Source organism: Prosopis cineraria, unplaced genomic scaffold (assembly GCF_029017545.1).
Source record: "Prosopis cineraria cultivar Desert tree isolate PC_DT_omini unplaced genomic scaffold, ASM2901754v1 PC11, whole genome shotgun sequence".
Classification (NCBI taxonomy): domain Eukaryota; kingdom Viridiplantae; phylum Streptophyta; class Magnoliopsida; order Fabales; family Fabaceae; genus Prosopis; species Prosopis cineraria.
In genome coordinates this window covers 3,833,699-3,902,129 of record NW_026555342.1, presented here as the reverse complement: position 1 = coordinate 3,902,129, position 68,431 = coordinate 3,833,699, and the positions used below count along the sequence as shown (strand labels likewise).

Genomic DNA, 68,431 nt, shown 5'->3' with positions numbered 1-68,431 from the left:
AGTCCTATAAATAAAAGTAAAGCATAAAATGACAACAAGAAAAGAAAATATTTGAGTCTTGTACTTATACAAAGAAACAAAGATAAAAAATTTTATCACCTAATAAAAGAATATTTGTAAGTAATATAAAAATATTTTAATCCTCAAATTTAATTTAGTTATTGATTCGGTTCCCAGAATTTTATTTTTATCAATCAAGTCTTAAAATTTTATAATCATGCATTAATTTTTTTATGAGTATGGGAATAATTTGATAAACTTATTCCATTGCACACCTTCTAAACTTCTTAGTCATTTCCTTTCTTGTCATTGTCATATATATTATTGATAAATAATACAATAATATCAACTATGTTATTTTCTTATGACATAAATTTTAGTAGAGGGTTGTTATAATACTTTTTTATTTTAATTTTATTTATAAATCACTTTTAATATGTTTCATTAGAAATAAGAAAACCTTAAAACTTATTAGTTTTGTTTAGAATTTTAATAAATTTTCAAATTTATCCTATTATATATATACACTTTAATAATATATTTTCTCTCATAAAGGGTAAAAAAATTATAATAAAAATTTAATAATATAATTTATAAATATCACCAAAAGGTTTTCTCTCCCCATCTAATTACAAGTAGTATATTTTAATTTGTCCAAAATGAGAAATTTAAAAGTCATTTATATATTTCAATATGCATAAAGATAACACAGTACTAATTAAAAGTTGTTGCTTAAATTTTAATTTATATTGTGATAGAGGCAAATTTTCTTATTCAATTAATTATAGGAGGAAAATTTCTCTAAAAATTAATCATTTCATTAAAAAATATAAGGCATTTTTTGAGAAGTTTGACCTTCACAAATGTAAGGTATTTTTAATTTTTTAAGGTATAATTATTTTTTTAAATGCCTTTATTGATGAATGACTTTATATTTATTATAAAATATTTAATAAGAGTAAATATAAAAAAATAGAGTTAGTTTAAAAATAAATAATTATTTTATTGAAAGGTGAGATTCTATTTTAAAAAAGAGAGTGCTTTTAACCTAATTTTAAGGTTTGCCCACACATTGATAAAAAACAAATGAAATTTTTTTTTTTTTTACCAAAGCACAAATGAGAGTGTTGACACAATCTAAATCCAGGCCATTTATTTTAAAATAAAATAAATTATTATTTATATTTTTAATATGCTTTATAAAAAATAAATTTGAGAATAGAATAAGTTATTTTTTATATTTTAATTTATATAAAATAATAAATTTTGAGTCAGTAAAATACATTGTTTTTAAAATTTTTATGTTTTTATTTTATCTTTACCTTTTAAATTTTAAAATATTTTCATGCATGGCACGACAACCGATAATGTTTCTCAATCATAATTGATAGTCCCGTTGCGTTGGCTGTTAATTATTGGTGACACTTTCCTTCCTCTAGCCGACTTTAATAGTGATGATGGGCCCCACATTCTATGGTCCCCTAATAGCTTTTTGTATGAGTTTTTTTTTTTTTTTTACCTGTTTTTTGGGTGAGTTAGGTTACGAAGTTTTTTTTTTTTTTGAACGAAAGGTTACGAAGTTTTTTAAAATTGATATTTTTTTAACCCAGATTCTTATTGATCCAACTTAGGAGTCTATTTAGTTTTTTTACTAATTTTCTAGAAAAATTAAATTTGACATTATAATATTACACATTTATATCTTAAAATGCAAACTAAAATATTCTAAATTAATGGATTCGGGATTGGGTTGTTAGTCATGTCTTCTTTTTTTATTCTTTATTCCTCATTGCTCTCTATAAATGTAGTTTACACTTTAACATGATTTTGTCACATTTAAAAGATTTTATTTGACTAACAATTGATAGTAATTGATTAATGGTAACAGGATTTTGTTTTTGATGTTATATTAATTGAATGAATGAGTTGTTACCCAAAAAAAGTGAATGAATGAATGAAATGAATGGGCAAAAATAAAAAGTGAAAAAGCAAACCCATAAGGGTTTGTCATCCACCGGTCAATCCAAGTTCTAAATATGATTGGTTGAGAGCATTCAACTTCCATTTGATTTGTACACAGTGCTTCATTCCTACAAATTTTGACACTTGGACTATCTTTATACTAAAAAAATATTAAGTCATGCTGGACCATATAATTTTAAAATTTATTTTCATTCTCATACCATTCATTTGAACACTTCCTTTTTATAAAAATAATTAAAAATTATGAGAACAGACAGAATTGTAAGGCACAATTTAAATTTGGAAATTGTAGCATATAACTCTATGTCACTTGAAATGATTGAAAATCTTCATTCCATTGTCCCCACCTTTTGGGGTAGAGATTGAGCTGATCCCAAATGGTAGCATTAATCAATCAATTACAGGTGCCAGCAACACCTAAAAAAATAATCAAAAAAGAAAAAAAAATGCCAATGAAGGTGTTAATACTTGACATTAAACCTATTTTCTATCTCTCACCTAATTTTCAGAGTCACTGTCTCACTTAATAGTCCAAATGAGAGGCCTAGCATGTTCCTTTACCCTCAGAATTATTATGCAAGCTTTTTCTTTCTTCTACTCTCCGAATAAGACCAATTTTCTCTCATTTTCCTTCTCTTTCTGCAAGAAACATGGAGAGGGATTCATCTGCAGGGTCACACATGAATCATCATGATGAGCAGAAAGAAGAGCAGAATCATCAAGACTTGGAACAGCCTCATCTTGAAGAAGACTATGAGTCTCCGACTTTCAATCTTCAAAATGTTTCAAAAGTGATTCTTCCTCCATTGGGTGCTTCAAGTTATAATCACAATCCAGCTCACCCCAAGGGATGGATCATATCCCCAATGGACACCAGATACGGGTAACCTCTCTCTCTCTCTCGATCCGTACTAATAATACTCTTTAAGAAGAATTTGGAATGATAAAAAACTAATGGCTTAACTAATCTTGTTTTAAAAGAGGCCTTCCAGATAATTGAGAATTATAAAATAAACTACCCTGCATATTGTGAATATAAAATGGGTTTTGGACTTAATTTTTTCACCAGTTAGATTTGGAATCTATATGGCAAAAGAAATGAGTAGTTTTTGTAAATGTTATTTGATATGTGGAACCCACAATTTTTTATTTGATTCTCTGTTCAATCATGTTCTCCTGTATTCGAAGAGAATCTTCACCCTGTAAAATATGAGATTATAGTCGTGTTTATTTAAGATTTTAGAAAAAATTATTTTTAGTTAAAACTAAACATGAAGTAGCGGTCTTGAGAAAGTTGAATGTATTAAAACATTTGTTGCCAACTTTTTCATAAACTATTTATAAAAAAAACACACACACACACATGCTTAACTTTTCCTAACAACTCCCTTATGTTTATTCTAATTAAAATCGTATTATTCAAAACCGGGCCAATTTGGATAGTTGAACCGGTACACTGTTGAACCTACCTTGACCATGCGCTTAGTGAAATGTTTTGTTCAGAATTAATCTAACCAAGGTTTGACACTTTGGCTATAATTTTAATCATTAACCTTTAAATCAATACCTTAATATATTCAATGTCTGGCTTGATCAACTTACATTGATGACGGTGTATATATAATAATACATTAATGAAATTGTGCTGAATTTAGTTGTGATTAGAAGTAAAGAGAAAGAGAATGGTGTGTGCAGGTGTTGGGAGAGTTTCATGGTTGTTCTGGTAGGGTACTCAGCATGGGTATATCCCTTTGAAATAGGGTTTCTGATGTCATCTCCAACTCACAAACTCTACATTGTGGATAATGTTGTCGATCTCTTCTTTGGCGTTGACATTGTTCTCACTTTCTTCCTTGCTTACATTGATCGTTCTACTCAACTACTTGTCCGAGACTCCAAACAAATTGCTCTCAGGTTAGTCACAACCCCAAAAGGCTTGTGAATTTTACTTTTAAAGGGTTAATTTGCATTTTTAGCTTTAAAGTATTGCGAAGTAAGTTATGAAAATATTTCTAAAACAAAAATGCACTTAATCCAATTTTAAAGGAGGGAATAGTAAAAAAAATTCATTAAAAATAGGCAAATGATAAAAGAGTAACATAAAATGGGGTAATTTTTTTTTTCAGCCAGATAATATGGGGTAATTACCATATTAAGTTCCTAAAGATTTATGTAACATAATTTTATTGTGAAATTATGTTTTGTCCCTAAAAAAATAATAGAAAGCCTAGTGGTTAAAATCTAAATTAAAGTCGTTAATATTAAAAGTAAAGTTGTTAATATTATTTTTGACCAGAAAAGGAAATATTTTCTAAAGGAGAGTCAAAGCTCAATACAAAGCAACACGGAAAAAGAAAACGTCAATTAAATTAACAAACAATTAATATAAGAAATGTAGTTGTTAGTAGGTTGGTGATAATTAATAATTCCAGTTTATTCATTAACAAACAATTGGCTATATTTTCTTATTAAATTATTTATTATTATTAGGGAATTAAAAGATGTCTGGAAGCTTCATATTATAAATAGTAGAAATTAAAAAATGGAACCCGCACGTCACGAAACAGATAAGAGATTTGGCATGGAAAGGTCACAAATGGGCCCAATCACTTTAAGCTATGGGCCCCATGATTTACCATGCCACCGACACCCTACAATTCACCCGATTTTCTACAAGACAACTCATTTGAATCAATGTGTACAATGGTTTATCAGGTGTTGGTTCAAGTGGTAAATGATTTAGTTTCATTTAAGCAAGGTCGTCTTGAGTTCAAGTCTTGTATATAAGATACTGGGTGGGCAACCAAAAAAAAAAATGTGTATAATGGTTTTGACTAATTATAGAATGGGCATGGTGAATTAACATGTGAAATGGCACCTAATGGTGAAAAATTATTATGTACAAGTTGGAAAAAAGATATTGAAGTAAAAAGAATTAGGCGAAGTATTATTATAAAATAAGTAATGGAAATAATGATGTGGGGGTAAAATGGTAATAGGTACGTATCGACATGGTTCATAATGGATGTGGCATCAAGCATCCCATATGAGGCATTAGGTTATTTGTTCACAGGCAAACGCAAAGTGGGTCTTACTTTCTTCCTCTTGGGCATCCTTAGACTCTGGAGGCTCCGAAGAGTTAAGCAATACTTCACCAGGTCTTTTTATTTATTAGTTATTCATATATATATCTATATATATGTTGAACATGTGTTTGTCTTACTATTTATGACCATGTGATTCCATTGCCCAGGCTTGAGAAAGATATCAGGTTCAGCTATTTCTGGGTCAGATGTGTTAGACTTCTTTGTGTGTGTTACTTTTCTTCTTTATTCTTGTTGAGTTCTTTCTCATTTGATTTTTCCCTTTTTTTTTCCTTTATTCTTGTTGTAAGAGTATGATTTGTTACTTATTTTATATTTTGTATTGATATTGATGTGTACAGGTAACGTTTTTTATAGCACATTGTGGAGGGTGCCTCTACTACTTGCTAGCTGACGTGTACCCTCATCTAGGGAAGACATGGATAGGATCATTGAATCCAGATTTCAAAGAGACAAGCATTTGGATAAGATACATATCAGCCATGTACTGGTCCCTCACCACCATGACTACTGTTGGCTATGGTGATTTTCATGCTGTCAATCCCATGGAGATGGCCTTCACCATTTCTTACATGCTCTTCAATCTTGGCCTCATTGCTTACTTGATTGGCAGCATGACCAATCTTGTTGTTCAAGGAACTTGTCGTACCATGGAATTTGTATGTATCATTCCATTTCTTATTTAAATCTATCTATTGTTAACATAAATTTTACAAATCCAAGGTGTTTGTTAACCCTTTTTATACTCAAAAGGGAAAATTGCATCCAAGGACTTGTGACGAAAGTTATTCGCTGACGAGGACTATTATAAAATGGATTGTTATTAAAATAGAAATATAGACTTATTTTTTCTCAAATAATGACTTATTATTAGTTTTTGTCTACAAATAACTTTCTTTGTAAGTCCTTGAATACAATTGTTCCTTCTCAAAATCTCAGCCCTTCATTTCAGCTAATGTTCAAAAAATATTTAACTAATAGCTCAAATGAAGGGCTAAGATTTTGGACATTAGAAGGAAAAGTAGCAAACACCTCAAAACCAAATTTCACTCTTTTTAATGAACTAATGTTTGAATCTCTATTGAGAGGGGTACTTACATTTAGTACTAAATTGCGTCTCGAATAGGAGGATACTAATGCGCATAGAAAATGAAATTTTGATGTCTTACTTATGCATTTGATCCAGAGAAACAACATTGAAGCAGCATCAAATTTTGTGAGCCGAAATAGAGTTTCTCCAAGGCTGAAAGAGCAGATCATTGCTTATATGTGCTTAAGATACAAGGCAGAGAGCTTAAACCATCATCAGCTTATGGAACAATTGCCAAAATCAATATGCAAAACCATTTGTCAACACTTGTTCCTTCCTGCTGCGGAGAAAGTTTATCTTTTTAAAGGTGTCTCAAGGGAGATCTTGTCGTCCTTGGTACATATCAACACTCTTTAAAATTTATACTTTTAAATCAATGTCTTTGAATGCTGATTATTGTTATAGAATAGAGTATAAGTATATAATGTGACTTTTAGGTCATATTACTGAGTTTTCCTATACAAACATGACGGGTTGATTTTTATTTTTACAGAACATTGTATAATTAGTACTCTATAATAGTCATTGACATTATCTAAATCTTTTCTTCCACTATAATATCTAATTACTCACTCAAATTCTGGCAAAAGCATGGGTTCATCAAATTTCTGCAGAAACTTAGTAAAGTCAAAGGATGAGAAATAGATGGAATTAAACTTCAAGCTGTTTGGTCATGAAAACTTTGATACAACATCAGAGACTATTTCAATTAAAAAGATGAAAATATTTAGTGGAAACCTATGATAGGTTTTGTTAATCAAGTTGATTAATTTGAAAGAAATCAATGTGCGGGCTGCAAAAATGAAGGCTGAGTATATACCTCCAAAAGAAGATGTTATCATACGGAGTGAAGCACCGGAGGATGTTTACATAATAGTGTCTGGAGAAGTGGAAATCATTGATTCTGAAAACAAAGAGAAAGTTTTAGGGATTTTACAAAGATGGGACATGTTTGGAGAAGTTAGTGCAATTTGTTGTAAGCCTCAAAGCTTTACTTACAGAACCAAGACTCTCACACAACTCTTGAGACTCAAAACTAGTGATTTTATGGAGATAATGCAGACTAAAAAGGAAGACAATATACAAATGCTAAAAAATTTCCTTCAGGTAATGAGTAATTCGACTCGTGACAGCTTCACTTCAAATGGTATTAGAGCTTTTGAGTACCAATCCACTTAAATATCCTATGGTACCTTAGTTTTATCAATAATCTTCTCTTCTGTCATATTTGAAATTGTTTAAATGCATAAGTCAGTTCAAGTGATCTAAATGCAGCACTTGAAGAAGCTTCACGATCTAAATACTAAAGAACTGGTGATTGATTGGAATAGAGAAGATGACCCAAATATGGCTGTGAGCTTGTTAAATGTGGCCTCAACTGGCAATGCTGCTTTTCTTGAAGAGCTTTTAAAGGCAGGCTTGGATTCTAGTGTTGCAGACTCCGAAGGCAAAACCCCATTGGTATGTTTGATGTTCACAACCTTACACACACATTTATAAAACCATGGATATATATTCATGAAGAGTGACAATTTATTGTGATATGTATAGCACATAGCAGCATTAAAAGGGCATGAAGAGTGTGTAAAAGTGTTACTTAATCATGCATGCAACGTACATGCAAGAGGTATATTGCACTACTCTTATACCCTTTCTTGTATATCCTCTCCAGTATATAGTCCAATCCTAATCATAGGGAAAAGCTAACTAACTTCAAAGCTTTTAAGGAATGATAGTTAATATCCTTAAAATTGTAAGTAATATTTAACTTTCCAATTTTACCCTTCACTAAAATTAATTACCATAAAAGTGCGTTTAGGATTTTAAAACTTTGCCTTATAATTAGGACTAGAGGAAGTATACCTTAGCCACTCTTGGAGTGCTTTATATATTTAATGTCCCTTATAAATTTGGACAGACATAAATGGCAACACTGCACTATGGGACGCCATAGCTTCAAAGTGTTACTCAATATTCAGAATCCTGTACCAGCTTTCTGCACTATCTGATCCACACACAGCAGGTGATCTCCTCTGTAAAGCAGCAAAGAGAAATGACCTGAAAGTGATGAGTGAGCTTCTAAAGCAAGGCTTAAACATAGAGTCCAAAGATCACCATGGTTCAACAGCAATGCAAGTTGCATTGGAAAAGAATCATGTGGACATGATTCAATTGCTTTTCAAGAACGGCCATGAACATGAAGGAGGAGGGCAAGAGCACGTTTGGGGAAGATATAATAATAATAGGCAAATCTATTCAAGAGTTAGCATATTTAGAGGCCATCCTATATTGAGAAGAGAACAAGGTTGCATTGAAGCTGGCAAGATGATAAGGCTGCCTAACTCAATAGAAGAGCTCAAGAGCATTGCAGGTAAATTCTTCAAATTATTGGTCCAAGTTTTCTAATTCTTAAACAAAGAGAAGGGGAGAATATCATTGAAGGACGCTGAAAGAATTTAATATCTGACAATGGTCTAGACAGATCGTATATTTGTTAAAACGGTAATTTCACTTGTTAATTTATTAACATTTACTTGTCAAAAATCCTTGTTAGATATTAAATTCTTTTAAAAAATTTTCATTCATATTCTGCCGAAAAAAAAGCCCAAGAGGCATTAGAAAATCTTGGTCCTAAAATTATTGACAATTTGCAGCAAAATTGTAAATATATATTAAATTAAGGTCTCAACATGTAATTTGATTTGGTTTGTGCACCTTGTCTTCTTTGATAGGTGAAAGATTTGCCTTTGATGCAAAAGATGCAATAGTAATTGATGAAGGAGGAGCAGAGATAGACTCGATTGATTTGATTAGAGATAATGATAAACTTTTTATTGTTGAATAGTTATATTTATTGTAATATATAGTGTAAGCTACTAATTGCCACATATTTGAGGAACTGTGTTTAGAGATTTCCCTATCCAGACCACTCCCAAACATCAACCATATATTTGTCTTTCCTCTTGAAAAAAAAAAGAACTGTAAATATATTATATTTTTTTTATTTTAATTTGTTATGTTGCTTTTGTATAAAAAGAAAAAGTCTTGTGTTTATCTTTTAATATTGTGGATAGAGAACACTTGTTATTGACTCATATGGATGGATCATAATATTAATTAATTTTATGCTAGCTCGTTTAGAAATTTAGTGAGATTTTTTGTCCTGAGAAAAAGAGACACTTTACTAATTAGATTATTGGAAAAATTATGTATAATCAAATAAGACTTATAAGTCCCGCAAATTTGTTAAAATAGGTTCATTTTATATTTTTTATAGACTACGGTAAAATATATTCAAATCTCTTGGATATAGTCATTGTGTCTCTTGTCATAGATGTTGATCAATAAACTGTTTATAAAATAATTTTTCAAAATAATATTTTTATTGAAATAGTAATACTTTAATTTTTAAAAGTCAACCGTAAAAAATTTATAAACTTTAAAAATTTAGAAATCAAATTTCTTGCATTTATCCATGAACCTAATGTTCTCTTGATGCTACAAAAAAATAGTGTCTTAATAGCTTTGAATTTTATAGGACATCACTCAAAAAGCCTCCACTTAACACCAAATAATTTGGGACTTCTTCACTTCTTCCTATATCAAATAAATACATTTATAATTAGCAACTTGAAAAAAGTATTCTAGAATTGATAATGTACTTGTTCTCATACTAAGCAACTTCTAATGTATTACTCTTATCAAATTCTTTTTATTTTTTTATAAGATCAATGTTTGAAGAGATCCCTTTGATTTGAATGGCTAAACATCAGGGCTTCTTTTTCCCACATTGGTCTCATAAGTTGGTTATTGAGTTCATTTCAATTCTTGTATTCTTGCAAGAGTTATGATTAGATTATACGAATTATTGTTATTTTGAACACCATGTGGAAGTCAAGAAGCTTGCATGTTCATCAAGGTATTCACCAAAGCACACTGGTTATATCTAGGGCTTATAATAGAGAAAATTTATAGTTAGGTTGAACTCTCAAAGGTAGCTTCATCTTCATGTCTTCATACCTTGTTGATGTAATAACCCTCACTATTAAACACCATTAACCACTCAAATCATGGTAATTAAGAACTTAACACAAGGATTACCAAACTTCAAATTTTAAAATTAAGGGATCTCAAGCTTTCAAAATCAAAATGAGTTTGAAGCATTTATAAACTCTTATATCAAAATAACAAGTTAGGGAAGCATGTGATACTTCAGAGGAATAAAAGAAATCAAAAATAATTGAAAAAAAAATTATTCGTTACAAAACAGGGCAATGCGCTGCAACTTGTGCACTCTACACCGTACTTGTTACTCTTTGTGCCACACACTGCAGCTCAGGTGCCAATGCATCTTGATGTGTTATACATTTTCTTGACAACAGATTCTGCTGTCATTTGACAGCAAAATTCAGGAACTTCTAACACACCTCGATTCTCCGTCCGATGTCCGAATAACATGATCTATGTGTCTATAGAAAGCTCTTCTCATGAACTAGCTAATGACATAGCTTTCACTCTTAAAATAAGTCACACCAAGGAGTTGGGCACCAAAACTTCATTTTATTACTTTTTACAATTTTCACATAAAAAAGGGTGTCAAAAACCTATAACAAATGCCAAAAGATATTCCTGATATCCAAACCATATCCATTAGACTTAAGACTATCATTACGACACATTATATGCACTTAAATACTAGTATAATATAAAAACACTCCTCAACTCCTTTTTCATCAAAAATAGAAGGGGAGGTAATTTGCTTTTCATTGCATCAAAACCAATCACAACATGTTTGAAACATTATTTTTACACTTGTACTAGATTTTTGGCTCTATTAACATATATATATATATATATATATATCATCATACACAAATACTCAAGGCCCAAAATACAATTTAGACATTTGCAACAAAAAAATAGTACAAGTGTAACAATATGCAACTTAGAATTGGCAATAATATTCTATTACACAAAATATAATTTAAAGGCATACAGTAGGAATGAACTAATTCATAGCCTCTTGAGTCTTTTTCCTCTCCACACCAGAGCTAAAGCTTAAAAAATATTAAATGAAAAGGGTGAGTCTAGCTACTCAATAATTAAGGTAAAACCTACCCTATGCAGTTATATATTAATTGTAAATAAACATATGCATATCAAACTAAGTTTTTAAAACATGCTTACGTACACATAATAACTTATCGTTTTACATTTAACTCACTTTTATCTCATATACACTAAGTATATTGTCACAAGACACTAAGACATGTGACCATAACCCGATACCCACACGACTTGCCACATCACAATCATGTGACACGTCATAAATTTACATAGACAATGATCAACCAACCTTATACCCTCCTTATTTTCTTCCGACTAAAACCGTGGGTTATAACATTGAATAAGGCTCCGCCTGTGTGACTGGACCACCCTAAGTTCACTAATTGTAAGGTACGACCTGGCCAAAGATCGCATAACTCACTCTCGAACCACGGCTTCCCCCACTCTTAAATCTCTAGGGTGTCATATACCCTAAGTTATTCTCTTCAATAAACTGGTAGCAAAAGCTAGGTTCTAGTCTCTTGACAAACTATGATAGTCCCTCGACAAACTGTGAGATGTTATACCCCCATGCACTGGAAGGCGGCCTAAATACCATATGAATTTTCTCTACTCTCAATCCTTAGGTGAACTCCTACCCACTAATCATGCCACAGACAATGCTCACTCCATTTTCACAATTTCAATTATTCAATATCAAAATCAACACATTGGGCTCATGACCGTGCATTATCCAACTGAGCATCAATTCTTATTTTCACTTACATCACAGAAAACCCATCATTTTCAATCTCATATATTCATCTTATCAATCTCATTATCAATTAGTCATCCAAACCACATTATAAAAATGCAAATAATTTCATAACCATTTTTCACATGTTTAATATACATCAAAGCAATTATGTTAACAGCAAATTTTATTGCATGTTACACCATTCACAAGTCACAATTTGTATGTTAAACACATAATTTACCTTATATTACAATTAACAAACAACTAGCTAAAGTAAGATTTTCTTGATTGCCTCAAACCTTTGAGAGATCAAAGGTTTATCCCTCAATAGTATAGCTTTCGAGCTTGAATTTTCAAGCCAAAATAGTGTTCAAGAACTCAATCTACAATTATAAATTCTTTAACTCATTAACATTGCCAAACACATACATCTCAACTCTCATCTTCCACTTCTAAATTACCCAATGACCACTTTGTATAAGTTTAAGCCTACCCATTAGGTTTAATAACTATCTTTAACATTATATATCTTCATTGAATACCGACATTATCATTAATACCTCAACAACCATCATAACTATAAACTTAATGTCCATTTTCAAACATTTATGAAGCTCACCATCCAACAACAACAAAAATCATCAATACTAAGTTTAAATACTCTAAACTACTCTCGTTAACTACATTTGAGTCAATGGATTTGGACCCATAACCTATATAGGCAAAAAACCATCATCATCATTCATACCTTAACTCAAATCTTTGAGAAAGTGAAAGAGAAAGGGAGAAAAGGGGTTTAGAAATCTTACCTTAGATGATTTGAAGCTTTAAACCTTCTTAAATCCTTTCCTAGATCGTGCCCTAACAGAGCAAGGACGAATTCCTTCATTTTCCCTTTCTTTCCCTTTTATTTTTTGCATTAATTCACAACTTATTTCTACAGAATTCACACTATGCATCGCGGAGCCTATGCCCACGCACTGCAGCATGTGGTACAGAGAAAAAAATCTCTTGTCATTTAGCCCTGTGCGTCGTGGTGCACCATGCATGCTCCACAGCATATGGCACCGAGGCTTTTTTTACTTATTTTTCTTTACTTTTTGATCTCCAAGTAACCCAATTTCACTTTGGACCCAAATTATACTTGAAATTCCAACTAAAAACACTTATTAGTCTCCTTTGACTACATCCACATAAATTTTATTAATGATGCTTAATTTCTTAATTGTTGAAGGTTAATTTTTTGAGGTGTTACAGTTGACTCATTATCCACTACCAAGAGATTAGATCTTCAGTTTTAAGAAAATTAAGAAGAGAAATTTCATTAGTTATTATATTGTTGTTTTTTCTCCAGAAACCAACTTCTCAATGGTTTTGCTATTAAGAAAACCTTTAGGAACACTCATTTGTTCTATCTCCTTTTCCTCTGTGTTGCTCTATTTTGGGTTATTAATTTTCACTCTAATCTTGCTTTGCCTGGTTTGAAAATGCATATTATTAGCTTCAAGAAAAAATTCTTTCAATTAATCCTCTCTAGCAAGTTTCATCACAATGTGATAATCCATGACATTTTAGTTTTCCTGTCTAACTTTCATCCTATTGCTTTTATTGTCATTCAAGATAACTTTCTTTTTCTAGTCCTTAATTTTTTTTACTTATCTAAAATGTAATATTTTTCTTGAATAAATTATATATATATATATCCCCAACTTTTTATCATAAAAAGAAATAAGAAAATTATAATTGAGTTTCAGCTTTGATATCACTTGTTCAACCAATAAAATATATTTAAGAGGATAATATTGATGCCCCATTAAGCATCTTGATATGACAAAGATCCCACTAGGTTCCAAACTCTGATACCATACATAAGACAACTCTTATTTGCATGTATATTGTTTAACTTACAGAAGTGAAAGTAGGGTAATTATTAGGGCAGCAAGTAAGAATTTATGCCATCTCCATACATTAAGCACTTGCACCTTTGTTCTTGTATAAGGTTAAATGTCACTTTTACACTCAAACTATTAGCTAAGGGACATCTAATATCCGAAACTCAATTTTAGATCAATATTCCCTTAAATTAAAGTTATAAAAATGGATCAATTTTTTCCTTGTGACTAATTGTCATAAACTTTAATCATTAACTCATTTTGTTTGACCAAAAATGGCCACTATTCACTCCACATGGCTCTCCCTCTCTACACCTCATCATTAGTCTTGATAGCGTAATTGTAATGAAAGAAAAACTTGACATGTCATGAAACTCTAAATACATAAACATCGGTGGTTTTCAATAATTCTTCTCATTGTTAAGGTTTCCTTCCAATTAATACTTCTAAAATCGTGCCTTATCTCTTCCACCGTCAAGCACGATTTCTCTACTCGGCTCTCCAAGCACTTTGAGGCCCCCACAATGCTCATTTAAAACTCGAAACTTTTGAATCTCTGAGCCCAACCTCTTTGTGAAAATCAATGACAATCAAAGAATCCAATAGTTTAAGCACAAGCATCAATAAACTAAAACCAACAATGCACATCAAAAAAATGGCTATAATAACAATTATCCCATTCTAACCATATTCAAGCATCAAATTACAATGCCATTGCCTTTGAAATGATTGGAATCACTGGTGTCCCTTCCTCTTCCATTCCTTTTTTTTTATCATTAGATCAAGATTTGGAAACTTCATATTTGATCACTTAAAATTATCATTAAAAAAAGATAAATAATCAAACTCAAACTGTCTAAAATATTAATATTAACCATGAGAAAAAAAAAAGAAAAGGGGAAGAGGATGGGAATGGTAGAGGATGGAATCCTCCCCCTGCTAAAGACAACAATTTGTCAATAATATTTTTTAAATTTTTTATTAAAAAATTCACGTAAATTATATTTATATTTATTCTTGAAGTGTGCACTTATTAGTGAGTCAATTTTATTCCTTACATATATTAATTTTTAATATAAAAAATATTCTAATTAATTTTAAATGGAGTAGTTGAGAGTTTTATTTTAAAAAATATTCATATTAATTATTGAAATTTGTAAATATTCCTTTTTGTGTTGCCAACGAGGGCTCATAGACATCATCGGTCAGGTTAGCCTAGAGTCTAGTTTGTTTGAGACGCTGTGCTGGTTTTTATTTTGGGTCTCAATTCCCTTTCCTTATGGGCTAAACCCAGTAATGCAAGACCCCATTATTTTTTTGTCCTGACCTTCACAGCAAAAAGATGAATGTAACAATACTCGTGCAACATGGGCAAAAAGCACTTGATTCAACTAATCAAATGATACCAACAGGAGTTGATCCGAGTGGTAAGTGGTTTAATTTTATTTAAGTAAGGTCTCGAGTTTGAGCTTTGTGTATGCAAAAAATTCTCTATGGAAGACTCACCCACCATGCTAGATGCACGACGCGGGTTGGATCCGAATGTAATCAAGGCAAAGCTTTGATAAACCGGGTGGGCCACCCAAAAAAAAAAAAACTAATCAAATGGTTGAACTAAGTTATTTTAAATTTTTAAGTATGAGTTCTAAGTCTAAGATATTCAATCGTCTTGCCAAAAACATCCTAGAAATACTTGTGAGGCTGCCATTACTAGTAGCAGTCCTTTAAAAAAAAAAAATACTTGTTCAACATGAAATTCCACGACAAATCCATGAATACACACACATAAAATACTATCAGATTATTTAGAATATAGAATTTTCTATTAAAATATAATGCTTTAGAATTAAAAGTTGCAATAGAAATAATAATTTAAATGCTATTTCATATAATAATATTATACTACCTCCTGTCTTTAATACAAGTAAAAGTTAACTACTTCATAAATATTAAAAATTTTGTTAAAAGTGTATTTTTTTTTTCCAAAATTGCAATTATTTTCCAAATCTGCCCCCAACTAAATGCTCCCTACATAAATGATTTTTCTAATATAACTGTATAAGTCATGATAATGACGGGTATTGGTGAAAAAATTATTTAATGCTCCAAACATTATGATTTGTAACATATTTCAAGCCATGAGAACTCTCTATTAAATTATCCATATTCAAGGCTGTATGGAGCAGAAGATATTTGATAACCCGTGCAGAAGATATGTGATACCCGTAACGCATGGTTATGTGTTGGAATATTATGAGTAAATAAAATGGAATAATAAAATTTCTAATCTCTTAAATTTGTCTTAATTATTAATTTAATCCTTAAAGTTTAATTTTTTGTCAATTAAATCCCTAAAGTTTCATAATTATATTCAATTAGTCCTTATAATATTATTTCCTCCCCAAATCATAAGGACTAATTGTATGTGATTATAAAACTTTAAGAAATTGATCAATAAAAAATTATATTTCAAGAAGCAAATTAATAATTTAGACAAATTTAAAGGATTAAAAGTCCCATAAACTGGTTCATAGAATATAAAGCTAATAGCCCACCTAATCACCTTGTATTATCAAACCAAACTTGCTCAGGATTTATTTAGTTAATGAATATGGTCCCAATACAAAGACAAGATAGATTCAGGATCCATTTAGTACACAAAATGAAATATGAAATAAAAAAAATTGTAAAAAAAAGGAGGAATCCTGTATTTTTACTTCAAATTAAGGCGTAAAAAATTTAAAACGTTAGAAAATGATTACAAAAGCATGATCCACATTGCTAAAAATTCAAGAAATGTAAATCCCATTCCTATGCCATGCTAAACGGGTCTTAAGTTACAAGATAAAGGTTCTTGATTTCTTAAAAGATAAAAAGGTTCGATTTAACAAGTATAGTTTTTCTTTTATCCAACAAGTAAAGGTAATACAATAACAACATGAGAAATGCAATAGCATATTTATTGTTTGGTATATGGAAAAGTATTTTTTAAAAAGTAAATGAGAAAAAATGAGATAAGTATATTTTTCATTTTAAAAAAATATTTTTCTTCCTACCAAACATTGCATAAATGTAGTTTGTTTGTTTGTGCCAAATAAAGTGTAACTCGCAAGCTGATTCAGCTAGCAGATTTGGCAATGAGCACTGCAACATAAATAGAATTGTATCAGTGAAGCCTTTTATGCATGTGGAATTATGGTCCATACCAGAATGACCCTCATCAAGAATCATTGGGAACATGTCTTGGCGATATATATTGCATGCAAATGAAGGCTTTTTAGTTTAATGCCAAGAATAGAATGTTGGGTCCTAAAGGAGAAATCATAATCTGCATTGCAATATGTAAAATAATCCCACTACACAGAACCCTATCATCCTCTTCTTTTTTGAAAGGACCAAAATAGGTTACATTAAACAAAAGGAAAAAAAAAAGAACAAAAAAAAAAAAAAGAGGCCATAACTTTCTTTAGGACTATAAAACCAAAAAGGTGCACTGTGAGGGATGTTGCTTAAAAATTGGGGAAGAGAGAGAAATGATTAAAGAAGCCAAACAAAAACAAAGCACTCAGATCAAAAGGAGAACCAAATCAAAATTGAAGAATGAGAAGCAGAATCTTGGTCAAAGTTTTCAAACTTTTATACCCCGGAAACACAATCTAACCTATCATTAGCTTCCAGATTGTTAATTTTCCTCTCTACCATTTATACCCTCGGACTGAAGAATAGTAATGAACAAGGTTAAAAGAAAGAGATTGGAAAAAGACCTTACCATGTAGTAGTAGTACTCGTCATGCTGATTATTTATGCCGTGGCATATGATTATATCTCCCCACAACTTCCATAATCTTTTATCTGTCTCCTTCTGTCTTCTCTTTCCATGTCTTTATTACCAGCCCGTTTCACAATAAAAACAGAAGATTCCCAATCATCCCCTCCACTCTGTAGGAAACACACATGATTGCACCCAACAGGACCTTTCACCTTAGAAACCTGAGCTCCCAAGCTACCCACTTTTTTTGATTGCTTCGAACTCTCTTTCTTGATCTCATAATTATATATATACCCCTCAGTCTCCATCACCTTTCCCTCAAACCACACCCTTTTTCCTTATCTCCTACGATGGGTTCTTCATGCACCAACTCATCTGTCAATGGCTTCTACAGCTTTCTTAACCAAGGACTCGTTGAGCTTCACCAATCCCTCCTCTCAAATAACTTCATGTCAGTCCAATTTCTTTCTGGTGTCCTCACATCTCTCCAATCATTCCATTCCCAATTGACCATTTTGGTCCAAAAGCTTCGCTTGCCTGTTGGAGGAAAATGGTTGGACGAATACATGGACGAAAGCTCAAGGCTCTGGGATGCCTGTCATGTACTCAAGTCTGCCATTTCTGGAATGGAAAACTTTCATTCTTCTGGTTCCAATATAGCTTCCTCCATCGATGGCCACGTTCATTTGACTCCAGAACTTGCACGCCAGGTTGGTAAATATTTATACACACACATCTCAACTAACCTGATCATGTTCTGGTTTTTCGTGTTTCAGTTCACTCTTAGCTTTTCATTGTGACATTTCCACAAGCAGGTTATCCGCGAGATAAACATTTGTCAGAGAGAAATTCTGGGGTTAGAAGAGGAAAACAAAAGCTTAACAGAAACAAGAATCCAGCCATTGTCCCTGTGTCTAAACCAAAACATCACCGTGGAATCAAAGCTGAATGGGTTCACTGGCTTCCGAGGAGTTCTGTACGCAATGAGAAGCGTCAGCTCATTGCTTCTGATGATTCTGCTCTGCGGGCTTGCGTATTGTTGGTCATCCTCGTGCTTCCACCACCGAAATTACGGGGAGCAAATGGTTTTCTCATCTGGCTTCGTCGTTTCAATGGCGAATTTGCAGCAGAAAGTGGCAGAGGAGATCGATCAGATTGATGGGCAGCCAGGGATCTTGCTGTTCGAGTTTCAGCAAGCGAAGATTGCAATGGAGGAAGTGAAGGTGGGGTTAGAGAGAATAATGGCTTTTGCGGAAGAAGAAGAAACGAAGATTCGAGAAAAAGTTGAAAACTTGAGGACTTGCTTTGGGTTGTTGAGATTTGGGGTAGAAACCATAACAGGACAGCTTGATGATTTCTTTGATGAGATAGTGGAAGGAAGGAAGAAGCTTTTGGACATGTGTAGTAGTAGTAGCCAGAGATAGATCATACAAATTTCGAATCTTTGCACTGTGGGGGGAAAAAAAACAAGGGTACGTGGTAACAAAATGAAATAAAAATTTTTGGAAATAAAATTCATGTTGTAATCAGAAGCAATGTCACATGTGGGACATATGACATATCCTGTTTTCTGGTGCAATTCTAGTTTAACCTTTTCCCTCTTTTTTGTTTTTTGGCCTTTTTTAGTTTTCATATTGAATATGAATTGATTTACAAGCTACGCAATGGTATAGCCTTGAGGAAGCTTTGAATTCCCCAAACATAAATGTATGAACTATTTAAAAAAATTTGGGCAAAAAAAGAAGAAAACTAATTAATTTTTTTTTTAAGATGTAGTTGCAAAAAAATCTTCGACAATACTCATCTTTCATCCAGTAATAGTCATATAAAAAAGCCACACCCACATTCTTTTTTATGACTTTTTTTATTAATTGTATAATATATTGTACCTAAAGACATGTGAAATAATATTTGTTGGCCAAATATTAATGAAAAGTTCTTATATGAATTGGTGCACCTGATCCATATTTTGTCCAACAAAAACATGTCATATCATATGACTATAAATATAAATTAATTTTATCACTGATAAATGATGATGATAGACAGGAAAAATATAAGAAATTAAATATGTACTTTATTCTAAAAATAAAGCCATAAAAAAATAATATCTTAAATTTTATTTGATCAAATTGGTGTAACATGTATTTTTATTAGATAAAGCATGTATAATATAGTGCACCACATTCATGCAAGAAAGTTTTAATATGAAAATGATTATCTCTTGCCAAAAAGAATTGATAAAAGCCAACTATAATAAAGAGAATAGTTACTTTGATTGATTAAAACATCTGCTTTTTTTGCTATGTACGTAAATGCATTTAAAACTTAAAAGATAGATGCACTATAGAATTTATTACGAAAAGGCTCATTGAAAATTTGAAGAATGAGATTCTAGCTTTGAGGAAAAGCAAAATCACAATACGTAGATAAGAAACAAGAATATTGAGCAACTTCTGGAGAAAGAAACATCTTTCAATACCCAAAGAATTCTTCCTGCATTAGAGAGAGAATATATATAGAGAGAGCGAAGATAATCAAAATAATATATGATAATGATTATGTTCAGCCTCCTAGATCTATCTAAATTTGTTTATCTAAAGTTGAATTTTTGAAGTCAATGAGAATATTTTCTGAAGCAATGGGATAACCTGAAATCGATGCTATTCTATTCTCTTCTATGAGAGAATTTTCACTCATCAATGTCACAATTTTGCATTCCAACGTGTATGTCCAGAAATGAAAGTATTGTTTCATTGATTTGTTTCTTTTTTTTTTTAAATGTTTCAAAGTCAGATCATATTTTTTGTTCTCCATCATGAAATAAGTGGCTTATCTTGACTAAAATCAAACATAATTATCGTTTTTGGCGACAACTAAATAAGAGATGTTTTTGGGTTGCCAAAAAAAAAACGGAGATATATTTTTGGACTAAAATAAGAGATAATAACTTGAGATGCATGGAAACTAATTTTTTATCATTTTTTTTCTATCTCATATTCTAAAATATATCATCTGCTCTTAGTACCTTGAAATAGATAAATTCTATTTTCGACGAGATTTACTCTTTATACTAAAAAACCAACCCTTTGAAAATAATAATCTCTAGTCATAATTGTAATGGTAATTAATACAAACAAAATCCATACTTGAGCAGTGTTTCCCTTTTCAGAAAAATTAAACATTTTTTTGGCCAACAGAAAAATTAAACATTTTCATTGTTAAGATTAACATTTTAATTATAAGAGAAAATATTTAATAAACAAGAAAATTTTTTATGCATTAAACAGTTGTAAAAAAATATGTGCAATTACATAATTTTCTATTATAATATCACTTGTTGTTTTTTTTTTAAAAAATATTTTTAGTTGCTGCGTGTTTTGAATCATTACCTGCAAAAAAAACGAAGTGGCAAAATGATTATATTGATGATAATTTGACTTTAAGTCTTTAAATGAGGCCCTTGTGACTTGAAAACTCCAAGGGAGAAAAAACTAAATTAGTACGGCAAACATAAATCAGATCACAGGTCTAACCTGTTGTTGAAAGGTGTCAGTACTGTCCGACGTGGCTAGATCGTGCGCTCGCGCGTGTAGGCAGATATCATTTTTTTTCAAGTAGGAGAAATTAATTCATCTTTTAAGACACTTTAAAATTTTTACTTGGTTGCTAATATAAGATACTACTTTATAAAACTTAGAAATTTACAGATTATTTTCAAAACTATTCATATATCTAATCAGTTATTTAAGTGGTACGTGTAATTTTATGATTCAAAGGTTTTTTTAAAAAAAATCAAAACTTTTAACTAATTTTAATCACATTTCTTAATTCGTGCGATTTATTAAGAGTATTTTATAAATAAAATTAGAGAGTTACACTTTAAAATATTTATATTACAGTTTTAAATTATTTGAAAAAAATAAAATTAAATATTTTAACTTGACTTCATAATTTGCAAATTTTTTGCTGGTGATTGTTGTTCAAGTCTTCAATCAAATAAATACTCCTTAAAACTCAATTTCATATTTAAAAGGTGAAGATATTTAAAAAAAAAGGAATTTTTTTAGAAAAGGAGCCATTCTTTTTTGTGATGATTGACATCAACTCACCAAGGAAAAAAAAAATAATGCTTCATGCTTTCACTGATAAGACATTTTTTAAAAATAATTTTTAATTTAAAATATAAAATATTTTATAATAATTAAATTACTTTTTTAATTGTATCTTTTTTTAATTAACGTAAATGTATTTAATATAATTATTTTATTAAAATTAAAGATAAAAATAAAAGTGTATCTCACTTTATTATAATATAAAAAAATTAAATTTTTTTAATATATATAAAACGATTGAAAATATCATATAATAAAAATTAGAGGAAGTACCTCATAAGTAACAAGCACATTTTTCATTGGCAAAGTAAAAAGATTGAAAAAGGGGTTTACAATTTAAATATCAGTTGTTCAATCAATTTATCAGACAAACAGCAATATCAATTATTAATTTATTAACTTTATTTATTAATTTATTAATATCAACTATTACCTTTAGAAGTAATTTATAACTGATATTAGTAAATTAATATATAAAGTTAATAAACTAACAATTGATGTTGCTACTTAATGAAATAAAAAAATTAATAGTTAATGATTATGTATCTCAAACAAAAATTAATAAGTAAAGGATATTTTAATTTTTTATCATTAAAATTATTTTCATTTCAGTCCTCTTAGACTGAACTAAAGTTTTAAATTTTTTTAAGACATACTAATTATTAAATCACTTTCTCGAATTTGGTTGAAATTCTTCCTAATGAAAAAATTAAAAAGAAAAAGATAATGATAAAAATTTGGAAAAATGGCATTATACATGACTTGTAGCCAACTAGACAATTATATGGTGAAAACTGAAATGAATGAAATACCAACTTAACCAGTTGCATCACACTTTAGAGGGATTTGTTACAATGATTTAGTTCGTGTTTGCTTTTTAATTATCTCAAGAAAATGAAGCTTCGTCATGAAACTATATTCAAAAGGGTAAAAATAAACTTTCACTAAATGTAACTCATGTTGGTTTATTTATTTATTTTTTGTTTTCACCAACTTGATAGGGTTGCGTTGAAGGATAGGCCAGTTGACTTACAAGACATTCACACAAAAACACCTTTTCTAAGATTTATTTTGAAGGTCAGATTATATAAAACTTTTTTTTTAGTTCATATATAAATAATCTCTTTAACTTTTGAAATTGCAAGAAAGAACTCCCAAAACTTTTTAGTTTACGCAAATAATCTCCATACTTTCAATTATCCCATTATTTCATTAAGGAGAACATGTCATTGATGAAATATTTCCTTAAATTTAATTTTTCTAAGCAAAAGACCTGCCACTGTGTATATATGCAAATACACCTCATGCTACGTTATACTCCCTTCATTTAAAAATATAAAATATTTTTAATTTATATTTTTATTTTTTTGAGATATAATTATGTTTTAAAAAAAAAGTGTCCCTATTAATGAATAACTTTATATTTATCATATAGTATTTAATAGGAGTAAATATAAAAAATAGAGTTAATTTAAAAATAGGTGAGTACTTTATTGAAGGGTAAAATTCTATTAAAAATACCTTATGTTTTTAAACAGAGAGAGTATAATATTATAGCAGTAAAATAGAGGCAAAAAAATATTAGCAAAACATGAAAAATTAACAAGACAGCTATTTGCATAAATATAATAGCTTTGGGCATTTATTGTAAAGTTCTAAAAATCAAGATTGTTACCAACATATAACCCTTTTGGCCAGTTTTTCACTAAAATGCATTTTGTCATATATTACACAAAATTTGAGGCTAATTATATTTTATAATTAATTTTATAACTATTATATTAGCAACACATCTATCTTCGTTATGAAATATTAATGTCGTTTGGACATTCTTAAAACTCAGAATGGTAAGCTGATAAGCGTCCTTTCTCTAAATAGACATTTTGCATTTTGTATTTCAGACCGAACATAGAACTAAATCAATGCTCCTTTGATCAGAGTAAGTTTTCCACGTTTGGGTTCATTTCGAATAACAAACAGAAATCAAAGAGCAAATGAGAATAAGATTGACAAAACAGAGCAGAAGTGTGTAGACAGAGCATTAATTCCTTGGTAGCATCTCTCCATTATTGATGTAGAAGCTGACATTACATTACAGTACAGAAGAAACAACATTATGCATTCTGAAATGGCCGTCTTTGTCAGCATGGTGCTACAGTAGGGTTGGAACTTAGAATCCAGAAAGAAAAATGAAGCGAAGAAAGAAATCAAAGAATCATAAGAAACTTTTGCCTCAAACCAGAAACTATCGTACTCTTGAAATGGCCAAATGGCGCCCTTTATGTAATGTACTGATGTGAAATGCCCAATTATATTCATCCCTGCTGTCAAACAATAATGGGCATGAACGTGCTGATAAGACAAGGTTCAGAGACAGAGAGAGAGAGAGAGAAAGAAGCCCTGACTTGAATTAATTCCGGTAAGCACTCTTTTTATTTCCTTGCATGATACAGTAAAGTTCCAAAATAAAAAAATAATTATAGTTAATTCGTCACAAAATTTTCAAATAAATGAAATGTAAATATTAATTCAAATAATTATAAATAAATATTTTAATTATAAACTAAAATTTTAATGTTTCATTTATAATTAGACTCTTAAATAACTTAATTTTAGAAAAATTTTATCAAGAATCTAAATGTTATTAATATTATTATTAGTTTTTTTTTTTCAACTCTTGCTATGTCAGCATGATATTAGGGTAAAGTTACTTTCTTCTCCCTAATAATGGAAAGGCTATAAAAACCCATGCAAAAGATGAAAACACTCTACTTGTCCAGATTCAATAACGTCCTACAAATTCAAAGGAGTATCAGTAAAACACAATATTAACATTGAGATGATGAGCACACTTGACGAGCTAACAAGCACATTCATGGGCATGAGTTAAGAGTTTCTTTTCACAGCATGAAGATATTAGATACGGCCCCTACTCATGCTACATGCATTGAGTGCAAAGAATCATAATCGATTACTCTAAATTTTACTTGGTACAGCTTGCATCTTGGCATCATGGAGGCCAGAGTAGACCTGGTCCAGCTTTGAGAGCTACGAGATCTCTCAGTTAAGCATATAGCTCGAGTTTTCTCATATTGTTCAATTAGAGCATAAAAATAGAGGAAAAGAATGAAATAAACAGAAGTGACAATTGTTACTCCCTCCATTAAAAAAAAAAATGTGAGGCATTTTTTAAAAAATTAAATATTCAAAAATATAAGGTATTTTTAATCTCTTGAAATGTAATCATCATACTTTTTAAAAAAATACCCTATTAATAGTGACTTTATATTTATTATAGAGTGTTTAATAAAAGTAAATATGAAAAGATAGAATTAATTTAAAAGTAAGTAACTACTTTATTGAAATGTGAGATTCAATTAAAAATGTATTACATTTTTGAATGAACAGAGTATATTTTTTCTTTTTTTTTTTTGGAAAAAATAGTACAAAATAGATAGATACTTCACTGTATAATACTCCCCTCGTTCAAAAATGCAAAACTTTTTTTGAAAAGTTAAATGTTAAAAAATGTAAGACATTTTTAATTTTTCAAAGTGTAATTATTATTTTTTTAAAAGTATCCCTATTAATAATAACTTTATATTTATTGTAAGGTGTTTAATAAAAATAAATATAAAAAAATAAAATTAGTTAAAAAGTAAATAATTATTTTATTAAAAATAAAATTTAATTAAATACATTTCATATTTTTAAACAGAGAGAATATTACTTTTTTCCCCTCCATTTCCATTGAGGAATCAGGTTACAAATCTTGTTGCTGCGATAATTTCTTGTGATGACAAAGTGGCAACGATCCTACTGTCACCATATCGCCATCACAGCCTACGCTGCAACGAGTCAAGGGAGCTATTCATTAGATAATCTAATAGCATCCATCATTTCTGGACAAATAAACCTACAAAGCCTCCTGGAAGGCTACAATTAACACCTGTAAACAGGTACAGCTCCAGGATTCTAATTTCTTCGAGCATTAGCAGTCTAGACAAAATCAGCTGCAAATTATTTGACCATCTCGTGTCTAAAAGTTATTTAGAAAGAACTTTATTTAAATAAATAACATTACCCGCTCGAATAGTGATTTTCATTTTCGAACCTACCATAAGCCCATTATGATTAAGCCACTTGATGTTATTTCTGCCACTTCCAAATTTATCCCATTGTATAACCTTTCCAGCATGCATCAATCACAATTTAATTGATGCCAAAACTAAACTGAATAAATTACCTACAATCCTGTGACCTTTGACACATTCCCACCATACAACAAGATTTGGATGGTAAACAGAAAGATAAGCTCTTCACTTCCCATGATGTTTTCCTATTTAACCTTTAACAAATTTAATGTTCTTTCCTCAACAAGGCAATTAAAAATTTGAAGGAAACTATGCATATAATCACCTCAATCTAGACTAGCACATATTTGCCGAAAGAATGGCCATTATTAACTTCATTTAATATAGTATTAAAGTAGCATATAAGAATTTCTTTCAAATTATTTCAACAAACTTTCCAGGTCACTCGAACTAAGCACATGAACTAAGAAGCACTTAATATATTAGGCTTCACTTGAGCGATGACAGCAAACCTTGCTTTTTGATATTAATAAAATAATAATAATAATAATAAAATAACACCAATAACAACAACGATTCAGTCTAGAACAAGCTGTACACAAAAAATTGTGCATGTATTTAAAAACTTATATGAACAAGGCATGGTATATATGGTTAAATTATGCTTTCAGCATCATACAGGCAAAGGCATCTAACCTTACCATAAGAATTTAATTCTGCTAAGCAGGCTCACCAAAAAAGAATTCTTGCACCATGTGGATTGATCAAATACCCGTAATCACGCGGATTGATCAAATACCTATTAACCCAGTCCCAAACTCTATAGTGGCTACAATGCTGCAATTAGCATGCAAGCAATGTCTCAGTGTAGCAAAATATATTGTGAACAAAAACAACCTCAACAACAGTACAACACTATGCTTTCAGTACTGTTGACATGAGGGTGCAAAGCTCCAAAGGCCATATGCAGATCAGCAGGCTTGCTTTTGCAACAATCAAGCACAGGAAAAAGCCAATGAAGCAGAAACTATCAACAAAGGCCTATTACTATAGTAATCTTGTTCAATTGTCGAAACCTGGCATTGCAAATTGAGTTGCAAATGATTCAACCCGGGAACGGAGCTCTATGATATCCTTATTACCCTCAAGATGCTTCAACACAGCCTGCATCTTCCCATGCTCTCTCTGCAGTATGTTTGCAATTTGTGCAGCTCTAAAAAGAAATTCAGCCATTGTCTCGAAATCAGCCTCCAGACACCCTCTTGATGTCATGGCAGGGGTACCTGAGAAACACCACATTGGAAGCAGTCATCAGAATGTAGAATTCATCAAATATGCAAGCACAATTAGACATCTTAGATTATCACATACCAATCCGTACACCTCCAGGAGTAATGGTACCATTGTCATCAAAAACAAAAATTTTGTTCAAAGTAATATGACATGCCTCACAGATCTTCTCATAGTATTTTCCTGTGAACAGAAGTAAAAGAAACTTAGCGCTTGTCAGGATTTACAAACACAGAACAATCATAATTCCTGTAGCTGTCCAACTAAAGCAGAAACATATCAAATGACACAAGCAACAAAGTGGTTAAACAATAAACTAGCTTATGAAAGTCCAATAACACATTGACATATGAAGCCAAACGCAACTAATGTTCAGGGATCCTAAGTCTTTGTCACGGTTGGAATCAGGCATCAGTTAACATGATAGATGTAGCATCAAATAACAGTGTTATCAGTTAACATGATAGATGTAGCATCAAATAATCTTGAAGCATGACCGCGTGAGTCTTCCACAGCTGAGGGGAAAAAATATGACATGCCTGTTAAAGAGAGATAGCAAGACAGATGCAGCTGACAGACTCTTTCATGTGTTTCTGCAGGCATTACAAGTCTTACAAAGCTTTTCACCCTCTTTTCAGATTTCAGACAAAACAGACAAGGTTCTATCGTTTTTCTAGTCAACTTTATGCCAGATTCTGCATTGTAATTACTACCAACACTGATTTGATAACTTATGTGAACTTTCAAGGCCCCCATTCAGTTTGATGTCACAAAACGAATTAGTTCCTCAATCCTCATATAGCCAATGTGACTATCCGTTCTCTATTACAAACTCAAACTCCACCCTAATGTATATTCCAGTTTAATTTTCACTCCAAATCTCAAATTCCATTTCACATCAGGAAATATGCCCTTCAGCCCCTCCACCTATATTTTTTTTTAACATCGTGATTAAATTCATGAGTTAATTTGCATTGAATTATTATATTTTTTTGATTATCAATGGCTACACCAATTGCTTAAGAATTTGTTCATTCTTTTTTTAAAATGGTCATTTCAGTTCAGTTAGGCACTCAATCCACCTCACTGCCTCTGCCTTTTAGGGATTCAGCACCACAAGTCAACTCATGTTTTTGATTCTTGACATCCCTGAATATTATATAACTTTCCAGAAAATGAATGTATTGTACATGTAGGAAGAATTACTAAAGCTCCAAAAACAATACTCCTGGCACGATACATTTTTAGATAAAATGAAGACAGATTAGGGTCATGGTCACCAGAATTCAATTAAATGTAAGCCATTTTGTAACATACAATGCCAACCAGGGATCTATTCAAAATGGTTGATCCCATTAATATATGCAACAAAAGGCCAGATAACCATGGTTCAAGGAAGGGTCCTAATGTACCTAGGTTTCATCCCTTACTCGCTCCTTTCCCCATTTCCAACTCTTAAGTCCTTGTACTTCCTTTATAACCCCAAAAAAATTAGCAGAAGGCAGAAAACGTGATACATCACAGTTACTTCAAAGTTCAAATACAGATCAACATTCGGCTTGTGGATAGCAATCGCAGAAGGTATGGATACAATAGGCAGAGCAAAATTAAGCACCTACTGCAGGCTCCTTCTACCTTCAAGCTGAAGGAAAGACCATTTGAAGATATGCAGTTTTTAGAAAACTGTCTATATGCGAATATACTAATTTTCATAAAGAAGTGCAACATCAAAGAATATGTATCAACAAGTGAACTAAATAAAACCTTCATGCAAACCCACAACCAGCATAAAATTCAAAAACTAAACATCAAATACATAGCTTTAAAACAGCTTCAGCATAAAATCATATGCCAAAAATGCATTACATTAAGATTTGTGCTATGGTAGAATCCGACCCTAACAGTGAACTAAAACATAACTGAAGCCAAGTGCAGACAAATTACCCAAGAGAGGAGTCTAAAGAACTTGTTCATATCATTACACAAAGAAATAAGCCTTTTGAAAAGGCCATCTAAAGATGCATGTACCAATTATACAATACCTGTCAAGCCCAGAGGCCTCAAATCCCAAAGTAATAGATGGTTGTCAGTACCCCCAGTCACAAGACGACAATTTCTCCTGAATAAAGCAGATGCTAGAGCTTGGGCATTCTTCTTCACCTGTTGCATGTATGCCTTATACTCAGGTGCAGCCACTTGTTTTAAAGCTATAGCTAGAGCTGCAATATGGTTATTGTGTGGTCCCCCTTGTAATGATGGAAAGACAGAAAAATTTATCTTGTCCTCAAAGTCATATTGATCACTGTCATGTCCCTGGCTCCCTCTCCTCCTTGGTTTGGTACCTTTTCTATAAAAAATTATGCCTCCCCTAGGACCACGAAGGCTTTTGTGAGTCGTTGAAGTAACAACATCACAACAATCAAAAGGATTCGCACATTCCTGGAAAGACAACAAAACCAATGAAACAGAAAATTAGTCCAAAGATGACTCAAGTGCATCAATTACTATCTAATGATGCAAGAGATGATAATTGACTCAAACCAGCCCCATCCGCAATTATCAGTTGGCGAAATCTAATTCAAATAGACGCTGATATTAAGTTTAAAAGCTAAGAGACACTTAAACAAAATAACAATATAAAGGAGCAGGAACAGCGTAAAATGAAGACAAGTATTGCAAATGTCATTTACTCGCAAGTTTAAACATAACAAGAAATTTCACATGGTAGGCAACCATATGCAATGCACTGCAAAATTTCTATAACTATCTACGCAGGAGAAGTTATTTCGCACCTTGGCTGCAATTAGCCCACTTATCTGAGCCATATCACACATTAAAATAGCTCCACATTTGTCAGCAATATGCCTAAACCTAGCATAATCCCATTCTCGAGGATAAGAGCTGCCACCACAAATTAGAATCTTCGGACGAAAATCAAGTGCCCTTTCCTCAAGCTTATCAAAATCAATATATCCCGTTTGTGGGTTCACCTTGTACGGCAAGCTCTCAAAGAATATCGACGCCCCCGAAACTTTCTTCCCACTTGGAGTGTAGTACCCATGACTAGTATTTCCTCCAGATGGTGTATCCAGCCCCATGATACGATCACCAGGCAACAGCAGTCCCGTGTATACAGCAAAATTAGCCGAGGTACATGAATAAGGTTGGACATTGACACCCCAACTTTCGGGGTCGAGTTGAAATGCGGCCAAGGCACGTTCACAACAGAGCGTTTCAATTTCGTCAATATATTGATTCCCTCCATAATACCGCGCCCCCGGCATTCCCTCGGAGTATTTGTTCGTCAAGTGGCTTCCAAGAGCTTCCATCACAGCCTGACACACAAAATTTTCAGAAGCTATCAACTCAATCCCTTTATACTGTCTTTGCTTCTCCTTCTCCATTATCGCATAGATATCAGGATCCGCCACTTGTAGGGGTTGGTTACCCCATGATCGGACAGCAGCTCTCCGCGTCTCAAGATCTGGTTCGACCGAAATCCTCTTGGAATTTGAAGAAGACGATGATGATTCGCTATCTCTTCGCCTCTTCAAGCACATTGAGTGACCAAGAATTCGAAATTCCTCTACTTCTCTATCATCGTCTTCATCAGATTCTACCCCCAAATTCCCATTCTCTGCTCTCTGATTCTCCGAGTGCGGCTCCAACAATTGAAGCGGAACCGGAGGAACCGGGTGCATAGGATCACGGAAGCTCGAGTCGAGCTGGAGCGAAATTGAGTCGTCAGCCATCCGGACTCGGTGAGACGTCGAAGCATGAGAAGAAACCCCAAGAGACAAGTTGGATTGAGAGTGGGGTAAGTCCATCAAGAATGGCAAAATAAAACAAATCACTGAGACTCGATCGGTAAAATCTGCAAGTCGATGCCACAGATGTTTGTACGGTAAACACTAGGTGCAACAGTGACCAAATCAAAAATGGTGACAAGAGAGTCTAAAGAAAGTGCAGTGACAGTGCTTGAAAATGGTCTCTAATTCTAAGCAGCACGAAGAATGCGTCATGGAATGTCGCAGGAAAAGGAAAAGGGGAAACAAGCCCTAGCCCTAATCCAATCAGTTGTCGAATTCAATGAATGACCTTATGACCACTCTTGAAGCGGACAAGTGGGTAATGCCGTAATGGGGAGGGGGGGATGGACCTGGACAATTTTTTATTATCTTCACGCAGGGAAGATCAGCAAAACAAAATATTCTTCAATAAATTCCTGATATTTTATGCGCTGGTTCAAGAATGTAATACTACATTTTTTTAAAAAAATAAAATATTAAAATATAATATATTTTTAATATTTTAATATGTAATTGTTTTATTTTTTTAATTATCTATAATAAATAAATTATTTTATATTTATTTTAAATAAAATATTGAATTAAATAAGAATTAATATAAAAATAATATTAATTTAAATATAGATAAAATTTAATTAAAACTACCTTACATTTTTAAATGAAAAAATATATTAATAATTTTTTTAAATGTTTTCATTGGCCCAAGGTCATTTGGTTTTTAATTTGACTAGAATTTATTTATCAAAAATCTTTTGAAAATTAAATATAAATAACATAAGATTTTGGGGAATTTGGGAATAATGGCCATGAGGCTCAAACAATTAGGCAAAGTCCTAAAAATTCATTAAAACATTTCATCTGTTCCTGGTCCGTTGATGTCAATATCTCCAAAAACAAAAAAGACAAAAACACTCCTTAAATGACTCGATGATATTGAGTTGGATTTTTTACAAAAAAAAAAATGCATCATTTTATTATCGAAATTTACATGTTTGGTTAGCTTTCAAAATATAATTACCAAGTTTTTCGAGAAAAATAATTAACTTTAGAGTTTGATGTACTGAACTTTGAATTTTCAGAAAATTAACCAAAACAAAGTCAGGTGCGTCAGGCTTTCATATTAATTATTTTTTCTTAAAAACATGTTATCTTAATCTGAAAATTAACCAAGCATGTAAATTTTTCAGGAAAAAATGGTACATTCTGCTTGAAAAAACAGAATCAGGTACATCAAGCTCTTGGGTTAATTATTTTTTTTTCCTCAAAACTTGTTATCCTATTCTGAAAATTAACCAAACATGTAAATTTTTTAAAATAACATAGTATAGAAAATTTGGTTTCGTGAAAAAACATAATCATTGATCTTGATATTTTTATTGAATTTTGTTTTTAATTTTTATAATTTTTTTTACTATTGTCAGTCTCTATGTCATTGAAACTATAAAGATTTGAGTAACAAATGTCACCCAAACTTGATAAAATTATAGAGATTAAAAATATTAAAAAATTACAAAGATTAAAAGTAAAACTCGATTAAATTATAAAGATCCATGATTATGTTTTTCTTAAAAAAAAAATCCAACCCAGCATCATCAAATTACTTAAAGGACATTTGTGCCTTTCTGCTTTTAGAGATATTGACACCATTGGACCAAAAATGAGTAGAATGTTGCTTTGAAACTTTTGCCCAATTATTTAGGCCTCCCGGTCCTTCTCCCCTACCTGTCCTAAAATGTTCAACTCCCTTGTTAATCCTCCAACCCTACATTTCAGATGCAAAAGTTACTATTGAATGTGTCGGAAATGTCCTTTTAGGGTTCCTCAAATCCCTTTCAATATGGCATACTAGTATTCAATAACCAAATAATATTAACAAAAATAAATCTACCCAAATGTACTCTTGAGACTCCAAAAACCCTGTCCAAACACATAGTAAGAATTTGTTGGAGAGGACATTTGTTTCTTAATAGAAATAGAATATCATCATTCATAACTCATAAATAAAATTGAAGTAGTACACATTATCAAAGAGTTGAAGTGGCTGTTCAATGTTGGCAACAAGGGAGGAGATAAATAGAGAGAAACAATTTAATATGTTGTGGGGGTAATTGAACATTTCAAGACATCTTCTTCAACTCTTTTAAGTAATCCATGAGAAGTCCTAAATACAGAGACACACTCAATTCTATTTTTTTTTTTAAAGCAAGAAATGAGTATTCTCTTCTCTCTGATCCCACAAGAAACTTAATTTGCTATCATGTTCAACAAATTTGTGTTAATTTTATTCCCAGCTACTATATGATATTCCAATGTTCCCTAGGAGGAACGCACCCATCCCTTTTCCTCTTGAATTGATGCACGAAAATCCATGCAAGAAGACAATAAAATTAATTCGCGCCAGAAATCAACAAGCGTTTATATTTTAAGGTGGAAAGCTAAGTCTAAAATAGTAATAATATTATAAGAGTCGTGATACATCTAATGGACTAGCCACTGCATTTATTAACATATTTAAAACATGGTTGGAGGTATCAGTCTAGGTTTTACAAAGCAAAATCTCTAATGCAGTGTAGAGGAGATGATTCAAAGAGAACTCGTTCTTGATAAATGTGAAAGCCCCCATCATTCATTTGCGTGCTATTCTCCAAATTTCCATCATGAGGATGGGGGCAACATAAAGTAAGAAAAGTCGGGGGCATTTTGGAGTACAGGAAGCCAAAAAAGTATTTAAGGCATAAAAAAGTTTTTAATTAAATTAAAATAAAAATAAAAATAAATTTTAAAAGTGTGTTTGGTATGAAGATATAATTTTAATATAATTTTAATTAATATATATACTTAAAAAAAAGGTCCCAATTGCCCTTTTTTCTCAAATTTAAAAAGACCTCTCTTATTAGTAGACAAAAAAGAGGAGGATAGTGGGGCCACAAAATGAATGTAAGACAATTTAATCAATTTTATGGTCATTATGATGGAATTTAATTCTAACATTTTTAGTAGAATCAGAATTCATAAGCATTGCAACTCTTACATACCAAATATTCTTAGATTAGGATTCTCTCTTTGATTCCATGTCCACCTTACCAATTTTATTATATCAAACATTGCCTAAAGAATTGAAAAAATGACAATTTAAGAACTAAAAAATTAATATCAAATGAGGACCTTAGCACTGTTTTATTTCATATTTAATGCTAATCCTCTTTGCTATTGCCTGATGCATGATAGTACCATAGACTTGTATTCAAGTATTAAATCAAACTACTTTTAACATTAGTTACTTATTTACATAATTACACTTACTAAAATGACATAAAGTAAACTTCAAATAAACATCACACGATCGTATAAAACTAATAGGCTAAATAATAAACTTGTCCCTAAATTATATATCCAAGAATGCTTGAAACTCTAAACTTTTTTTTAGTATAATATTTTCCTTTAACATTTCAAAATGATAGTGTAATATTTTCCTTTAACATTTTAAAATGATACAATATTGCTTATACTGTTAATAAATATTAACTTTAACCATTATTTGACCAAAAAACCTATAAAAATGGTATCAAAATTCACAAAAAAAGATCCAGAAATCTTTCCATCCTTTTGTTGTAATTTTGAAGTTATTGTTTGTAATTTTGGAGTCTTTTCTTTATTTTTTTAGTTAACTAATAATTAAAGTTAACATTTATTAATAATGCAAGCAACATTATATCGTATTCAAAAGTTAAAAAAAATATTGTATTAAAAATAAGTTTAAGATTTTATAAGAATTTGAACCTACAGTTTAAAAGTAAAATTAACGTTTTACCTCAAATTAATTTAACAAAATAACAAATTCACTTCTGTAATTTCTTTGTCCTAATCTATAAAGCATTTTTTTCTCATAAAATTAGCATACTAATGAATTTCATTATATACAATTTACAATCTTAAATTTTAAATGCTTGAAACTTTAAACTTTTTTTTGGTGTAATATTTTCCTTTAACACTTCAAAATGATATAATATTGCTTATACCATTAATAAATATTAACTTTAACCATTATTTGACCAAAAAATTATAGAAAATAGTATCAAAATTCACAAAAAAAGGATCAAGAAATCTTTCCATCCTTTTCTATAATTTTGGAGTCTTTTCTTTATTTTTTTTAGTTAACTAATAATCAAAGTTAACATTTATTAATAGTACAAGCAACATTATATCATATTCAAAGGTTAAAGAAAATATTGTATTAAAATAAGTTTAAGATTTTATAAAAATTTGAGCCTACAGTTTGAGAGTAAAATTAACCTTTTACCTCAAATTAATTTAACAAAATAACAAATTCACTTCTGTAATTTCTTGTCCCAATTTATAAAGAATTTTTTTTTTATAAAATTAGCATACTAATGAATTTCATTATATGCAATTTACAATTTTAAATTTTATGTGAACTTTCAAAATTATCTTTCATTAATAAGAGAGCGGGAAGATAATTAATTTAATGAGTGAAATAATGAGAGATAATATTAGAATAATTATTATTAGTTAAATCTTATTTTTTTTAAATATCTTATATTTTAAAACATTAAATTACTTTAAGAAAATGTCTTATAAAATGAGATGGGGGAATAGTTTGGAGGTAATGCTGCTTCCATATAATTGAAATCCTAACCTTATTTTTTTTTTTCCATAAAAACCTCTAACTCCTAACCTTATTTGAAGTAACCATTTTTTTATAAACAATAATTTAAATGAGTTAAGTCTCATAAACTTATTAGGATCCAAACATGTTTTTAGGCTTAAAGAATACTTATAGAATTATTTATAAATTGTTTATCAATAAAGATTTTACATTAATAATAAAATTTAATTTTATGATTTTATAAATTATAGACTGAATTCTTATCAATTGTATTAATTTTAATTAATAAAGTATCTATTCCAATTAACAGTATGAATGCTAATAACTTTTGAAAGTCTTCTTTCTACTTCTAACGCATACTTCTTAGTTCGTAACAAATAACAAGGCCCTTGATGGTCACTCTCCCTTTTAGATACTAAGCAGCGGACCGTTGAGGCCGATGCATACGTGGCCGACGCCTTCCCGAAATCTCGTCTTGGTTAAGTGTCATTTTAGAATTTCGTTTGATTCGAATCTTCTTGCCCATTGTCCCCATTTTCTTTCACCTCATCACATGCTCCCTTGCCTTCTCTGAACTTAACGTAGAAGCTCCCAGAAGTGAATCGAATCTTCGCAAACTTTCCCATCTGAATCGCACCAAATCCCTCATACGCACACATTTTTCCGGGCAATTTTACTTCACCGTGTTGGCATTTTTTTTTCCCTTGATTTATATATACTTCTCTTCATCTTATTCGCAAAATTTCTTTATATAACCGTTGATTCATAAGTACACGCGCATACGACGTCCTAACTTTAACGTATGGCTGCCGGAGTGGAGCTGCCGATGCGGAGAGCCGGTGGTGGTGGAATTGCAATGGAGTTTCCGGCTGGAGATGAGGAGGTGGTGCAGTCACCGCCGAGGCTGCCGAAGAGGCTCCGTCGAAGGCTTCTTGATGTGGATAAGTCCCCTAGTACAATTGAGGAAATCGAAGCCAAGCTACGTGATGCCGATCTGCGCAGACAGGTGTCTCATCTTTTCCAATATGAATAATTTGTTTGGTTGATGAGAGAGTTTAGGAAACTTAAAAGTCTAAAACTGAAATTTTAACTTTGAATTCTTTTAATTTATGTTTTGTTATTTGTTTTTCTGGTCAATTATTTTTACACTTATATATGTATTAAATTCTTCTGGAAGAATGTTGGATCTTTTTTATATCTTCTCCTTTTGGAAAATTTATTGACATCAAATACTCGCATTCTTAACAATTTTTCTTTTCGTTTCATCGGCTGTCAAAAATGTTGCTGGCAACTCGTTTGTTTGCTATCAGTGAGAATTATAAGGAAAGTTCTTATGTGTTCTCTCATGATTTTATTTTTCCATCTTCATTGCTTTATCACTAAGTTATTTCAATGTTAGGTGGGATGCAATAGGGTGCTTATTCTGTTGGTAATTTGGTCTGAACTTCTTGGTGATACTCTTTACACGTGCTTCTCTCTTGCAATTTATCATTGCCTTTGTTTCTGTTTAATTTCATGGGCAAGCTTTTAACTTTTTGTTCTCCTATTGGCATTCAAATAACTTTAGTACTGGTGTGGTATGTCTTGGTTTCTGCCCTCAACAATAGTTCTTTTCTAACTCCCCTTTTTTAATCAACATTGCCTCTCTGTTATACTTTATTCTTCACGCTATTTTTGCTTTCACTCTGCAGTCATTTTTATAAATCTTCAGCCTTTACTTTGAAAATTTTGATATTTCATTGAATTTTGAATTTATATGCATGTTTGGGTGTTTAGAAGATTCATGATTCTATATTGTTTTCCTTTCTCTTTCTCTTTGTTTTTTAAATTGCCTTTGGGGTGACTGTTTAATTCTTCTTCTTCTTTTTCCAGAAATATTATGAGAAGCTCTCAAACAAGGCACGCTCCAAGCCAAGAAGCTTCATGAGCTCTTCCTTTCAAGAGGAAGACCGTGGGTTACGCCTAGAAGCAAAGTTGCAAGCTGCTGAGCAGAAGAGGTGGGTTCTGAATGTTGGACAATTTCTTTCTTTCCTTTTTTCCTTCTTAAATTATGAGTGGTTTATTATTTATATACACATGGGCAGCTAAAGTCTTTGCTGACGAGCTAAGGCAGTAGTCTTATTGTCCAGTCCTATTCTCTTGGGCAAATTGAGATTACCATGTTTTAAGTCTTTGTTGAGCTTTAGAAGTGGTAAAAAGAACCGTTTTATAAATGATATCTTAATTTGGTTACTTTAAGGTTTTTTTTCTTTTGAGCCATCAGAGCAGTATAGTACCGTTATGTTGCTTTTGAATATATTTATAAAAAGTTCTCTTCCATTCATAATTCATAAATAGTCAACATCAATCCCTTTCTTTATCATCTGACTTATGCTATATTTGCATGATTTGCTCATAATTTAATGCCTAATTGGCAGGCTGAGCATTTTGGCAAAGGCTCAAATGCGCTTAGCAAGGTTCGATGAATTAAGGCAAGCTGCCAAAATTTGTTGCGAGGATGAGCGTGTCAAGTGTAGGGCAAAGGTAGAATCATGTGTTCAGCAGGCTGAGGCAAATAGGATGCTTTTGCTTAAGGCTTGCAAACAAAGAAGGGCCAGCCATAGAGAAAGGTATGCTCAATCATTGTGGCAAAGAATAGTTCGGGAGGAGCATGTGCGTGCTGCAATTCACCAAAAGAGAGCTACTGCTGAAATTAAACGCCTTGGGTTGCTGGAAGCTGAGAAGAAGAGGGCACATGCTCGATTATTGCAGGTGAGACATATAGTTAAGTCTGTATCACAGCAGCGTGAGATGGAGAGAAGGAAAAAGAACGATCAATTGGAAGATCGAATACAAAAGGTATGCAGTTTTCTTGAGGTGATTTGTGCAATTCTCCATCCTAAAATTTTCCTATCTCGCTCAGGTGCCTTTGCAACATGACAAATGTCTTATGGAATTTCATGTTCTGATTAGGCAAGGAGACAGAGAGCAGAATACCTCAGGCAGAGGGGCAGGTTGCATGGTAATGCGCAAGAAAATTGGGATAGAATGCCCACGGAAGCTGAACTTCTCTCTGAAAAAGTGGCAAGGTTATTTGAATTTAAGAAATTAGTTTATAGTTGTTGCTTTGTTTCTTCTAGCAACTGTCGCTTTACTAATTTGTCTTTGAGTCACTGAGGCTAAATTATAGCATTATATGCTAAATTTACTATTTGAAGACATTTTCTGCTATCTTCCACTGCTTTACTTGTTCTATGTTGAGTAATTCTGAAGGAGGGCCTAAATTAAGCTACAAATTTGCGTATGCTAGCTTTGATCTCTTGCAGGAAAAAGATGTATTTAGTTATGTTGAATTTTTTCTTGGTTGTATCCTATTCACAGGATGCTATGGTGCTATACTTGTTTTATTTTTTGGATTTGTAAATATTATTGTGAACAATTTGCTAAGCTCATTTCTTTTAGGTGCTGGAGGAGGTTTGTAAGGTTGCAGAGAACAACTCTTACTTTGGCAAAGGCTTTTAGTTCATTGGGGATTGATGAGAAATCTGCCAAGTCAATGCCTTTTGAGCAGATTGCCCTTCTTATTGAATCTCCTTCTACTCTTCAAGTTGTGAAATCTTTACTTGGCCGGATTGAGAGCCGCCTAAAAGTGTCTAGAGCTGTAAATCCCGCTAATTGTTTGTCTAGTTTGGAAAACATTGATCACCTTCTTAAACTGGTTGCAACCCCCAAGAAAAGTGTTACTTCCAGGAGTTCTTTGAAAAGCAGGGAAGCTAAGATAGTAGGTTCAGTCAGGCAGTCAAATAGGGGCCTCGACAGGTTGCCGAGGTATTTGGTGAGAGTTGTTCTTTGTGCTTATATGATATTGGGTCACCCGGATGCCATTTTCAGTGTAATGGGAGAACGTGAAAGTGCTCTTGCTAAATCTGCTGAAGCATTTGTCCAAATGTTTGAGTTGTTGATAAAAATTATATTGGAGGGGCCAATGCAGTGTTCTGATGTTCATCCTGACTCAATAGCCTCAAAACGTTGTACCTTTAGGTCTCAGCTCGCTGATTTTGATAAAGCATGGTGCTCGTACTTAAGTTGTTTTGTGATTTGGAAGGTCAAGGATGCTCAATTACTGGAGGAGGATTTGGTTAAAGCAGTTTGCCAGCTTGAGGCTTCTATGATTCAAACTTGCAAGTTAACTCCAGAAGGAGATAGTCATCCGCTGAGTCATGATGATATGAAATCTAGTCAGCATCAGGTGAATTCTTCTGGGCCAAGAGCTATGCAGTCTCTTAGACTTTTTTTGTTATAGTATCACCAGACCTGAATGATTAAAGGACTTATATATTGAAGAATGTTCTAAAGAATTTGACTTGTTAAGTGAGCAAATTTCCTGCCCATCCCCCCAAGGGGCCTTACACCAGTCAATTGGGATTTTTTGCTTTTAACTGCTTTCTTATTATTGCATCCCAATTCTGGTCAATCACTTTTATATCTTTATTGAGTAGAAGCATTTTGTAGGTAGTTATTTCGAGTTCATATAATAGCTTTTCAATTTTTATGCAGTTTGCTGAAAGTCAAAGACTTTTGAAAGAAATGGTACAGCACCTGAGTGGAAATGCTGGGATTGAGCATATGGAAGGGGCACTATCTGAAACGAGGTCTAGATACCTTAGAGTGAACGAGAATGGAAGCCCGTTGGGGTTACCAATGACTCTGTCCTTTGCTCTGAGTCAAAGCAAAACTAACTTCTCTCCTGTTCTTTCCATGGTTTCTAGCTCAAGTGAGAGTGGCATCCCAGTTGAGAGTAACCAAATTAGAAGCCATGTAGTTCGCTCCCTATTCAAGAATGCCACTACTTCCTCTCCTGGGGGTTCCATCATCTCTGAACTTAGTATCGGTTCTGATGGTCAATTGGGTTCTTCCATTAAAAAGTTGTTTGCAGAGAATGAAGTTCTTGTAAATGAATTTCTCCACCATCATCGCTGTAGTTTCTCTGTTGGTTGGGGTGATGCTGATTTCAACCCAAGCAGCATTGAGGTTAGTTCACTTTTGTACAATAGTTATTGTCAAGTTGATGGCTGGTATGGGACGATTTAATGATTCTGGCCTTTGATTGACTTGCTCACTTTTATAAATTTAGGGGAAAATAAAAGAGACAATGGAGAAGGCTTTTTGGGATTGCATCATGGAATCTGTTAAGCAGGACCAGCCCAACTATGATCAAGTTGTTCAACTCATGAGGGAGGTTAGGGATGAAATTTGTGAGATGGCCCCACAAAGCTGGAAAGAGGACATTTTTGCAGCAATTGATGTGGAAATTTTTTCTCAGGTGAGAATACATCCCATTTTCAGCCTGCTATGATTGTTTGATTCGATTCATAATAACTTCCTTCCCTGATGTATTTTTATTCTGCCTATCTGAAGGTGCTGAAATCGGGCAACTTGGATGTTGATTACCTTGGAAAGATTCTAGAATTTTCTCTGATCACTTTGCAGAAGCTCTCAGCTCCAGTCAATGAGGAAAAAATGAAGGGCGCACGACAGAGATTATTTTCAGAGTTGACTGAAATATGTCAATCCAGAGATGAGTCAAACTATCCATGTGTTATGGCCATGATCACGGGTTTACGATTTGTCCTGGAACAGATTCAGGTGTGTTTGTGTACCTGTATTTCTCTTAGAAGACTCTTACTGAATTTTGAATCAAGTTTTTCCTTTAGCCTGATACTAATGTTAATGCAAATGAAGGCATGGTTTTTAACCCTCTTGCTTTTTTTGAATCTGGATTATATACAAAAGTTTTAAGAAATACTTTCATCTGTAGATTCTGTTTGATCTCTTGTTCCTGAATTTGGATAAGCAAAGAGGGTTGTTTCTGATCTAACAAATTCTCTTGACTTATTAATAGAATTGTTTTCAAGTGTGGATTTTTAAGTGCACATTGAATTACTTGAGATTTGTCATATTACCTAACTTCATGGACAAGCTTAAACTTTGCTTTAGTAATGCTTGTAGACTTACTCTTAAGGAAAGTGCACAGGCATAAACACACCCTAGCTTATGTTTGTGGCTTTGTGTCTAATTGGCTTACAATAGAATTGGATCCTCTCCATAATTTCTTTCTAAATTTTTTCTCCACGCATGATGAGGAACATCTGTTCATCGGTAGACTTAGGAAGAGGATGATAACTCATTGAAAGAGCATTCAAGCTTTCTTAAGCATGATTTCATACCTAATATATGCTTTGTTGCAAGTTCTCTGTAACAAATTTCCTGGCACTCATGAAGTGACCTAGAAAACTTACTTGAATGAACATAAAACTAGGTCTCATGAACAGAAAATGAGTCACAGCACCACTACCAAATTTTCATTGATCTTCTTCATCCTATTCTTGAGAGAATTGTCAATTTGGGCTTCTTCCCTTGATTTTGGATGTTGGGGATAATCTCTTTTCAGTTTAAGATTGAACTGGTGCTCCTGATTGCATCTGGAGAGAAGTATTGAGAGAGCATGCGAAGGATTCAATTCCGTTTACAGCTTTAGGAAGTTTTGACTTGATTGCTTACTTGGTTTTTCATTATGTGACACAATGAACTGTTATTGCAGACTCTTAAGAAGGAGATTAGCAAAGCACGTGTAAGACTAATGGAGCCTTTAATAAAGGGGCCTGCAGGCCTGGATTACCTGAGGAATGCCTTTGCTAACCGTTATGGATCTCCATGTGACGCCAATGCATCTCTGCCTTCAACATTGAGATGGATTTCATCTGTCTTGACTTGTAAAGATCAGGAGTGGGAAGAACACATAAGTTTAACATCCGCTTTGGAAGGCTCCGATAGTCCAGCGCAAGGGTGTCTTCCTTCCACCACTCTTCAAACTGGGGGAAGTATTCTGGTCAGGACATCTGGCGTTCAAACACCTATATCTACTTATGGTCGTACTACTACAGGTATAAATTAATAAAACTGAGTCTATATTGTTCCGATTAAGAAACGACATTTGCTGTTACAAAGTATTGAGGCAGATGCACTCTTGTCTGTTTAATCAGTCAGTCAGCAGCCAGAATGCAAAGGAGAAACAGTTGATCTAGTTGTGAGGGTTGGTTTGCTAAAGTTGGTTAGTCGAGTGTCTGGTCTGAGTCATGAAGATTTGCCAGAAACACTATTTCTTAATTTCCGAAGGCTGACATCTGTCCAAGCTCAGATTCAAAAGATTATTGTGATTTCAACAAGGTAGAAGATGCAGGATATGTTTGTCATAAGATCGTCACTGTTTTATGTGGGAGAAGAGAGTACTGGTTTGAATTCTATGTATTGTGTACTGATCTGTAAACTATTTTATTTGGAAATTGCAGCATTCTTATATGCCGCCAGATCCTCCTGAGCGAAAAAGTTGTAGCCAATCCTGTGGATATGGAAAACATAATATCAAAGCGTGCCAAACAACTCTTGGATCTATTGGACCGTGTTGAAGACGCCGATATTAAAGACATTGTAGAAGTGATTTGTGAATTGGATAAAGTTGGTGATGAAGTCAGCGATGCCGGGCAACTTCAAGCAAGGAAGGAAGTTGCTGCCAGGATGTTGGCCAAGAGCTTACAAGCTGGGGATGCTGTGTTTGAAAGAGTTATGAATGCGGTCTATTCAGCTTTACGAGGAGTTGTGCTCGGCGGAAGTGGGGTCCGGGGCAGAAAATTGGCGGAAATGGCTCTCCGGAAAGTTGGAGCTGCTGTCCTGTCTGAGAGGGTGGTGGAAGCTGCTGAAGTTTTGATTTTGGCAGCCACCATATCTGTTATGGTTCATGGGCAATGGTATAAATATCTGACTGATCGCATGTAATGTCATGTGGATGTCGAGGTACATTGACAATGAATGACTCGGATATGTTATAAAGCAATTTATATGTAAAGTTGTCACTTGGCAGCTCTGAGATCTTAGGTTTGGCAATGATAGGAATATAATTTGTTGGTCATACCATATAGAGTATTTTTAGTATGTGACGCACGCAATTTATAACAGAAAGCTATTGGTGATGCATCATATTGCTCTGATTGCCATAGTTGTATTTCCTTGTGTTTGATTAGTTCCACATCATCTGTGTGTTTTTTTTTTTGTTACATAATTGAGTTCATTAGAAAATTAGTTTAAGTGAAGCTATTTAAACTCAACTGAATTAAGAACTTCTCTAACTGCCATTTGCAGAAGCTCTACTTTTTTTGAAATCTGCAAAATAAAAATATATATAGTTTGAATTTAAGAAATATGTCAAATTTTATATTATTTATTTTTTAAACAAGTGAAGTTTTACCTAACAAATATTACTTATGAAAAATCGAACTCTTTTTAGTAATTATATATTTAGAAGTACTTTTATTTATGTCATCCTAATTTTTACTTTTGTAAACTGGCTTATTAAAAAATAAAGCATACAAATAAATGTCACTCCATCTAAAACATTTTTTGAGAAGATTTAATATTTTAAAATACAAGACACTTTGACAAAAATAAAATTCTATTAATATTGTTTTTTCAAAATTACCATTTCTATTGTATTCCCTCTCTTTTTAATATACTTTCATAAATGAAATATTAAATGATGGACAATTTTCGTTAATATTTTTGTTTTGAAAAAAATAAAGTTATAGAGTATGTTTAATGTGATTTATTGATATATGTAATTTTATCTAAAAATACCTTATAAATTAAGAGTGAGTATTCCATTGTCATAATTAACTTTTATTAAACTTTACCTTTTATTATTTTTTTATTAGAGACAATCCAGTTTGAGTTATAGTTAAACATTAAATATGAACAACATCTCTCTCAATGAATATTTATTAGGAAGAACTATCTCCTTTCACTTGATTAAAGCTTGTTGATATTAAAAATTCATTTTGCCAACGGGCTTTTGATAAATGGAGTTTTAGCAAACACTAAACTAAACATGTTAAAATGAAGTTTCCCAACAAGAGTGTTTACAAATTTAATTCAATTTGGTTTTGAAAAAAAATTAAATCAATTCAAATCAATTGATTCACTATAGTTAAATATCTATTCAATTTTTTTTTTTCTAATCAGTTTGGTTTGGTTTTTTAATAGTTTGGTTTAGGTTTAGATTAAGTTTGAACTTTTTTAATAAAATATTCTTCTTAATTACTAATATATATTTATATTTACTGATAATTTTTAACTATTAAATATTATTTACAATAAAAAATCTCTTGAGCACAAAAGAATATTTTTTAACAATTAATTAATATATTTAACTATTAAAAATCAATGTATTATCTTTAAAACACTTGATTACAACATTTAAAAAAAGTATCATATTATAAATAACATTTAACTAATTATAATTTATTTTTAATAATAATTTACAAATAACTAAATTTAAAAAAGGAAAAACTTTAACAAATGTATAAAAATATATATAATAAATACAATAATACTTGGTTTGGGTTGATTCAACTTTCTAAAAATAAAAACTTGAACCAAACCAAATTAATCAATTTTATTAAAAGAAAAATCCAATCAAACCTTATTTATAATCAGTTTTAATTGTTTCGTGTAGGTTTAGTTCAATTTGATTTAATGTGATTAGTTTGGATTGGTTTTAAACACCCTTAAATTATTTTATCTTCTCACGTATCTAAGTGTAATTAATTATTAAGAAAAAGGATAAATATGTACTTTCATGTAAAAATTTAGATATGCAAATTTTGTCTTTTTGGACTATTATAGTAGGGCGAGTATCAATCAATTCAATATCAAAATATGTAGAATCAATTAATTGAACAATACTAAAAATATGAATCGAACAAGTATCAAATTAAAATTTGATAATTCAATTTGATCGATTAATTTAATTTTTGATTTCATGTTGGATTATTTGGACTTAGATTAATTTTATTTTTTCTACTAAAATAGACAAGACTTATATATAAAATTAAGTTTGTAAAGTGATAGTAATTCATTTTAATGAAGGATTAAAGTTTCAACTTATTAAATTACATATTTACTTTTATTTAAATATAAAATTAAAAAATAAAATAATTAATAAATTAATAAATATATATATATATATATATTAATTAAATTAAATTTATTCGATTTTAAATCTTATTAATCCAAGTAAATCAATCAACCAAAATAATTTTTTTAAAAACCCGAATTGAACTGAAAAGCCTTTAACAAAAATTCAATTCGAAGTTCTCCAGGCACGAGCTGTTGTGGATATTGATTCCTAAGCTCCCTTGCGGCCTCTCCGGTAAGACAGGGAAGGGAAGAAGCGCGCAGCTCGATCGGTGTAGAGGAACTCACAGAATAGTTGACCTTTCATTGCCTAGCTTGCTTCTGCTTCACTTCCATTTTGAGTTTCTTCTGGCAATCTTTTGTTTTCGTGTTTCGCTTCTTATTCTCGCTTGGCCGAAGACACTATATTTCTGTTTGGGACTATAGTTCCTCATTTCTATGTAGGTTCCATTTTTTTCACCTGAACTCTGAATGTACTAAGCGTGTCGACTCGCATTTCTTCATGGGTTCTATCAGTTTTAATCCTTTCGATAATTGGTTCAGAAAGCCACCAAACCCCATTCCTCCCTTAAATCTTTTGAATTTCTCGGACTCGTTTTCTCTACGGACACCTCATTCAAGTTCTCCAAATTTTGCTGCCATTAGCGTCCCTAATTTCTTCAAAGGAAAGCCTAAAAAACCTAAGGATGAGCCCGGTTATTACAGGAAAATGGCTGACCAGTTCTTCTGGGAGTGTGAGAATTTACCCGATTATAGACATGCTCCTGAAGTTGAGAAGATCTTGAACGATGACCCCGTATTCGAAAAGAAAGAAAACCCTACTGAAGAGGAAATACGAGAGAATGAAAGGGTCTTGGAAGAGATAAGAAACAGCCCTGTCATGCAGTTCTTGGCCAGAGCAGAGGAAATTGCAGATAAGATGAATGAATTGGAGCTGAAAGAGAATGAAAACCCTTACCACAAAGAGGACCGGGAGCTCTGGAAGGCGCTTCCACATGTGCCTGGATTGGATGGGCGACCCATGCCAAGGAAGGCTCTGAAGACGAAGCAAGAGGCAGATGATAAGTTTTGGGATTTTGCAAGGCAGTTCTTCTTCGGCCTCTGGGGGTTTAAGCAGAGGCCGTATCCGCCGGGTCGGCCAATCGATGTTGCTCAAGCAATTGGGTATAAGAGGCTTGAGAAGCGATACTATGATTGTAAGTATGGGTGCTGGAAATGTGGTTCATTTCGTGAACAGGGATGATAGTGTGCATCTAGACGTATGTTGAAGAGCAAACTAACAGATTAGATAGTGAGAACAATAAACTTGTAAAGCTCTGAACCCCTAGTCAATTGACTAAGGATGCCTGAAAGAGTGACAACAACGAATTTGCGATGTTTGTGAACTACTGCATTTTTCAATTTTTCAAACCGAAAGCTAAATTTAGGGTTCCATGTGCTAGTTAACTTTGTTGTAATGTGTAAAGCTACAATAACTAGATTCAATGATATCTTAAATTACAGTGAGAGATATACTGTTTTTATTTGTTTATTTATATTTTGAGATGAGAGTTGAATGTGAGATATCTACCCTGCCTTAGTTGTTGGTTGAAGGTTTTGTGATATCACTCATAGCAATGGATGCAAGTAGGTCTCTCAATTTTCTTCTTTAAATTTATGCATGAGCTGGTTGCAAATGATGTTTTCATTTCTTTTGTTTCAGTTATCATGAGGAGTGGAGGTTGGTACTATAAGGATCGGTTGGGGCGTACACGGGGACCATGTGAGCTGATTACTCTTAAAACATCATGGGGTGCTGGGATAATTGATAAGAATACTTTCATTTGGGGTGAGGATATGGATGAATGGGCGCCTATCCACATGGTTTATGGCTTGGAACGTGCAATTGCTACATGGGAAGGTCTGTCAAATTTCAATTCATTGCTCCTTCTTACTTACTTTTGTTCTCTTCTGTGTCTTGCCGGGGAAGGGTATTATTCCAACAAAAGAAAATGCTCATAAACAGACTTCAATATTTTTATTGATATAGATTGCAATATAGAAATCCACGTGGTCAAATCTCAACTTTTGTGTTGGAGAAATTTGATTCTTGGTTTGGCATTTTTCAGTTAGACTAGGCGCTTCAGCAACAGCTTTTCTTCACAAACTGCAGAAAGGTATACCACCATGGGTTCCTCTTAAAGGATTTGAAAAGAAGACTTACAAGCAGCTCCAAGAAGAGGCTATAGAAAGCAAGAGACGTGATTTAGCAGTACTGGAAGCTAATGATGGTGTTTGGCCTGGAGTTAGAATTCCCAGTCATGCTCTATTTCTTTGGGCTAGTGGTTCAGAACTGACCACTATTTTGGAGCAGGATCACATGCCCAACAAATACATCCCCAAAGATCTTAGGTATGTATATGGTTAGTGCATTGCAAATATAAAATGACTGTTTTCTGTCATGGTGTATTCATGATTGAAGATCTTAGGCTACTGACTATTATTGCTATTATAGCTAATTTTGTGTTGGTTTCTTTCATGTGTGATAGGCAACAGTTGGCTAAAATTATTCCTGGGTTAAGGCCATGGGAAGTTCTAAGTATTGAACAAGCAATGGATCAAATAACATATAATGGCGAGTGGTACCGTGAACCTCTTGGTTCCTACAGTACTGGCCCTCCATACATCAGGCACTGGAATAAGGATGTTATGGTATGCATTTTGCACCTGAGCAGTATTTGGATACCTTTTCTTGCTATAGTATCTGTATTTTCCTTTTCCTTTCCTGTTGACCTTGTATTTATGACTGACCTGACCAGATTTGACTTTTTTTTCATATTATACTTCACCTGGTCCGTGAACCCCTTCTGTTATTGAACATATAAATGAGAGGAAGGCAATTCTAAACTCAGCCAGTCTCACTATCTTTAGAAATCTGCTTTCTTTTTCACCAAGACCTCAAACATGATGATAGTGTTAACCTCATTGATAGTAGCCCTTTGTTTAAACTATTACAGATTCAGAACGATGGCGCATTGAGAATAATTCTCTCTTTTGATCTAGTGGCATATTAATAACTGCGCAGTCCTGGTTTTTGTTTTCGATAAGAACTTGCTTCTTGTGGTGTCTAATGCCTAACATCACATTTTATTTGCTTTTCTTTTTTTGGCAGAGGTTGTACAAGTTATTTGACACTCTTAATACTCGGGTGTTTAAGAAAATGGAGAGGACGATTCCTGGCTTTGATAAAATAATGAATAAGGTGATGAATGAATATTATGATAGGCTTGCCAAATTGGAGGAGAAGAAAAAAGAAAAGAGAAGCGGCAAACTATAACATTTCCATCGTCTAAGTTCTGCAAATCAAACGCAAGACACTATTGTGTTTATGGTCACAGGTTCTGTGCACTTTCAAGCTCCAACAAAGTTGCATGGTCTCTTGTTGGACTTGTACTGACACAAGTAGTTAGTCAGTGATGAGTAATTTTTGTGCACTTTCATTCAAGGGACTCGAAAAAATTGCTTCTAAATTCTCTTGGAGCCTTCAATGTAATACATCTATGAATTTCTTCTAGTTTTTATCATTAATGTGTTTCTATATCTATTTAATTTCATTTTGCATGTATTCAAGTAATGATATGAACATCATAAAAATAAATTCTTGTTTTTTTTCATGATTTAATTCAAGAATTAACATTCAAATTTGTCCTGATACCGTACATTAAGCCTTGCGCTCGACAATTTTTTAATAATAATCTTCCATGTCCATATATTTTTTAATAAAAGGAACCATATATTAATAATAGAACACGTAACATAGACAATAATAGAAATGAAAAAAAGCTGACTAACCCTTTCATCATTCTTATGTCCATATATTGAAAATGGTTTCATTGTACGTCTGTTTCCTTTGGACATTTGATGTTTCCTCAAATTACCCACAAATACAGATATTGCAACTATGACTTGACAAACCCTATTATTACTGCTCAAAAGTAAAAACTCGCGAAAACAGTGTCACAAAAGTGATTTGACCTGGCTAGCCCGTTCGTTCTTTCACTTTTATGCTTTAGGAAATTAATTTTTTTTTTTGGGGAAACGAACTAGTCATGATTTGAATCTACAATTAAATGTGTATAATTACTAGGTTTTATAATCACACTTCTGCCAGCCAACAAATGTCACATGAGAAATGAGCCACATCATATATGTAAGCCAAACTAAAATTTACAAGAACTTCAATCCCATTCCCATACATATATACATGACCACGCAGGCGCACGGTAAATCAGAACAAAACGACGTACATGTAAAGTGTCATCAAATAAGACGACGAAACGCGCCTTGTGATTTTTCCGAAGCTAGTGCTACTTTATATACAACCTAAGGTAGAAAATCACGGGGATTGATCCAAGACATCCCATTTGTTTCTCTTACGCAACATCGACACTCAAAACATGGTGCTCATGCCTTCTTTACTGTGATCCTAATAATATGTACATAATGACTACGGTGAACCCCACAGGATGGTTGCTTCAGCTGCAGGGTGCAGACACACATTCAACTAGTGCTTCATCTTCTGTTCAAGCATGCTGTCCAAGAAAGGACTTTATCTCCTGATTACACGCCTTGCACGGCACAGCGCAATAATATGGATGATGGTCACAAATGTAGTCGCATAGAGATCAAACAAGTTCAGTATGTCTCGTTTAGCTGTAAAAGATCAATCACCAAATGTGTTACCTTGTGTGTTGAGGTAATGGTCAAATAAACATGAACAATCAAGTGGATTACGCCACGCACCGAATGGAAGAAATTCGAATGGGTTGAGCACATAAATCATGCCAAGTACCATCTGCAATAACAGCACATACCATTGAATACATAAAATCAAATCTTTAGTTATTCAAAAATTCAAAATCTCGTTGATAAAAGTGATTCAGAACAATAAGCAAATGATGCATAACACGTGATTTAATCTAACTCGGCACGATCCTTATACCACAAGTATGGGGTAAGTGACGGTTGTCCATGGGATCACTGACTTCAAACTTCCCATTAAAATATTATAAAAGATCGAAAAGGATACACCAATGAAACAGGTACCTCTAAATCAATTTACTCAAAGATTGAGAAGCAAAATACAAGCCATAGACCTCAGTAGATAACAGAGGAAAATTCACATCACGCTACATTTGCTACTTTACTGAGGAATAGATAGATGATTTTTTTAAGGAGGAATAGATGAAATTGAAGGGCATTCTTCTTCACAACATAATAGGGAAGAGGAAGAGGTCTACAAACTTACATTACAATTACTCACTGACAGCATAGCTACCATGTCACAATTTACAGGTCTATAAACTTTTTTTTTATGTTTTTGGGGTCAAGGACTCATGGAATTTCGCAACATACTACTGAACACCTAGAAAGGACATCATGAATAATAACATTAAACTTACCAGGTCACGCAGGGAAAAAGTTACAATGGTATGCTACGGTACACAAGAAATTTTCAGACAAATATACTGTTGAAATTTGCAGAGGAGAGACACAGACAAGTCTTCGCATTCTTAATTTGATTATATGCATAGTTCATGAATTCCAATCTAATCTTCAAGACATGGTGAAGTTGATCAAAGCAATGAACTGGAGGAACAGGGAGTAAAAACATGGAAGAAATAAAGGGGGAAAGCACAAATCCAGCCCCTCAAATAACTCATACTTAACTGCAAAGAGGCGCACTCTAGTCAAGTAAGAACTTGTTTTATCAGGATCCATCATATCTTGTAGAGCCATTCGAACAAGAAACGGAAGATCAAAAAGTTTCTGCAAAGAGTAAAAAAAGATTATAAGTGAATCTATAATTAAAGACCAACTAAGTGGAAAGTTTTTATACATATCTGCCTGTGTCATATGTTGACTAGTGAAAAGATTTTACAATCAGCAATCACCAACGCTAATAAACACCATTGAATGAGGATTTAAGTGTACAAGAGATTAAATCTTCAAGAATACAGATCTATATGGCAAAGTAACTTATATTACACATTCAACTCGCTCAAAGTAATATAGATGCGTTAAGCTACTTTGACTTGCAGGAGGTTGCCTGCATAGTTGACTTCCTATGCACATTAATTGCCATGTAAAATTCAGAAGGCAGGAAATGGTCATGTGAACAAGCCAACCCCTTCAATACTCACCGTTTGGGATAAATATTGGTTTCCATTTAATCATAATAATTTGACTAAATTTTCTACCAGTAACATTTTTCAAGAGAAATGCAGAACGTTATGAATGTTTGAACTACTTTTCATAAATAGTTTCATTCACAGCTGCAGAAGCACAAGAAAAATTAATATTGTGGTTGCCTACGATATTTTACACTTCAACATATTAAGTCAGTTGCCCTGAGCAAATTCCATGACCAGCTTTAAAGCATTGAAATCCTTATGAGGTTCAGACTCCAGATTAACGCATTTGCTAATAAGTGGTGGCATACTATACTAGCCTAATCATTGTAAATAAAATTTTTACTCATAAATTAAGAAAATCAACCATGTATAATTCATTCAGGCATAATTCTTCTTTTAATTTGACAACTCTTTCATTTATGTATGTGTGTAACTACAATTAGCTGGACAATTCCTTCAAATGGTTTTGAGGTTCCCAATTTCCTCATTGACTCTCCAATAGGTTACCGCTATGACTGTCTACCTTTTATTTTATTTTTTACTTCATCACAGATGAAACCTTGTTAAGAGATGAGAGTAGAGAAGTTGGAAGATAAGACAACCAAAGAAAACAAAATCAACAAATTGTCAAGAGAATCCATAATTCCCCTGAACCCTAATTTATAACACTCCCACATGCCTATTACCTCAAGCCACAATTAGAACACTAGTACTAGGAAGTAGGAACCCTATTTATGCCCAGTCAACAATGAATTATCAAGGCAAGTTAGTCGTTTTCCATATTTTATGGTATAGGACTTCCTGGTTAAAATAAGTAATCAATTCGGATAACAGGCCTTGAACATGAGGGTTATACTGTTTCAAATATATGCCTTCGAAAATTTTTTGTCACATTTTTACAATCTCACAAGAGGATTTATTATTAGCCGATCCTCTATCCTATCTGTCTTATGTAAATAAATGTTTACATATATCTTGTAATTAAAAAAAAAAATAGAGTAATGCAATTGCAAAAGATCATACACTACCTGCATGAGACCTTGCATGCCCCCAATGTGCAGCCTATTGTACCTTCTAACACTTTCCATTATTTTGTCCGATTCTGGGTTCTGGCCACAGTCAAATGCTGCTTGAAAGGGTGCCAGACTGGAAAAATGACGACAGCACATTGGGCATTTACATTGCTTCATTGCATCTCCATGTAGCCATACACGCAATATGCACTCTCCTTCACGAAGATAATTTTAGCATTATTCAATTTCGAGCCATACATATTACAGGTGGTTGACAGGAAATCTTACCAGAAGTCTATGAAACATCAACGAGGACACAGAGATAGAACGCAAGTTCAAAAAATAAAAAGGAAATCCTAAACATCGTGTAATACCGACTTTGGTCTCTTTAAAACTTCCCCCAAGAAGATAATATATAACACCAAAACGGAACCGATTGTATTTATTAAAATGTCATTTCTATTCCTTCTTTTTCTTCCTCTCATTCTACCCAACCTCAAAAACCAAACAACGAAACAATGCACGCCTATACCTGTTTACCATCAAGGAAAACGAAACATAGGTTCCTATCGTAAAATAATCAAATCATGAATTGAAGATTTCAACTCTCTCATGGTTAGCCCTTTGGCTTACGCGAAGACTGTTTCCATTTCAAGAAACCCAATGTTAAGTAAACCCTAGGCAACATCAATAACGATCATGCCATAAAACAACAAATAACGGACATTAAAGATACAAGTAGGGTGAAAAAAATGAAGGAAATGACTTTACCACAGAACCAGTGGGAGCAGGAGGTGCGGCATGGGAGGTTGAAATCGCCATGGCAGACAGGGCAGCAATCGTCACGAGGAGGAAGCTCCATTGCCGTATCCTTGGCCATCTCCTTCGGTTCGAATTCACCCTTTCACCACCGCCTCACCTGCACCTTCTTCTTCTTCGTCTTCTCCCTCCTCCTCTCACGTAGGCGCATATTTTTTATTGGGAATTTTTCTAAGATAAGGGACGCCTTTTTATAAACTCACCCAATTAATTTTTCACTCAAAAGAAGCCGAATCGCTTTGTTAATGTCAATTGATGACTTCAACTAACTCCACTAAATTTTTTTAACTGCAAAAGCTATATATAATGTATAATATACATTATCCCAAAGATCCTCTACATTATTTGAAAAATAAACTGTGCCTTTATCTGTATAACTGGAAAGCGTATTTCAATGTAATATAACTCTCTGTAGATGATAAATAAATTTTTCAGATGAATTTGTATAATATTTGTTATTTTTCATTGTAACTATGTCTATGCATGGACAAAATAACAGTGAACTTGTCAAAAAAAGACAACATAACAGTGAAAAATTGGCTTAAATATAAAACAAAGCATGTCCAAACGTGTGTGTGCGTATGTAGAGTTGTTAGATTGCAATGATGTGAAAGGGAAGGAAGAGTGAATATGTGCAGGGGTGTTTATGGGACAGGATATGAATCTTTTTTCATTGATATATTTTTTTAATGCATCATATCAAATTTGACTTCATAAATCATAAAATATATAGAAAACTGCATTAATTCTTAATTAATATGTATATACCATTAAAAATGTGTCTTGTATTAAAATTAAAATCTATGTAAAGCATGTATTCAAAGTTTAGTCTATAGATAAATCATTACAATTTAAATACTAGATGTATTAATTGACAGAGTTGATTGCAAACTTATCTCCAATATTCTCTTAGAAATTGGGATTCAAGATAATCTTTGTAGAATATCATGATTTGCATTAATACTACACTCACAGTCCTTTAGAATGGTGAGCAAACAAATAGCTTTAGTCTTTCCTGAGGCCTTTGACAAGGTGATTCCATGTCCCCTTAACTTTTCACACTGTGCATGGAAAAAATGAATCATAAATCTTTTGATGAAGTTGATGAAAAGAATTGGAGGCCAATAAACTGCTCAGTGAAATTGAAAAAGAATGTTGGAATTTTCTTTGGGGGACGATGAGAATAGTAAAAAGCTGCATTTACTGGCTTGGAACAAGGTGATTCAAGATAAACAGAATGGAGGACTGGGAATCAAGGATTTGAATACTCAAAACAAAGCATTTATGTTCAAACTTTCCTGGAAATTGTTGAATAATGATAAAGCCTTTTGTGTCCAAGTCCTTAGATCGATGTATAAATGTGGAAGGAATGCTATATCCATGGTAAAGAAAAAAGCCACAGTGCTTCTATGGCTTGGAGGAGAATTGTAAATAGCTGGGAAATTTTTAGCAAAGGTGTGAGGAAAATGATTGGAATGATAGAAACACCAAATTTTGCACTGATTTATGGGATTCTGGCAACCTTCCTTTGGCTCAACTTACCTTGGATAACACTTACAGTGCCAATGACAGAGTAGCTGATCTTGTTCTTAATTCTAGGGCTTGGGATGTTGAGAGAATGAGGGTCCGGCTGCCTAGCTATAATATAAACTATATTGCTCACACAAATGTCCTAAGAGATGAGAGAGGAGAGGATTTTTTTCATACGGAAAACATCTACAGATGGTAAATTTAATGTTTCTTCTATATCTAAATTTCTAATTGTAGGTACACCTTCAGTGGTAGGTGAACTTTGGAACAAAAATTTGGAGTTGGACCGGATCGAAAAAGATCAAAATTTACTTATGGTTGGTGGCCAAAAACAAACTACACACAGCTGAACTTAGAGTCAAAAGAGGACTACAACAATCTAATCTTTGTATGTTGGGGGTGTAACCGGAAGGAAGATGCTATGCACATGCTTAGAGACTGCACTCAAGCGAAGGGAAGATGGAAAAACATGGTCAAGGAAGAGGAGTGGAGCAGATTCAAAAGCTTACAGGGAGCAGAATGGATACTCTAGACATTAAACACTCCATTGGTAATCATAAAAATATATGGGCGCCTTGGGATGTCGTATTGGGTTATTTGTGTTGGGATACTTGGTGTATTAGATATAAAAAGCTATTCTCAATTGAGAATAATGAAGATGCTAACCAAAAAGTGGATACCATTTGGCGAGCGAGAAGTGATCTAGAGTTGATGCAGACTTCACCCAAGACACCTCTCAAGAAAGAAAGGAGTCATTCATGATGGTATAGACCAAGGGAGAACGCTATTAGATTGGAATCGGATGGTTCATACAAGGATGGTGTCTCCTGATGTGCTGGGGTGGTAAGAAATAGTAATGCTAACTGGCTTGTTGGTTTTCACTCTTGTGTAGGAAATTTCCCTCTTGCTATCACCAAAATTATTAGCATTATATCATGTTTCTTTAAGTTTTATGTCTAGAGAGGCAAATTGTTGTGCCCACTTGTTAGCTAGCTTTGCACCGAATATCATTGGGTCATTTTGCTCTTTTGATTAGCCCCCACTTATTGTAGAAAGGTGGCCAATGATGACAAGATAAAATCCTCAAATGTGTACTTAGTTTATCCTTGTTGGTTAATGCATCTCTTTTCAATCCGAAAAAAAAAAAAAATCTCCATAAATTACTTGGAAATATACTAGAACTACTTTGAGGAAGCTTATGATCCATTTTACAAAATTGAATATTGTTTTAAATTAAAAAATAAAAATTATTACAATATTAAATTTCTTTTGATATTGATTTTAATTAAAAATAGTTATTTCCTCCGTTTATAAATGTAAAATATTTTTAATCGAATCTCACCTCCCAATAAAATAATTATCTACTCTCAAACTAACCCTATCTTTTCATATTTATCTCTATTAAACATTTTATAATAACTATAAAGTCATTTATTAATACAGCACTTTAAAAAAAAGACAATAATTACACTGTAAAAAATCAAAAATGCCTTACATTTTTTAATATTCAACTTTTTAAAAAATGCCTTACATTTTTAAATGAAGTATAATATTAAATTTTATTTTTAAATTATTTTCAAATGAGTTTTCCAGCTCCAACTTATATATATATATATATATATGCACAATTGTATTTTCCTCTTTTATTACTCACCATCATAAATGTATTTTTATTAGAAAAAAATCATATACAAAACATGAGCACTAAATATGAATACTTATATCAATAAGAATTTAAATTTGAATTTATCAGATGAAAATTACCATTTCTTTACGGGACGCTAGTACAAAACTGTATTTTCTAAATTTCACGATGGAGCATTTACAAGTCGCCTCCCAATGTGCTAGCAAAACAAAACTAGATGTCGGATTCCATTAATAAATTAATTCAAATTGAAGCACCGAAATTTTCTTGCTAACAACATTGACATTTCCATAGAAGGCATATGCAAAAGAAAACGAACAAACAAAAGAAAATTATCATCTACATATACCCTCTCATGACTCATGATGTCCATTGCGGAAGGACTCTTCCTTCAGAATTCCTACGATTTATATCCAATGCAGTATTTTCTATGTTGTCTAAATCCAAATCTTCATCTAGGCAATCTTTAAAATAATCTTCTTCTGCAGAATCATAAACAACAGCTTTTATATTGTTTCTGTTTACCGTCCTTTTCTTTGAACGATCGTTACTTCTAGTGCAGTCATCATCATCCCCATTTACGTTTGGGTCCCCCTTTGACCCTCGTCTCCTTTTAGCAGAGTCATTGCTCTCGTTGCTCCAGCTGGAATTCTTGTCCAGCTTGTGATATTCCCTTATGGTATTTTCAATGGTTTCCAGTAACCGATCTCCATACTTGCTTATCTTTGCCCTGAATTAAACCAAAATGTCAATTAAATTTGTGCGATATTGGCATGGATGTTCAAACTAGAAACCTCTAGTACATTACCATGGCTAGTAACTTAAAAATAAAATAAAATCTATAAAAACCACAAATTGGCTGATTATAATACTCCAGTTGGATCATGATATAAGGCATTAATAACTACTTTATGATTCTCAAAGAGCTGGGTGAAATCTTAATCTCATAAAATTTTTTACATCTTTCTAATTATACTCATTGAATATCCTACGTAAGTGCCTCAATAATGACAATTGAAATTTCAATGCATCATTTTTTTTCAAAAATGATAGACATTGTAAAGGTATAATTGGAAAAACAATTATAAAAACCATCTCATACCTTGTATTTTGGACCAAGCAGGTCTAGAAGATATCTTCTATTGTAATCTAGAGGGAGGAAAGTCAGAATGGAACTCATTTAGTTATGCCTAAAGTAAACTTACTTGCTAATGCCATTGATCTCAAGGAGCTCTTCCTTTGTTCTCGGTAACTTTTTACTTATCTGCTGCAGCGTAGCATTTCTAAATCACAAGAGAAACATTGGCTTAGAAGAATTTTACTAAAGCAGGAAAAAAATTTACCATTCAGATTGAACATTTTCCATTGCAATGTTTGTAGTTGATAACCATGTGAAGAAAATCAATCCCAGACAGAATTACAGAAAAATCATACAAAAGGGAGAGAACGGAACTGTCTGGGAACTCACCCAAAAATGTGGTAAGCCATGACACCCTCTCCAGCTTCTTTAACAATAGCTGTCCTCAGCATCCGCAGAGCAGTGTACAGCTTAGCGGAAAGATTCTGAAGTAGACCGATATTATTAGAAACACCAGGCACTTGAAAATTTGATCAACCAGAACAGAAAAATATCTAGTACATACCAAGTCCACTTCAGTTTGAGGCGAGGCAGGAGTGTCATTTTGTGGAAAAGTCACCTTCCCGGATGTCACAGAGCCTTTAGCTGGTGTTACGCCTGAAGTTCCCAACTTTGCAGCTTTTCCCGAGGAAGGAAATCTGCAAGAAGTTGTGAATGCCGGTGAGAACTACAACAACAACTCCACCTATATTTATAGCCAGTCCCAATTTCCAAGCCCAGATAAAGGAAAAGAATTGTGTTAAGCCCTCGATAGCCCATTCAAAATTTTGTCAAATCTCACATGGATATGAATAATATAAACTGAAAGGAAAAAAAATCTAAAAGCCTTCTTGTGTAACAAATTTAGCTCAGGAAAATCAGATAGAATTCATGAAAGACAGCCAAGCCACCAAAACAATTAGCAGCTAAATTTACAAATTTGAGAAGAAGAGGCACGTTAAACCTTAATATAATTTTCTGGCCACCAAACAGATTACGGGCCTTCAGCTCATTTACCTGAAAGACACACTATGCGTCAGATAACTAAATGATTTAAGAATCTAAAAATGGAGAACAAGAACCTATATAACTCATTGAAGCACAAAGATAGCATATCAAAGTAAGCTTTGATACCTTTAATATGGATGAGACTGATCCATAAATATCACTTTTCTTTACATCCTCCACAAGAAAATCTTCGACAACAAGATGATGCAATACACGGGAAGCCTCTCCCTTAGCTAGATGCTTCCCAGCACCATGAAAACGTACAGTTTCATGCCGGTGTTTCTTGACCTAATTGTGATGTTAAAAATGTATGATTAAAGACAATTAATGGGCATAGACAGCAAGTAAAAGCTTAATGACATACAATCTGGTTCAAGGAACCACGGTACACTTCTAAGATATGAGATGATGAAAAATTCTGCCCCGTTATCTTGACTAGTTCAACCTACACAGATGAAATTCAAACACAATTAAACTGATGTCAAAGAATCAAACTATTATAAATGGAATTTCATAAACTGGTGGATCAAGAATATTAAAAATGCTTCCAAACCAATTGCTTGGCGATCTCTGTGACATCCTTCTCAACAAAATTCTTGATCTTCAAGCAGTTATCACATGTTTTCTTACAGCTGGAAGAATCAAACCTCTCCCCAAAATGAGAAAGCTGCAGAAGTCGTCGACAATCAACATCATTTTCACAATAGCTTACCTGAAACAGTTCAAGCCACAAATTTAGATGTCAAAACATTTGCATAGTAATTATATGGTGATTGCTGACAAACAAAACTGCAAATTCAATATCATAAAAAGTACCATCCGCAGAAGGTTTTCAGTGTTAGTTTCTAACAACCTCCCCGAATTTGTCAAATTTGATCGATTATATCCAGATGTCATTGGACTTTGCTCGATTGCTCCTTGAGTTATCATGTGCTTAACTCGTATCTGTGAACATACGCAAGAAACTGCTAAACATAAGCAAAGGGTGGGGTAGATGAAAGAATATTTAGTTTTACAACTGATACGAACATAGTCACTATAACTATAATATAATACGCATGATGAACGCAGGCCATCTCTACCAGCTCGCCCACACTCCTGAAAGCAAAATGATAGCCATAGAAGTGAGGCAACAACTAAACCAGACACGCATCAACAATGACAATGAGTTCAGCTGAGACCTGATGGTAGCCTTCAATAGATTTTGGGAGAGAGTGATGAATTACAAAGCGAACATCAGGTTTGTTAATTCCTGAAAGATCAACTTTAATATGTGATTCCATTCAATAAATAAAATGAAATAAACACTAGCAGAGAAGCAAAAGTACCCATTCCAAATGCCACAGTAGCACACATTATATTGATTTCATCTTTGCTCCATTGCTTTTGAACAAAGGCCCGTTGAGCGGGATCCATGCTACCATGATAAAATGCAGTTTTATGTCCACATTCCTGAACAATGAAGTAACTATGTAATCTATTTGCAAACTAAAAAAATGAGATGTTAATCTGAATTTATTTTTCACTTAGCAACATTTCAATAAGTTTAAAGCAATACAGTTTCACCGACAGGTAAGTCATAGACTTGTGATGTTCTGTGATAAGAATTGCAAGATACCTATATTAATCATGCAAAAATACAAAACAAGCATGATGAGAGATGTAAGTAGGTGGAAATGTAGGCATTCATAAGTCTAACACATACAACAAAACTACAAAACAAAACATGATGAGATAGTCAATTTTAGTGTTACTAATAATTCACATGTGCTGAACCTATTTGTTGAAAGTATATTCTCAAATACACAGGCGTGTTGTCATTGGACACACAAGGAATTTTTCTCATTGCCACTTCCCCTTCATGTTCAAAACATAGTACAATGAAGAATTAAGATACTTTCGTCCAATTAAAATACCCTAATTTCTTAAATATGATAACAGCATATAACAATTTTACCATAAACCTCTACAAGGTGGAAGGCCTCTAGTAACTGACAAGGTAAGCACCAACATATCTTATATGTTGGACAAATTATGTTTATAAGAGAAGCATATGGCAACACTTCCAATATATAATGATGGATTATTGTATGATTCTAGATGGACATATGGCAACAAGATAGCAATCAACAAAATCATATTAATGTAAGAAAATAATAAGGGACGCTTGTCCAAAGTAACATAATGATCTCATGACTTTCAGAATCAATTAGAGATTGGCTTGTAAATAACCTAACTCTAATTTGGACAGTATTTCTTTAAGACTTAAAAAAAATTGAAAAGATGCTGCCTAGAACTTTGAAAAGAATTTGACGATGTGGTACCATACAATAGACTAGCATCTGACAGTCAGGATGGAAAAGAATTTTGGTTAGCCAAGTCCACAAAATCAGAATAAGCTAAAATGTTTGCGTTGGCATTAGTAATATAAAACATTTTCAAGATTGTGTCGATCCATCACATAAAATGTTAAATTCCACAAACTAACAAAACAACCAACCTGTAACTTTTCAGCAACTTTTTCACAGTCAATTCGTGAAAGACAATAAATAATGCCACATTCATCATAGTGATTTTCCCTGATGAATTTATCAATGTCCTCCAAACATTTTCTTGTCTTGGGGACAACAGAGTACCTGCAATATTAAAATAAATCATAATTCAATGATTCATGGTCTAGTAAGGAGATGGCCATTATCAGATATACCATAAGTTTGGGCGATTAAAACTTTGCCGGAAAACAACACAGTTGACAAGACCAAGAGCTTGAACAACATCTTCTTTTACACTGGCAGTTGCTGTAGCTGTCAAAGCTAGAACAGGAGTATTTGGGAATTTTTGTTTCAATATACCAAGGCCCTGGGTAAATTGGCAGATGATTAAAATTCAAATGAAATGTCAAGTGATGTTGGATAAATTTAAGTATCAAAGCTTCAACCTGATAATCTGGTCTAAAATCATGCCCCCATTGGCTCACACAGTGAGCTTCATCGATTACAATCCTTGCCAGCAACTCACGACCATGTAAACTCTCTAATTGCCGCAGAAGAACATCACTTCTGCAGTATAAAAAAGATAGAAGTTTATGAAAACAAGAGAATTTCACTTGAAAACAATTTTTTGAAGGTTGGAACTGCCATTGGTAAATAACAATACTCACTTGGCAACCTTTTCAGGTGTTACATATAAGAACTTGTATTTACAACAATCAGAATTAATTTCTCTCAGGATCTCCTGCTGTTCGGACCAATCCATATTGGAACTTAAGTAGGTAGCAGGGATATTTGCCTGCATGGAAGACCAAAAGGAAATGTGAGTATATTTCAATTGGAAAAAAAAATGAAAGCATGTCAATGGAAAAATAATATCAATACCTGCAACAGATGCATTATTTGATCTTGAATAAGGGACACAAGGGGAGAGATAACTAATGTTATGCCTGGACAAATAAGAGCAGGGAGCTGCAAGACAACAGTCCAAAGCTGTAAGACAGTAGGACCTTAAACAAGAAAATCCTAAAGCTACTTTTCATGTAATGCGTGAAAAATTGATCTTGCAAATGTGACTAGGGTTAGCCATTTGGTGAGAAGATATTACAATACAACATACATCATAATTATTGAAACTCAGAATTCCCACACAACTTGAGATTGAAACTTAAAACTGAATTTCGTAAATGGTGTGTAAAGCATACATCTAATGAGAAGTCAAAGAAGCCATTTACTTGAAAGCCTCTAGAAATAGCATATTACCTGGTAGGTCAAACTCTTCCCTCCACCTGTAGGCATTAAGACAAAAACATCACATCCACTCATTGTAGCATTAATAACCTCTCTCTGATTGGGGCGGAACGAATGATTTCCAAAAACCTTTTTATTATTGGCCTAAAAGGAAGACATGGAAGAATCAAAACAATGATGGTTAGCAAGTACTAGATGCGAATGATAACTAAATACCTCCAGCTTTTTTGTCCAGGGAAAATTTTGGTCGCTCCAGCGTTTGTCTCCAGAACCTTCAATGTAATTAACATCAATAATCTTTGGAATAAATGTCTCTCTCTCCATTGGGCCCGAAGACATGCCAAACTTATCAACAGAAGAGAATGAAAATGACTGGAATGATGCTCCAGATGGCTCATAACTTGTATACGCCTGGGTATCATATCTCATTGATCCACTCCTGAGTTCAGTTTGATTTGGTGTCTCAAACTGAAAAGAAGTTGGAGGCGCTGTGGATGCAGAAAAATGTGAGTTTTGTCTTCCCTCATCAAGCTTGCTGGAATGAATATATCTTTCAAGCTGCTGGATTTTCTTATTTAACTGTGACCTGGCAACAGAGATTTTTTTTTTTTTTTTTAACACAACTCAGTGCTTGATGCTTTAATTTAATCCATTCAACTTCAATATCCAGTTTAAAGGTGTAAGCTGCAGCCTTTTTTAAAATACATATTTTTCTGTATAAAGATGTACCAACAGTTTTACAAAAAATAGTACTACCAAAATATAAATCCCCAGTCAAAACAATGAAGGTAAAACCTAAAATTCGATCAGTCTATTTGTTAATTTGTGACATTCTTAGTCCTTTGCTTCTACTTTTTTCCTCAAGTGTATATAAAATATTAAGGAAAGAACATGTTGAAAATGGGAAATAAATTCAAAGGATATCCAAACCTATCTTGTCGAAGCTTTGCTATCTGTGACGAATTGAGGCTGTCCACATTGTCAAGCAACTCATTGGAGATAGCAATCAGATTGTCCTTCCATTCCTGCAAATGGTTTGCTGCTTCAGGGCAAAGCCCTACCTGTATTCAGTTTCAGGCTTTGGTATATCAACTTGACAAATCAACCACAACAACTCATGAAAGGACAAAATAGATCTGATCATAAATACCTTATAACCATGAATGCAATCCAAGCACAACTCCAGTGGTAAACGATGTTCCCCTTGTCTAGCAAAACTATTTGCATCAACAGTTGGAGAAATAGGAGGAAACTTACTTATTGATGGTTGAGGAGTGCAAGTCGACTGGTAGTTTTCTACTATTTGGTCAACATCAATGTTCTATAAAACAGAGACAATGCAGGACATGTATGAAAGGAGAGATAATATTATTGTTATGTAATTAAACATTTACAATAAATTTAAGTAACTGATTTGGGAAAAAAACTGAATAACCACACTTAAAACAAAGAAATTAAGAGCTAAAACAAGAGAATTGAAAACAAAGAAATTAAGAGCTAAAACAATAGAATTGAAATATAAAAAATATTAGCTACTCATCAATATACACCTCACAAAAAAGTGAGGCAACCTGTGTTCCCTCTGGCTTTAAAGACTTACAGATGAGATGGTAAATTCTTCAGAAAATTAGTGATTTAATAGAAAATAGACAATATGCTTTGGAAAAACTTACACAGATTCTTTCACCAATCCAACTAGAAACTTAAGTAGGCCCATTGTTGATATAGTTGATTTATTTTCAGCAAAATCCAATGTGTTCACACCAAAATGTTACTTCTATTGATCCAAATGGATCTAATTCATTCAGATTGTTAAATTGTCACAACTCACCCCAAGTATGTCATCATCATCGTCATCAATGTTGTCAGCCATACAATTTGTTGACCTGTTAACTTCAGCAGTATAATTAGTACAGTTGTTCGCTGAACCATCCAAAACTGGAAAACAATGATTATTGACTGTTGGAGTTGTGGCTTCATCAAGGCACCTTGATCTATCCCCTCCCCCTGCTATAGGATTACTTGATGGAAGGTATTGATTAGATTTGGCATTGTTTTCACTTGAGACTTTAAAATTATGAACCTTTGGAGAACATCTATCATTCTCAGAACTTCTCTGCCAGGTAGTTGTTCTCTTGTCTGCAAGAACCGGAGGACTGATATGTACAGTTTTTCCCAGTTTGGCATAGTTCCTGCAAGAATTCTGTAGACTTGAAAGTGCACACCAAGCCTGACAGAATTTTTTTTTTTTTCCAACAAGTCACAAACAAATTTTAAGGGTGCCCAAGAAGAACATTCAGAATTGATTTAACAACTCAAAGGGAGATATAGCACAAAGTAAAGTTCCGCCTCAATAATTGCACTCCAAGACACAAAACCATCATGTAAAGAAGGCAAGTTGTTGCTGTATAAATTAGGCAGGAAAATAAACAATCAACTACCTCTAATGAATTCCTAATATAAAATGTTCACAGAAGGACAGTAGGGAAACTCCTAGACAAAGAAAACATGCTAAAACAAGGTAGAATTGCTCATGTTGCAATTAGCTTTTGTACCTTCTCAACTTGTGCTCTCTGCAAATTTTGAATATTTTGATTTTGACAGGATACAAATCTGAAAGAAACAATAAGCTAATAAGGATTTGATGACAACAATCAAGTAATCTGCCAAGAGCCACAATAGACAACAGAAATTTCATCAAAAAATTATTTCGATCATTAATGGTTAATAGGAAAACCACTGAAAATATTGTTAAAATGCCACATCAATCCAACATGGATACTTCGAAACTTTAATTTAAGTAGTTTGAGCCATCATTTATCATGTTCACCGAGGGGAAAATGTTAAACCTGGACTATGATTAGAATTATCTAGAGTAGTAAATGGATTATTAGACAAACAAATGCGGATGCTCCTATCACTACACTCCTAAGAATTGATTTCCCTTAATAGTAACTTGCTAGTCACAAATAATCAATGTTCTGTGCCCCATGTATAAAGGTCTATAATAATTTCTCTAAAACTTGCATGTTTTGACAACCTCTAATAGACAGCATTATATCTCACATTAACAAAAGAGTTAGTATATACTACAACCTGCGCAATGAAAAAACAAAAACAGAGATACCCTTATAATAAAACCATACCTTCCACAAAAGGCTTCTTCAGAGCTAGGTTTTTGAGTTGGCAAGGAGAACAGAAAATTGAAAGTCAAAAACCTGTTTTGACACGAAAAGTTCTCATGTGCACTGGCATGATCCAACCAATTGACTTTAGGAAGCCCATCACTGGCTGAATTGGTTTCACTGCGAACATTCAAATGGAATGAGTAACTACTCAAAAATTAATGAAAGGAAGAGCCAAAGAGGAGGGACAGGTTAGTAAAGAACCATTACCCTTGCCTCATTTTGATTTTTCAGTAGTCATTGTACAGCATATTAGCTGATTTCACCAGGCATTTCCCAACTCAGTAGCCACACCATAAATTTATGATCCAAAATTCTGCTTTAAACAAAAATACGTTATGACTATTTTTTTCAATACTTAATAATGGCCACTGCCCATGTCTTATAGCCATAAATAAAACTAAACTTCGAGAAAAAATCTCAGGGCATTTTAATTTCCTGTGCCGAACCATTCCACTCGGTAACAAATAAAGCCATAGATCCATTCCTATAGTTACAAGCAAGGCATCATTTCCAGCGTCGGCAAAAACACATGGTTGAGACAAGCATGTGAATTAAAACCCTAGAAATGTGAAAAAAATTGAGAACAAAGAACAAACAATAGTGGAGGCAGAAAGCGACCCACAAAGGTGAGGCTGGCGAGTTGCGATGAACAGTGGGCAGTGACTAACGGCGATGGGTGGTGAAGAGGAAGACGGGAGAGGCAAAGTGAGAGCGCGATCTTCAAAACGCATTGGGCGTGGCATTGGCGGGAGTTTTCTGTCTCGAACCAAAGCTCTGTAGGAAACGATAATTAAAAAATTCATAATTTATTTTTTTATCAAAAAAATTCATAACTTATGTTAATAGTGATTAAAAATTTTAGAATTTGAAATTTTCATCTATTTCATAAAAAAATTGCAATTTCTAATTTTAAAATTAATATTCATATCCTCGAGAATACAATCTTTTATATTTTATTAGGATAGGATAGGATTAGAATATGATGATAATATTTTTGTATATAATTTTTACTTTAAAAAGAAATTGGCGAGAAGGATCAAGTTAAAAACCAAGTTAGTCCCAAGAATCAAATGTTCTTGAACGACCAAACTTGTTATTTTATTCAAAAAAAAAAGATGAAGAGAATGGATCAAAATGGAGAAAATAATACAACAAATTAAAGACGATTTTCAGCACCCCTACTTCTCCAAGCCATTGCCTTCCTCCTTTGCTATTTCACTTTCATTATCATCGATCGCTCTCAAACTTGCCTTCACCCCCATTCACACCATTGCACTTAATCTCTCCTAAACTCCTTGCAAAACAACACCTTCGACCTTGCTTCTCTAAAATTCATAAGCCTTAAGCCTCTCAAACTTTCAAGCCCTTCCTTCACACCTACACATACACTCACCTCTTATTGTTCACTTCCACCATTGAAAACATTTGAATCCATCATACCCATGTCTCCACCATTGTTTGCCTCACCATCAGCCAACCCAAAAGCCTAAGACATCACCTACCTCAATTCTATTCTCTCCCAGTTCACTTTTAGCCATAGCCTCATTCATGTTCGTGCATTGTTATCCTTTCTTGGGGGCACCGTGAGAATTAAAATCTAGATCTCTTGCATGAATTCATTAGGTTTGGTTTTTTTTTTGCCAACTTTGTTTTGAATTGTCATATATTATTAAACTTTGCTTAATTTATTTACTTTATGAGCAAAGCCTAGTTGAGTGAGAATGGATGGCAAGGAAAAACTATTATAAACTTTAAAAAACATGTACAAGCCATCTATGTTGTCAACAATTGAGATCTAGATCGAGAATAACCAAGTTTAAGGGTCTATAAAGTTTAAAGCACACATTACTTGAAAATGACTTTTGACATGATATATTGTTAAGCCTTGCACACCCATAACTCTTAGGACACCTTTAGATGTAGCACCTATGAAAAAATTACTAGAAATTTTAACATTTTCATGAAATTATTATGATGAAAACTTAAATTCCTCAACCAAAATTTAGGAATGATAATTCTTTGAGTAAACCTGTTACATTAGAATATAAAAATAACCTCTACTTTCTTTTCTATTTGTTATCAGCTTGATGTTTAATGAAAGTGAAGAGAACTCTTGGTTCTTTAGGTATTTTTTTTTCTTTCATGGAAATTGGGTTAAATTAGTACATGAACCATTTGTGCTGTTATTTGGGTTATATTGATGCTTTCTATTCCCAATTAAATAAATAACTAAATGACACATTTGCTGACGTTCCGAGAAGTAAGTATTTCTCAATTTAGAAAATTTTAGGTAACTCTTCATAATGTTGCTTCTCTAGGCCGCACTTGTGCAAGTTAATGTTTGTGGTTATGTGAAATTTTTATTGATTCTCATGGCTCATTTTGTTGATTTTGATTCAACAGTTATAAGTTAAATAATAGATGTATGAATCAAAAACTATTCCTAATTCAAGTCTAGTTGGTAACAATTTATTATTCATGGCCATCATCTAGATTGTGGTGGTAGTACAATAAATCCTCTCAATAGAGCTAACAATCACACCAACAACTCTAACTTAGCTTAAAGCAATGTTTATGTTGGACACATGAGCTACATGAACATTTTGTTGATGTTGTG

General features: G+C 32.9%; 7 protein-coding genes across 12 annotated transcripts; 4 read left to right on the top strand and 3 right to left on the bottom strand.

Annotated features, from left to right (window-relative positions):
• The first annotated feature begins 2,522 nt into the window (after positions 1-2,522).
• Positions 2,523-9,171, top strand: LOC129287146 (potassium channel AKT2/3-like). Of its 2 annotated transcripts, XM_054923304.1 has the most exons (11): positions 2,523-2,866; positions 3,679-3,897; positions 4,983-5,141; positions 5,237-5,294; positions 5,429-5,746; positions 6,274-6,514; positions 6,971-7,284; positions 7,453-7,638; positions 7,729-7,804; positions 8,096-8,548; positions 8,910-9,171. In XM_054923304.1, exons 1-11 carry the CDS (start codon positions 2,634-2,636, stop codon positions 9,020-9,022), a joined length of 2,370 nt encoding a protein of 789 aa, XP_054779279.1. In that variant the 5' UTR covers positions 2,523-2,633; the 3' UTR covers positions 9,023-9,171. The 2 variants fall into 2 exon arrangements, with proteins under 2 accessions (XP_054779279.1, XP_054779281.1); XM_054923306.1 differs by lacking the exon at positions 6,971-7,284 and having other exon boundaries at positions 6,274-6,513.
• Positions 9,172-17,806: 8,635 nt separating this feature from the next.
• On the top strand, positions 17,807-19,242 carry LOC129286718 (uncharacterized). The gene is made up of 2 exons (XM_054922722.1): positions 17,807-18,351; positions 18,457-19,242. The coding sequence occupies exons 1-2, from the start codon at positions 17,992-17,994 to the stop codon at positions 19,063-19,065; spliced, it is 969 nt and encodes a 322-aa protein (XP_054778697.1). The 5' UTR covers positions 17,807-17,991; the 3' UTR covers positions 19,066-19,242.
• Positions 19,243-26,467: 7,225 nt separating this feature from the next.
• LOC129285832 (serine hydroxymethyltransferase 6-like) lies at positions 26,468-31,252 on the bottom strand. The gene is made up of 4 exons (XM_054921756.1): positions 29,933-31,252; positions 29,183-29,579; positions 27,222-27,323; positions 26,468-27,133 (listed from the first exon to the last, which is right to left on the bottom strand). Exons 1-4 carry the CDS (start codon positions 30,965-30,967, stop codon positions 26,913-26,915), a joined length of 1,755 nt encoding a protein of 584 aa, XP_054777731.1. The 5' UTR covers positions 30,968-31,252; the 3' UTR covers positions 26,468-26,912.
• A 4,825-nt stretch (positions 31,253-36,077) lies between these two features.
• Positions 36,078-43,614, top strand: LOC129286000 (uncharacterized). The gene is made up of 11 exons (XM_054922029.1): positions 36,078-36,582; positions 37,449-37,573; positions 37,994-38,414; positions 38,529-38,644; positions 39,018-39,804; positions 40,113-40,586; positions 40,690-40,878; positions 40,974-41,201; positions 42,157-42,499; positions 42,599-42,782; positions 42,905-43,614. The coding sequence occupies exons 1-11, from the start codon at positions 36,379-36,381 to the stop codon at positions 43,386-43,388; spliced, it is 3,555 nt and encodes a 1,184-aa protein (XP_054778004.1). The 5' UTR covers positions 36,078-36,378; the 3' UTR covers positions 43,389-43,614.
• Positions 43,615-45,749: 2,135 nt separating this feature from the next.
• LOC129285124 (protein TIC 56, chloroplastic) lies at positions 45,750-49,169 on the top strand. The gene is made up of 5 exons (XM_054920685.1): positions 45,750-46,777; positions 47,284-47,481; positions 47,690-47,972; positions 48,110-48,272; positions 48,733-49,169. The coding sequence occupies exons 1-5, from the start codon at positions 46,084-46,086 to the stop codon at positions 48,895-48,897; spliced, it is 1,503 nt and encodes a 500-aa protein (XP_054776660.1). The 5' UTR covers positions 45,750-46,083; the 3' UTR covers positions 48,898-49,169.
• Positions 49,170-49,746: 577 nt separating this feature from the next.
• On the bottom strand, positions 49,747-53,776 carry LOC129285017 (uncharacterized). The gene is made up of 5 exons (XM_054920556.1): positions 53,539-53,776; positions 52,783-52,982; positions 51,291-51,389; positions 50,364-50,415; positions 49,747-50,273 (listed from the first exon to the last, which is right to left on the bottom strand). Exons 1-5 carry the CDS (start codon positions 53,645-53,647, stop codon positions 50,170-50,172), a joined length of 564 nt encoding a protein of 187 aa, XP_054776531.1. The 5' UTR covers positions 53,648-53,776; the 3' UTR covers positions 49,747-50,169.
• A 3,210-nt stretch (positions 53,777-56,986) lies between these two features.
• On the bottom strand, positions 56,987-66,570 carry LOC129285221 (ATP-dependent DNA helicase Q-like 4A). Of its 5 annotated transcripts, XM_054920804.1 has the most exons (27): positions 66,437-66,570; positions 66,022-66,127; positions 65,773-65,931; positions 65,182-65,239; positions 64,615-64,856; positions 64,458-64,512; positions 63,777-63,947; positions 63,557-63,687; positions 62,843-63,212; positions 62,639-62,770; positions 62,261-62,347; positions 62,047-62,174; positions 61,825-61,945; positions 61,594-61,745; positions 61,387-61,522; positions 60,215-60,338; positions 60,068-60,138; positions 59,916-59,984; positions 59,703-59,831; positions 59,440-59,598; positions 59,251-59,331; positions 59,013-59,174; positions 58,843-58,895; positions 58,405-58,537; positions 58,230-58,324; positions 57,967-58,044; positions 56,987-57,491 (listed from the first exon to the last, which is right to left on the bottom strand). In XM_054920804.1, exons 2-27 carry the CDS (start codon positions 66,030-66,032, stop codon positions 57,122-57,124), a joined length of 3,477 nt encoding a protein of 1,158 aa, XP_054776779.1. In that variant the 5' UTR covers positions 66,033-66,127; positions 66,437-66,570; the 3' UTR covers positions 56,987-57,121. The 5 variants fall into 5 exon arrangements, 4 of the variants coding, with proteins under 4 accessions (XP_054776779.1, XP_054776776.1, XP_054776778.1 ...); XM_054920801.1 differs by having other exon boundaries at positions 64,458-64,856; XM_054920803.1 differs by having other exon boundaries at positions 64,458-64,856; positions 66,028-66,127.
• Between the last annotated feature and the right edge of the window lie 1,861 nt (positions 66,571-68,431).

Excerpts from the sequence above, each read along its gene's own strand:
- LOC129285124 (XM_054920685.1), top strand. The coding sequence starts at position 46,084 with ATGGGTTCTATCAGTTTTAATCCTTTCGATAATTGGTTCAGAAAGCCA. Across the intron at positions 47,973-48,109 it reads TACATCCCCAAAGATCTTAG|GCAACAGTTGGCTAAAATTA; the intron begins GTATGTATATGG and ends CATGTGTGATAG. Across the intron at positions 48,273-48,732 it reads ACTGGAATAAGGATGTTATG|AGGTTGTACAAGTTATTTGA; the intron begins GTATGCATTTTG and ends TTTTTTTGGCAG.
- LOC129285832 (XM_054921756.1), bottom strand. The coding sequence starts at position 30,967 with ATGGACTTACCCCACTCTCAATCCAACTTGTCTCTTGGGGTTTCTTCT. Across the intron at positions 29,580-29,932 it reads GTGGGCTAATTGCAGCCAAG|GAATGTGCGAATCCTTTTGA; the intron begins GTGCGAAATAAC and ends TTGTCTTTCCAG. Across the intron at positions 27,134-27,221 it reads TCCTGGAGGTGTACGGATTG|GTACCCCTGCCATGACATCA; the intron begins GTATGTGATAAT and ends GGTGTTTCTCAG.
- LOC129285221 (XM_054920801.1), bottom strand. Across the intron at positions 59,985-60,067 it reads CTATTGAAGGCTACCATCAG|GAGTGTGGGCGAGCTGGTAG; the intron begins GTCTCAGCTGAA and ends TTTTGCTTTCAG. Across the intron at positions 59,332-59,439 it reads CAGAGATCGCCAAGCAATTG|GTTGAACTAGTCAAGATAAC; the intron begins GTTTGGAAGCAT and ends TCATCTGTGTAG.
- LOC129286718 (XM_054922722.1), top strand. The coding sequence starts at position 17,992 with ATGGGTTCTTCATGCACCAACTCATCTGTCAATGGCTTCTACAGCTTT. Across the intron at positions 18,352-18,456 it reads CTCCAGAACTTGCACGCCAG|GTTATCCGCGAGATAAACAT; the intron begins GTTGGTAAATAT and ends TTCCACAAGCAG.
- LOC129286000 (XM_054922029.1), top strand. The coding sequence starts at position 36,379 with ATGGCTGCCGGAGTGGAGCTGCCGATGCGGAGAGCCGGTGGTGGTGGA. Across the intron at positions 38,415-38,528 it reads TGGAAGATCGAATACAAAAG|GCAAGGAGACAGAGAGCAGA; the intron begins GTATGCAGTTTT and ends TGTTCTGATTAG. Across the intron at positions 38,645-39,017 it reads CTCTCTGAAAAAGTGGCAAG|GTGCTGGAGGAGGTTTGTAA; the intron begins GTTATTTGAATT and ends CATTTCTTTTAG.
- LOC129285017 (XM_054920556.1), bottom strand. The coding sequence starts at position 53,647 with ATGGCCAAGGATACGGCAATGGAGCTTCCTCCTCGTGACGATTGCTGC. Across the intron at positions 51,390-52,782 it reads GCATGCAAGGTCTCATGCAG|AAACTTTTTGATCTTCCGTT; the intron begins GTAGTGTATGAT and ends TACTCTTTGCAG. Across the intron at positions 50,274-50,363 it reads ATTCGAATTTCTTCCATTCG|CTAAACGAGACATACTGAAC; the intron begins GTGCGTGGCGTA and ends GATCTTTTACAG.
- LOC129287146 (XM_054923304.1), top strand. The coding sequence starts at position 2,634 with ATGGAGAGGGATTCATCTGCAGGGTCACACATGAATCATCATGATGAG. Across the intron at positions 7,285-7,452 it reads TGCTAAAAAATTTCCTTCAG|CACTTGAAGAAGCTTCACGA; the intron begins GTAATGAGTAAT and ends ATCTAAATGCAG. Across the intron at positions 8,549-8,909 it reads AGAGCTCAAGAGCATTGCAG|GTGAAAGATTTGCCTTTGAT; the intron begins GTAAATTCTTCA and ends CTTCTTTGATAG.